This window comes from Gouania willdenowi, chromosome 17 (genome assembly GCF_900634775.1).
Source record: "Gouania willdenowi chromosome 17, fGouWil2.1, whole genome shotgun sequence".
Taxonomy (NCBI): Eukaryota; Metazoa; Chordata; class Actinopteri; order Blenniiformes; family Gobiesocidae; genus Gouania; species Gouania willdenowi.
The window spans coordinates 32,910,658-32,982,746 of NC_041060.1; the positions used below are offsets into that span (position 1 = coordinate 32,910,658).

The window sequence follows — 72,089 nt, forward strand, 5'->3', positions numbered from 1 at the left end:
GCCAGACTTTGTCGAAGGTCCTCAAAAGTGTCTGGAGACAAAAAAGGTTCAATACGTTGTAGATTTCTTGAACAACCAGAATATTGTGTGTGCATTTGTAGATGGTTGGAAACAATAGAATTCAATATAAATGAGGGGGAAACAGACATTATAATTATTTATTTATTTTCATCATTCAGTTGCACTCACACTACCACACTGCCATTGCACGTTCTGGTCGCTAGGCGGCGCATTACGCTTGTGTTGGATAGGAGTTGCATGTATGCAAGCCTCCCTGGGTAACCAGTTAGGGAGGCAACACATTAATAAGAGAATTTATAGAGTAAAAAAAAAAGTTTTTTTTCCTGCTGGCGCTAAATGTTTGTTCATGTGGATCTTGTTGGGTTCTTTCTTTTTGGCTATGAACTCTATTTTTTGTTATGCCTTTTGTTTTGTTAAGACTTTGTTGTAATTTGCGCTATATAAATAAAGTTGAATTGAATTGAAATTGAAAGTAACAAGTAATTTAGAGTAACTGAGTTACTTTTGGAAGAAGTAACTAACTGTAACTAAGCTACTAACTTAAAGTAACTTGCCCAACACTGATGGTGACATACTCAGAGTAGAACATATCCTGCTTTCTGGAATACCCTTCAGAGCAACATCATCTTTTATTTTGAAAATACTATCATTCCAAAAGACCTTTAAATGAATTCCCTCCTGATACGGACTCTAATGCTGGAAAAATACCATATGCATTAAACAAAATGGGCACAGAAAAAATCAAACGGACATCATTTTGAAAACAAGTTTCATCATTTTTTCAATACTATAAAATATGTTAAAAACAAAAAATCTGTGAAACTGTACCATTCATTCTGTAAACACTTGATTCCTGAAGACCAATGTTTTCCTGCTTTTTTTTCTTTCTTTCTTTCTTTCTTTCTTTCTTTCTTTCTTTCTTTCTTTCTTTCTTTCTTTCTTTCTTTCTTTCTTTGTTTACTTAGTTGTGTCATTTTATCTTTCCTTTTATTGTGTGTTATCTTATTTCTCTAAACTGTTATCTGGACTATATGGATGTGCATTTTTGTATCAATAATTTCATATGACATATGGTCCACTTTATTGTAATTGCTCAATTGTGTTCAATGAAGAAATACATTGATAGATAAATAAAAAAAGACAAACAAATAAATAAGTAAATAAATAAATAAACAAATAAATATTAAAGAAAGAAAATAAAAAAAGAGACGCACACGAACGACCGTAAAATAAGCTTGACCGGATGTAGACGCATTTCGCGCATGCGTTGAAAGGATCAGGCGGAGTGAGCGCGAGATCACTTCCTCTTTTAAACAAAATGGGTTTTATTATCGCTAATGTTGACATGGCTTCTAAGACGGACCAGCTTCTGGTCGTTGTGTCCATCCTACAGGGTGAGCATTTCATATAAAACTCTTTCTAAGCAAATATTTTAGGTCTTGTTAGCAGCCGCGTGACTTGTAATCGGATTTTCCCGTTTCGAGAAAAAACCCCTAAAAGTGTGTAAATGTTTAGATGTATTGGATTTTTGTACGTGTTTGGGTCCAAACCTGGTTTTTATTACGGCGTTAGTAACGTTGGTGGAAGCAGTACACATCTTAAAATACACAGTCGAGTTGTTCTTTGACAATTATCAGAAATGATCTGAGTGAAATGAAAAACAGCTGAAAAAAAGATAAAATCGTGTAAATTTACGCATGGGTTCATATTTATTGATGGTGGAGGAATCCTTAAATTCATACAGTAAGTAAAATAATAATCATAGCGTCTCCATGAATCGGTTGCCATAACAACTGCACAGTTATTACCAAAATGGCTTCTACTTATATTTTAACTTTTCCAGAAACTTTAAACATGTTGTTTTTAATGCTAAATACGGACTAATTTAGTTACTTTTTACCAGTTATTTTATCATCAGGAATATCCAACAATGCAGCGTTCTTCCCAGTGCAATAACATAAAGAACACTATACAAGCCAAAAGCTATGCTGTAGCTGCTAATCAAGTTATATCAAAGTATTCATTATATATATTGAACTATCATAACATTCATTTCATCATATTATCATTAATGTGTTACAGTAGTTTAAAAACTGTTGCTAGGTATCACTTAATTTGTGTTAGAGATTCACTCACAGTGGAGCATAAAAAGTATCACATGATCAGCAGAAGTATTAAAATGCACTAGTGCTGCCAACCACTACTTATAGTTGCTAGAAAGTAAACAATTACAGTTTGCATTAAGTCTAACCTTTATAATTACTCATTGAGACAGGTGTATTTAAATGTGGTGGATTAAGTACAAATTAGGGATGCGCGACAGATATTGCGATTCAATTTACAATTTTTAAAAATAGTTTATATATTTAAATGCATATGCATTTTTTTCTTCTAAATTCCATGTTTTCCAAATTAATTTTTTTAAATTCTGTTTTTTTTTTAGAAATATTAATTAAAAAAATTCAGAAAATATTAGCTTTTAACTCATGTGAGGAAACAAAATAAATACTAATAAATTAAAAGTAATAATTAAACAAAAATGTATGTCAAAAATAAAAATGTATTTTTCAATAATGAGTAAGGTAGGTAGGTATATACTGTATAAGTTGTACTGACATGGATTATTCTGACTGCTCCTTTTTAATTATTCATGTCATTTAAAGATGTACGAGAGCAGCATTAATGTCACCCACTTTCCCCTCAGGATCAATGGTTTACTGAATCTGATCAGGTTTAGTGATTAAGTTTTGATTAACTTATTGTAAATTAACCTAATTTAAATGATTCTGGTGACATCATTTCAGACCGTAATGATTAAACGAAAACAAATGGATGCATCAGTTATTTCACCACTAAGGGTCAGAATATTTGACAGTATCAGAAGTTATCACTAATCTACGATGTTTGAGACTTCAGAATGACTGCAGACATCAGATATATAGTCAAAAGTGCAACTTTATTGCTGTGATTGTCCTCAAGAGTTAAAATGCATAAACAATCCCAAAATAAAAAGCAAATGAGGCTCTGACATTCAACTATTTCAAGCTTTAATCCAGGTTTAAGCAAAAGTGCCACAGCAACTTCACAGTAGCTTCAATTTTCTGATTAAGAAATCAGATAACTACTTATAACATTACAATTAAAAAATAATAAACTCTTCCCTTACACCTTACTTGGTGTACTGTGTAGGCTGTCTGTGTCTGACAAGCTTCCGTCCCTCCACAGGTCGTCACTTCCCAAAGAGCCCCTCCCTCCAGCTGGTGGTTCAGGCCAGCTTCAACGGTGAGCTGCTCGACACAGACCCTGCAGAACACCGAGAGCAGCCGCTGTTCAACAATGAACTGGCCTGGGAGCTGGACCGCAAGACGCTGCACCAACACAGGTCAGTAGTTCCACAATCACCTTCAAGTCAGAGTTTAACCCCTTAAAGCTGCAATATGTAATTTTTTATGATGTCATTTGGTCAAAAATCCATAATCATCTTTGAGCATATTGTAATCCAAAGAGTTCTAAGTGTACAGTGAATCTCTTCTCCTTCTCCTGGCTGTGAATGAGCTTTAGAAATACAGGAACATCACGCTCCTGTATTTCAAGGGCCTCGCTTCCACCCCTGGTGCACAAAAACACAGACTATCTGGGTCTCCAGTGGGCAGAATTCGGACTCTACCCGGGAATGATGCACGCATCGGAGAACTTTTGTAAAACCAATGGAAGAAGCCATATCAAAGCGACAGACCTCCTTTGTTTCCACACTCCTTCTTTCAAGCTTTTAACTTCTGATTATGTATTTTTTTCTGTATTAACCTTTATTATTGTTAGATCCTTTTTTGATGTGTGTAGTTGTTTTAACAACTGTAAATATTGATGGGACAAGCGAGATTTCCGAGTGTGAATAGGACTATTTTCACCATTCACTAACCAGGTCCATGATTAATTTTATTAAGCTATTATTTTAGTTCAATTTATAAATTTGAAGGAAGTGCACAAGATGGACAGGTCGATAAGTGAAACAGTTTGATAAATCAGAAAAAACAAAATTTTCAGCTCGTGTGCAGCATTAGCTTTAGCAGCTTATTGTATTGAATGATCAATTATGCGATTACAATTATAATTGACCCCAAACCTGGTGTTCCTAATTCTCCATGAGCATAAATAGCTTATTTGTTTTTAGCAAATCCTCCGAGCTAAATGTTGTATCAGCAGAAATATGGAAGCATGCATGCCTGGCTCAGGTACAGCTTCCATCAGCTGTGATGTTTCTGGACTTCTGTGTTTCCTCAGACTCCAGAGGACTCCCATCAAGCTTCACTGCTTTGCTGTTGACTCTGTCAGCAAAAAGAGAGAGAGTGTAGGCTACACCGTCCTGGACCTGCGATCAGTTCAGGAAGCGAAGCAGGTATCGTTCTAATTAAGATGAGTCACTAATACGCTTTTATTTTTTTGTCAGCAACTTTTTAGTTTTTTGTCAACAACTTGTTATTTTCTGGAGCAGAGCGCTGTTCACAGAAGCTCCGCCGCAGAATGTATGCGGTGTTCGCCACCTCTGCCGCCTCCCCCCCCCCCCCCCCCCGCCAAACACACACACATACACAGAGGGTGGTGCTCATCACGGCTACCTGAAGCTGCCATGCAGCGATACATCATGGACCACTACTTGGTTAAAACCAGACAACCATCCAACAAAGTGAACCAGTCCAAGTTCCTCCGTCAGATCCACCCAAAGCTCCACAAACACGGGGACAGAGATGAACCTGTAGCAACAATTATGAACTGGAAACTCAACTAATGCTAACTATGCTAAGCTAACACACCAACACACAGACTGAGCTAAGAGCTAACGACTTCATAAAAGGAATAGACCAAGTAAAAAGGACACAGCCTACTGTCATCAAACCACAAAGTGTCACCAATTTGTTTATGGTCAGATTTAATACTTGTTTGGAAGAATAAAAGCTAACATGTCACATACGTAAAATAAATGTTAGCATAAATACTAATGTCACTTTTCAGCATCCCAATTGTTGAAACGCAACATTTTTTTATTATATTTCACGTGTTCACAGACAAAACTGGTCCCATTAGACTAATGTAACTATTGAGATTATTACACCTAAATATACTGAATGATTAAATCATCAGCTTGATCTGGTTTGATTAAAGGAAATCAGAGTTATTTATTAATCATAACTTTATGTAACTCATAAGATAAATGAAACAAGATTCATCGGCAGTAAACACACTAATGGAGTTATTTTTGCTTTTCATGTGCTGTTTTTTAAGAAAATAATTTCATTTTAAGTGAGGAAATAAATGAATTACATACAATAACACTAATAGAGTGACCCACATGCACTAATATATTCTGTAAAATATCAGCCCATGAACTCTTTCAGTGAGCAGCTACTGTAGCTTTTTTTAATGTTTCAAATTCATTTGTGTTTGTAAGGAACCTGTTTACACTTTAAATTGGAAATTGTTTTATTTATTTATTGTTACCGTGAAAAATACCAGAAATTATCAGGATAATTTTTGTTGGTCTATATCGCCCATCCCTAGTCTTCTTCTGAAGGTGTCCATGTGTTTCAGGAGCCTCGCTGGTATCCACTGCTGAACAGTAAATATAACAAACAGAAACCAGCCCTTCTGCTCAGCCTGGTGCTGGAAAATGACACCAAGCCCCGTAAACCCTCACCTGATCCATTCAAAGCAACGAAAGCCCCGCCTAGACAAGGTCAGCTACTCCTCCCATTTCACCGCCTCTTTTTTTTCCTCTATAGAAGAAAAACACTGTTTAACATTGAAACTTAATGAGGAAGTGCTTGTGTCTTCCATTCGTTTAATAAAATAAAATTTCACTTTTCTTATCTTCTGTGTGACACAGGGTTGGGGTCATTTACAATTTTTAATTACAATTAAGTCTTCAAATATCCATGTTCAATTACAAGAAAATTATGATTGCCTTAACCAGCATTTTTTTCACATTACAATTAAAATGACAATTATTATATTTCCCCTGAAATTCAATTAAAATTACGTTTTCAGTTACTAAAGTTGAATTCACAATCAAGGAGTTTGTAATTAATAACCCATAAAACTTAACTTTGCTCTTGTGACCATTGACTTTGCATGTAATCTGTTTGCGTTTGGTGTGAATGCAGCATAAGGCTTTCTGTTAGCATTTCTCATGATAACGGTTCAGTTTTTACCCATGTCTCTTATAAAATATACTAATGAATATTATCTATAATGCAATCTGTTTTTCATCTCCTGTTTACCTTGTTAGGCTTTCTAATCAATGGAAATATTGGTATTAATATTTTTGATGTGGGCGTCTGAGCCTTTATGTCTGTTAGTAAACCCCTAGATTTAAAGAGTAACTAAAACCCCTCTGCTGAATACATATGTATTTGGTATTAAGTAGGGAAAAAAAATCGATTTAATAAATTTGTAGATAAAAACGATTTTTATTTTGCAAATTCGAGTTTCAAAAATATATATATATATATATATTATTTATTTATTTTATTTTTTTCCCTCCACAGTTTTTCAGACTTTTTCACGTTCCGTCCTTGTGAGTTACCTTAGCGCGATGTGAGCCCGCCCCCTCTATATGTGTGCCACAGGCATGTTTCATTTTTTTTTCGCACTATGCTGAGATGCTAGGGGAAGAGTTTATTATTTTTTCAGATTCTAATGTTCTATGTTATAAAATATGTAGTTATCTGATTTCTTATTTAGAAAATTTAAGCTACTGTGAAGTTTCACTTTGGACAATATATCTGATGTCTGCAGTGCTGTTGATCCTAGTCCCACTTTTTACATTTTAGTAAAAGTATTTTCATTTTGCATATTTAGTTGTAACATGTCAGAGTCACTGTCCTCTAAGGGTTGAATGCTGGCTATTACAATTGAGTTTTGCTATTGGCTGAGACCCCAACCCCCTCAAAAAGCTGCAATCACACCCCTCAGTGAGCACTGATGGTGGTTCTAATGCTCCGTGCAAAGCAGCTGTGCTGCATTGTGGAATGTTTTTGACTCTGTGCTTCTATTAAGAGCAGATTCTGGTCTAGTCAGAGGGTTCATTAAGCTATGTGTGTATGTAAAGACACATCATGTGCACATTCCCGTCTGTCTGCGTGTGCGCGGACGTGCACGTACTTCTCATTGCTGTGATGATTGTGTCTTCCTGCCTGAGTGGGCCTGTCTTATTGCTACAGCAGTAACGCCCATAATCAAGGCATTTTTTTTAATTTCCTCCCTAGTGGCAGGTCAGCAGAAGGCAGGGATTTAGTTCCTCTTAAAGTTATTTTTTAAATGGTAAAATGATTATCATGAGAATTGACAGTTAAACTGGATATGAAAGATTTTTTAATAATTGCTAACTACATACAGTATGTGTAAGCCAGAGAACTGTAACATGGTTCCCCAACCCCAGGTTTGCATTTGACTACATTTTAATTGACAGCTTTTCATAGAATTTCCATGCCAATTACAAAGTCAATCATCTGAAATCAATTACAATTCTATTATGATTACAACAGCAAAAGGTTTTTGCAATTAAAATGATAAATGCATCGTAATTGTTAGGGCTGGGTATCGATTCAAATTTCCCCAATCGATTCGATTCGATTAACAAGGGCCCAATTTGATTCGATTCATGATTCTCGATTTGATTCACAATTCACTTTTGATTCAATTAAGGATATTATACTCATTTGCTGCTTGAGCGCAGGGAACAACTATGATTTCCCATGTCCGTGAAGGTATCATGTTTGCGTGCAGCTTTCTCTGCCAATGTGTGTCTTGTTCACATGTGTTCTGAGTGTTGATTGGCTGGAAGGCTGAGGAATGGGCAGGCATAAGCGGGGAAAGAGTCACGACCTCCATTAAAGCCTATAAAACTGTGATAATAGCTCAAATCACATCCTTACAATACCTAAGCAGGTCTGGTCCTGGTTAGTAAGTGGATGGAGACCACTGAGAATTCCAGGTGCCACAGTGGGGTGGCAGTCACCCCAGTGGTATCTGTCATTGTGTCTCTGGGCAAGACACTTCACCCACATTGCCTAGTGTGAATGTCGTGCGTGCGCGTGAATGAGTGTTGGTGGTGGTCGGAGGGGCCAATGGCGCACTTTGGCAGCCTCGCCTCTGTCAGTCTGCCCCAGGGCAGCTGTGGCTACATTAATAGTTTACCACCACTAAGTGTGGAGTGAAAGAATAATCCCTTAATTCTGTAAAGCATCTTTGAGTGTCCAAAAAAAGTGCTATATAAAATTATTATTACCTTTTGGGTAGAGCTGCGGTGCGTGCCGTCCCCCAGCAGCGCGAGTTGCCGCGCTACTAATCTACAGGCAGTAAGACATATTAAAAGGTTTGATTCAAGGGTTTTATGAATGGATGTCGGGCTATACAAAGGAGAATCGATTAAAATCGATTGATTGATTTTTTTAAACCCAGCCTTAGTATTTGTAATTAATTATCAGTTACACAATTATAACTATAATTGACCCCAACCCTGGTGTGACACAGACCCCCAACTGTTTGACTCTGTAATAAAAAGTACGAGGTCAGTCCAAAGAAGAGTTTTACTGATGAGTAATTGGTCCAGCACTATGTGTAGAGGTCAAGGCTTCAGATTTGCTTTGCCTGGCTTTGTGATTTTTCCTCTCTGTGCTTTCTCTGGTGCAGGTTCTTCCTCAGTGACCGACTTGGAAGCCGTTCTGATCCCACAGAAGGGATTTTACCGAGTGGGACCTGCAGATCGCTGCACTGACATGTTCATTCTTTCTGTCACTCTGGCATTTCCTAGCAAACTGGAACAGGTGAATAGTGTGCTCTGGTTTTTTGGCATACTGACCCTCTGTTCCTTTTCCTTTTTATACAATTCATATATAAGTAAGTCAAATTGATTTGTTTAGCACTTGTCACAGACAATAGTCACAAAGTGCTTCATAGTAGTAAAATTAATAAAATAGATAATAGCATCAAGTAAATAGTATAAAGCACAACACTAGGTTAGGTTGGACTGAAATAATTGCTGAAACAAGTAGGTTTTTTGGTGCTTTTTGAAGGCATCCACTGAGTCTTCTTGCAGTGAAGCTGAGAGGGCTAACATGAGGTGTGCCAGGGAGTTTCCCATGCGACCCGCACGTGCTCCAGCATCATAAGCCCTTGTGAGAAGGTCATCAGTTAGTTGACGCTGGGGTTGAGGGCACCTAGCATCTCTATGCAGAGCTTCGTTTGGGGACACAATGAGAGAAGCGATGGCAGGCTTGATTGCCGGAGTGCGATCCAGGCCAGCCACCTCTGCATTATGCATGGCTGCCAGGGTCCGCCCCTCTGCAGAGCAAGCCTTACAGTTCCTCCAATAGGACTGTAACTCCTTCAGATAATCATCTGAATGGGGAATAACGAAGGCTGTGGGGGCTAGACTGCGCTTGAAGAAGGTGCTTGCAGGTGCTGCTTCTGCCTGCTGTGGTACAGCTGTGGACAGCAGACGTAGGGCCAGGCACATGATAGTACCATGGAGTTGTTCTCCACCTCAGCCCCTGAACTTTGATCTGAGGAGTGGGAGCCCTGTTCAGACATCTGGAGTCCCACATCTCTTAAATCCTCCCTATAATCACAGAAATGGCTAGCCGAAGTGGCCAATGAGAGTGTATCTCCTTGGGCAGCAGCACTGGCATTGGTGGAGAGAGTGCCACATGAGCCGCTAGTAAATATAAATATGTCAAGCATTGTATTGAACTTGCTACAGTGCTGAGTGTCATTTTTATTTACGTTACACTAACATTTTTTTTCTTCTTCTTGTTCCTTGCAGCTGATCCCGACCTCAATGAAACTGTCCTCTGTGGGCTCGGAGTTCTTTTTCTACTACTCTTTACTCGGAAGCGACGTCACCAGTGAACCTTTCCACTCCCTTTTAAGTCCTGACTTTGAGCCAGACCGGGCTTATGTGCGCATTCATAGTAACAAACACATTCTTCGCTTATTCTTGTCCCAGCAGCCCTGTTTACAGGTGAGGTCTGTGTGTGTGTGTGTGTGTGTGTGTGCGTGTGTGTGTTTAACTAATGCCCTGTTGATCTCCTCAGGTTCATCTGTGCTGTGGGATTCACTGTCTAGGCAGCGCTGATGTTCCCTTCTTAGCACTATCGGCTGCTTCTGTGGATCTGGAAAAAGAAGCTGCGATACTGGAGGGAGCGTTTCCACTGCACAGCCCGAAAGTGAAAGCGCAGCCACAGAACCCTCTGCCTGTGGAGCTGCAGACGACAGTGGGAGTGGCTGTGACTTTACGGAGAGAACAGGTTACAACTTTGATTTAAATCCTATTCAGTAATATATTGTTTTAAGATAAAACACTGTTTTAGAACAAATGCAAGGGTAGTCGACGAAATGGTGAAGTTTGGCTTTTTGAAAGTAAAAATCTTAAACATTTTTTTCTACTTTCTGTTATTATCGCCACATGATAAACTTGCTTGGCTAATGCCAATGCTAGGTTAATGCTAATGTTAGCTCAATGCTAATGCTAGGTTAATGTTTATGCTAATGCCAGGTTATTGCTAATGCTAGGGTAATGCTAATGTTAGCCCAATGCTAATGTTAGGTTAATGTTAATGCTTCTGCTAGGTTAATTCTAATGCTAGGTTAATGCTAATCCCCAAGCATTTGAAATGCAATATCTCAGCTGTTTTTCCACCAATTTCCACCAAATTTGCTCATTCCAAACCTAAGGCTGGGCGATATATCGAGTTTTTAATAAATATTGATATATTTATTTGGGAGATATAGCATAGGACTATATCGTAATATCGATGTTATTCACATAACATTAAAAGCCTACCGCAATGCTAAGGACATGGTCTCCATGATGAGAAAGTCTATGACAGGCATTATGCTCAGTAAAAATGTGTGTGTGTGTGCGTGTGCATGCGTGTGTGCTGTAGAGATCCAGAGGTCGATACAGGACTCAAAACAACGGTTACCATCACACATACACTTATCGTATGCAGGGGAAGATCAAACACTGCTTATATGTTGTTTCAGACGGGACGGTAACAGAAAAGTAACATTACACTCTGTCAATGCTCTCCGTACGGATCAGGAAGAATGCAGGTCTGACTCAACTCTGACCTCAGAACCATTGATATAAATAAATATATAAAGCTCCTGTGCTCTTGATTCCCTATGCTAGCTCGTACAATAGGGTTGACCATTCCCTGGTCTCGCTACTGTCGTCGGCCGAGCGGCTTCTGCTCCTGCTGCCGCGGTGTGAGCCCAGCCCCGCTTCGCACCCCAGCATGCTCGACCCAGCCCTTAGAGCCAATCCTTATACCGAAGTTACAGGTCAACTACTGTCTGCATACACAATCAAAAGACAAGGGACGCTGGTCCGACTGACTTACTGACTGTTGATTTTTGCGACAGTGCTGCGGCGCTTGTGGCCACTAGGGGCGCTTGATGTGAAAGTTACAGGTCTAGCGCCCCCAGTGGCCAAAAGTTACAGTGTGCCTTTAATTATATATTGTTCCTCAACAGGATAGGAAAAATTCAGAGACAAATTTCACTGTAGGGCTAAATTTGACATTACATTGTTGGTTACCAACTTTTTTGGGTCGTGACCATGTTTTATTATCACACTTTTTTTGCATCTGCAGAGACTTTTTTTTTTTTTTTTTTTTTTTTTTTCCTACAATTAGCTTTTGATAATTTTTTGTTGTTGCCAGGATGATGTTGCCACAAGATGTGCCAGCTCAGATAATTTTATACAGCATTTTGTTTGAACTAGATTTATATTTGAGAAAGTAAAAGTATAGAATAGTTGTTTAAAATGGTTTTGTGTGTGGTGTTATCATTTGAAAAAGTGTAATACTTACATTTTTTATCAGTATTTTTTATTATTAGAAATTATTATAAATGTCAGAGGACCCCATTTAAATTCCAGGCGACCCCACATGGGGTCACAGCTCTGAGGTTGAAAAACGCTGCATTACAAAAGTGTGCAGCGGCAGGGGGTACATGGCTTCAGGTTAAATGTCTGAAGGTGTATTGACCGTGAAAAGTTTGGGAACCACTGTTCTTGACCAGTGTTTCTCAAATGGGGGTATGTGTACCCCTAGGAGTACACAATGGCACTACAGGAGGGACTTAAGAGAGAGAGAGAGGAAAATTAACAAATAAAAGCAGAAGTATGAAGTTTTATAATGTTTATTTTAGTAAATATGAAGATAAAGATAATGCTAAATATAAATACACAAAATTAGAAAAATATTGTAAAAATACAGAATAATAAAAAGAACAGACAACAACAAACATAAAGATAACAGACAAAAAAACATAAACAACCAAACGACACCAAAAACACACACACACACACACACACACACAATAATTTAAATAATACCAACAACACGCAAAAACAACAAAAACACAAAATAAGAGAAGAAATATACTGAATATTAAAAAGAACAAACAACAACAACAAAGTACACAAAATGACTCCAAAAACACAAAATGATAATAAAAAGGGATCTTGATTAGAACCTGACCTGAAAATACAAGGATCAGTCTTGGTCCCACATCAGGAGGGAGATGAGACTAAATATGATTTCATTCACTTATTTACAAAATGAGATTCTTTAAAATGTAAGTTATCACTTATTCATTCCATCATTATGCTCTTTAGTTATTTTTTTACAGAGTTCTGAGTAAAATGTTCTTGTCAGACATAAAGGGGGTACTTGAATTCTAAATTTAAAGAAAGGGGGTACTTGAACCAAAAAAGTTTGAGAACCACTCTTCGAGAGCATTTGGAAATGTTTTGGCAGGAAGTACATAAGAGATGTAAAACTTCTCAGTATACTCAAACATATGCATCCATATGGCAGAACCCCAAAATAAAGAGAGACAGACAGCCTGTTTACTGGGCTCAGTGGCTGAGAAAAGACATCAGGATAGTAGATGATTTATTTGAAAATTGCATTTTTCTTGCACATATCAGACTTAAAGATAAATTGAAATTGTAGGGCAAAGGCCATTTTTGGAAATACTTACAAATCAGAATCTGTATTAAAGAGGTGAGTGTTGAGTGTTGCCTACATCTACCCAAAATGCATCATAAGGCTTGGAGATGGTATGAGATGTGTCCTTGGACAAATAATTCTGGATGTTGTAATCACAAGATGATGTGTCTTGTACACTGGATCGAAAAAAACTTGGGAGGGGATTTTTTCCAACACTGAAAAATAGAAAGAGAAGCCAGAGTCAAATGTATTCAATATAAGATCATTTATAGATATTATTTTAATCCATCAAGACTTAACACAATGGGCTAAACACTGATTTATACTGGAAGTGTGAGGAAAAACGTGGCACGTTTATCCACACATTATGGGAATGTTTTAGATTGCATGAACAAATGGTTGAATTGTGAACTTCCCAGGTCACCAAGACTCTGTCTCCTTGGACACAGAACTATGGTACCACAGTTAAACAAACACATTTCTGGAATATTCTGAGGTGTTGGAAGTAGCTTCAGTATGTAGAAAGCATGTGGATCCATGTGAGAAGATGTTGGGGAGATGAAACTGTGAAAATAATATAATGGCAGAAAAATGGGCTTGTTTTAGTCAAAAGATGTGTTGATTTGGAGACCTTGCCTGTTTACACACCTACCTGTCTTTTATTTATCTAGTTAGTTTTTTAATTTATTTTATTTTATTTTTATTTTATACCTCCATTATGTATGTTCTGTCAATACATGTTTGTTTGTTTCTTCTGTTTGCAGTATTTTAAATTCAATAAAACTTGGAATTATATATATATATAAAGCTCTCTTCCTCTCAGGGTTCCCACCTCGCACTACAATAACCACCTTCCCTTTGTGTTTTTTTTCCCTTGATTTTTCATTGAACTGGAGAGTAGTCTGATTGCTTTTTTCTGCAGTACCATTTAATTTGGTCAGAATGAAATATGTTTGAACTTAAACATCTACTGTACGTTGTGTTTTGAACTCGTTCTAGTCTGCAACAAAAGAGGACGAAAGAGGACCTTTACAATCTCCATCTGCCCCTCAATCTGATCAAAGACCACAGAGCTCTTCTCCAGACTTAAAGCACCCCAACTCTTCTACGCATCCCACTGGTCCCCCTTTTTGTCCTCCATCGTCACACACAGAGAGTGAAGCTGAGAGTTTGCTTGAAGAGCTTCATCATGACAAGAAACAGACACAACTGGAAGGTGGGTATTTACCTCATTGTCACAGAGGACGTTTGGGTTTCCATTACAGATTTTCGCAAAATAAAAGCAATATTTTGAAATGTCGACAAAGTATAATTGCACTTTGAACGTGTTTCCATTGAAAGTTGTTTTGGGCAGGAGCCTCACAACTCCTGTGAAATTTCATCCTGTGAGACTTCGCTGCAGAAAGACGGACTCTCCAAACCTCCTCATAACACTGTTTTCTTTTGTTCAAATCTAATGTGGCACTAATCATTTTAAAGTATAATGCAAAGAAATGTCTGGGTCTCCTCTTCTGTTACACATGCCGCGTCATGTTTTCTCGGAGAGTAGTGATCATGTGACCATGTACGTCACGCTCTCTGACGTATTTTTGCGGAAAAGGTGTCCCCATGGTGCTTTTGCGACACATTTCAATATCAAAATGTCTTAAGTAAGTATTGTATTTATAAAGCACTTTTTGCAGATAAAATTACAAAGTGCTGTACAGAGCTGTGGATAAATTAATACAACAAGTGGAACATCATGATAGAATAATAGAATATGGGTGCATATTAGAGATGTAACGATTAATTGTAAGGCAGTTAAAAATCGATTCATAGGTATGACAGTTCACATCAATACTGTGAAAATTGAATCGCAGTATTTTTTTTAAACATCAGAAGTGTAGGCGGCGGGTGGAATCTGCTACTACTTTCTTTCTGGCCGCCTTCTACTCTTAAACATGCTCATAAATGATTCCTTACCCCTTTAGCACCGAAAGAATATCTAATATTACGTGAATATCTGTAAAAGTCAGGTTTTTCTATTAGTTCTGTCTGCTAGCATAGCATTTCTTCTTCACTGCACAGAATAGCTGCATGCCAACCAACCACTGGGTTACCAGCGCCCTCTGCTGGTCCAAACAAATATCTGACAAATACAGTGCAATGACTGTTTTTTTTTTTAAAGTCCAATTGTTAAGGCACAAAATTAATTTTTAGTTGCACTTTTAAAAAGAAAAAGAACTATTAAGCAGTTTTGCATTGTTTACTATAGAACCAGAATTTAAATTAATAGGCTTCTTCTTCATTTGTATTATTTCTTTATTTATTTTATTCAAGATTTATTTCTAATTAAATTGCATTGTTTTGAATAGTTTATCAAAGGATTCTTTTCATAATGAAAATAAAAGGAAAATAGTACAGTATTTTCTAGTTTTTTTTTCTCCCAAAAAAATAAAGGAATATTTTTCAGTCAGCATTTGTCTACAGTCCCATTTTGTAAAATAAATTGCGAGAGAATCGCATTGTGAATCGAATCGTATCGGGAGTTGAGTGAATCGTTTCATCCCTAGTGCATATACATCATAGGAGCAGCATCAGAAAAGGATAATACAAATTTAAAATCCAGTTAAGTAAAAGCTTTACTGTAAAGTGTAGTCTTCAGCAGTTTTTTAAAAGTGACTACACAGTTGAGCTCCCTGAGAGACTGATGCAGGTTATTCCAGAGTCTGGGAGCTACAGCCTGGAACGCCAGGTCTCCTCTGGTTTTAAATTTAGTTTTTGGGGTCTTTTGGAGACCCTGACCTGAAGATCAAAGGTTTTGCCCTGAAGTGCAGGGGCACAACAAGTCTGAGATATATTTAGGAGCCTGACCATGTAATGCTCGGAACGTGAGAACTAACATTTTGTACTCTATTCGAAACTTAACTGGAAGCCAGTGCAGAGTAGCAAGAATGGGGTGATGTGGGATGTTCTAGAAGCACCAGTTAAAAGTCTGGCAGCAGCGTTCTGAACGATCTGGAGTCTGTTTAGGGTCGACTTATTAAAACATGAAAAAACAGAATTACAGTAGTCAATATGAGATGATATAAATGCGTGTATGACCAGTTTCAGATCTGATTTTGATAATAAATGCCTCACTTTAGAAATATTTCTCAGGTGGTAAAAACAGTTTTTAGTCAATTGACGACAATGTCCCTCCAAAGACATGGACTGATCAAAAACAACCCCAAGGTTTCTGAGACTGGTTTTAACAGATGAGCCCAGATCACCAAGAGTTTTTAATCAGAGGGATCACTCACGATCACTCACGACCAAATCTGCCAAGGTGTCATAGCTTAAAGCATATTTGTGCGAAAAAGAGATCACTGTGCAAATCTCTTTTTTGCACAAATATTGAAACATCTGAAATTTGTCCTCTTAGTGATATTTGAGTGTTTTTTTTCCCTTCGAAATTCAGATGTTTCCATCAACAGTTTTTATTGCACTATTTAGATTTTGCACATTTCCAAGGATAATGGAAACCCAGCTAGTGTTGGAGCCTAACGTGCGTGTGCGTGTGTGTGTGCGCGGCTACAGATTTGGAGGTTTCTGCTCAGCGTCATAGCCAGCCTGATGCTGCAACATCCATCAGTGTGTCTGCTCCTAAAGTGGCTGTTCCCTCCTCTTCCCATCACTTCTGCTTCTCCCTGGACCTTTGCAGCCTGAGAAACCTCAGCTTGTCTCACCCTATTGCTGCTTCGCTCAGGTAAAGGCTCCTGTTTGCTGTGAGCTTTTGTAATTGAGCTAAAATGAAGAAAAACAAACACATTCAGCATTCCTCATGGTTTTATGTTGTGTTTGCTGTTTTTAAGGTATTCGTACCCGTTCTTTGGCAGTGCAGCTCCGATCATGACCAGCCCTCCTGTGGAGCTGCAGCGAAACATGGAGGTGTCTTTTTCTAAGTCTTACTGTGCCTTCGAATTTGCTACGCTACCACATCAGTTACAAGACACTTTCAACAGGTAATAAAAAACTACAACTGTTAATCATGGACTCAAAATGTACACATTACCATATTTTGCGGTGTATAAAATGCTATTTTGTCCTTTAAAGTTGAGGGTGCGGCCGATGCGGAGGTGGATTTTTCAGTCAGTCACACACGTGTCCAGTGAAAGCTGGTGTCGGGAGGCAGAATATTACTGACAGTCACCTTTACAGCAGAATGAATGAACTGTAACAACCACTGAACATCACTAGCTCTGGATAAGGCCAATTATTTCATTTTGGTTGGTTTACAAAATCTTGAGATGAAAATCCCATGTCGGTGGTTGAAGTAAAAATAAAAATAAAATTAGTGTTTGTGATTTTTATTGTTTTTGCTGCTTGTGCAAGTTTGGCGAGTATATAAATATTAAAAACAAGTGTTACACAAGAACTTACAACTAAGTTCCCTTTTCATTTAACAAACAACAAACACTTACATATATTTAACTTGAATTTATTCAAACAAGAGAGTGTATTTACTCGTAAAGTATAATGCAAAGAAATGTCTGGGTCTCCTCTTCTGTTTCACATGCCGCGTCGTGTTTTCTCGGAGAGTAGTGATCATGTGACCATGTACGTCACGTTCTCTGACGTATATTTGCGGAAAAGGTGTTCCCATGGCGCTTTTGCGACACATTTCAATATCAAAATGTCTTAAGTATGTAATGTATTTATAAAGTGCTTTTTGCAGATAAAATCACAAAGTGCTGTACAGAGCTGTGGAGAAATTAATACAAGTGCAACATCATAATAGAATAATAAAATATGGGTGCATATTAGGGACGTAACGATTAATTGTAAGGCAGTTAAAAATCGATTCATAGGTATCAAGGTTCACATCAATACTGTGAAAATTGAATCGCAATAAACAGATGTCTCCCCCTTCCCCAAATTCTCAAAATCACTAAACAATACTACGTTCTATAAGACACCATTGTACAGGAAACAATCCCTACCCTTCAAAAAAGACAAAGTTGGAATTGTTGCCACGGAAACAGAACAAATCTACATGATATGACAAGTGATGCAAGATGTCCAACAGAGGATGAGATGGATAAACAAGGAGAATAGATATGGCTGACCAAGATGCTACATAAACAGATTGAGATTTCTGATGAGAATCTGTAATTTGGAACATTTTATTTTGAATTCTTCTCAATCATTAGATACAGATCTAGATATAAGCTTCACAAATTGAAGAAAAAACATAAATTGAGATTTGGGAAATGTCCAAGCTATCTGAAGGCAAGACATATTATATTGAAAAACTAAAAGTGTTATTTAAATAAATAACATAAAAGAAACTAGTTTAATACATTAAATTAAATTAGTAAATTCAAATCATTATTCATCATTTAAAATATTAAAAGCATCCAGCCTATGAATATAAGGCTATATTTAATAATTAATAAATCAATAAAATTCGATGTTATTTCACACAATCCAATAAGTCAATTTTATTTGAAAAATGACACTGTTTTTAATTTGACCTTTCTTGAGGAAGACGAGAATAGGTATCGACAATCTTAACAAAAACGTATTCACGCCCAAACCCAGCGACCACGTGGATCGTTGTTGAAGAATCATATCCGCATTTTGATGGTGACACCGATATGGTCGAAATGACGATATATTTTTCCTCGCTTTCCAAAAGAACTGAGATCACATCTCCTAATGTATTTGTTAAACTGCACTGATGGGAAACACCTTTTTTCAAACTACTTCCCTCAATCATGAATAGGCGTGTGACGATCTCTCGATACGATCGATTATCGATTTGCTCGCGCTAAGTATAGATTTTTTTTAATTTATTGTTTTTAAACTGTTTCTGCTTTTTCACTAAAATGTGCAGGTACGTCTTTACAGACATTTTGTCACTGTTTGTTGAAGGAACCAATATATTGTTTACTGGAATATTGCACTATAATGATGTCACTGGTAAGAAAGACCCTATTTGTTGTTTACATAAAGCACTATTGGAGATACTTATTCGTTTATATTAGTATGTTGACACTTATTTACAGAAATTTTACACTAAAATAGTGTCACTGTTCATAGGACACTTTTTCAATTTACTGTCTTTCAGAGATATAAAATAACAATTGTATTTTTTCACTTTTTTTTCCTATGTCATAGATGATCGTAGATTGATTTTTGACCAATGTATCGATAATCGCAGTATGATCATATCGTGAGATAACCGTTATCGTGAGCTTTGTATCGTGTATCGTATCATGAGGTACCCAGAGGTCCCACCCCTAATCATGAAGCAGAGATACTCCACCATTTTCCCCAACCTCTACGCAGCCTTCTAGCGTGCACACCACAGATAGGAAAGGGAGACAACTCTACTTCCACTTTTGGAAATTCAATACTCGTGACACTCATGTCCTAGAATTTTGTTTTATATTACGTGTAAAACATTAAATATGTTGAAAATTAATATCACACAATCTTTTAACAGGTAAAACAGTTTTTAAAAGTCATTTTATTTTTATTTCAATTTTGACAAAATCAACATTGGCGGGTTTGTAAATCAACTAAAATAAAATAAATGGCCTAATGTGCTTTATTAAATCAGGACGGAGGCGTCCGATTGTGAGGGGAAATTACGTGGGAGCGAATGACAGCAGAAGTCAAACATTTGTTTTTATTTATATTTAATAGATCTGATGTTGGTGTGACATGTTGTTAGGATGTTGAATGATGTTCTTCTGTTTTAGTTGATGTTTAATAGGTGAAAGATTTCACTTACAGTATTTATTTTTGATTTTTATGAAGGACATTGTTTTAAGTTTCTTGTGAATTTTGTTGGGACCCCAGGAAAAACAGTTTTCACTAGAGTCATTCAAGTGAAGACTATTGGGGATCCTATTTCATTAAACAATAAACACATGGATATAGTGCGAGAGCGCTGAAACACTCAGGATAAAGTAAAAATCAGCCAGTTTATGATAGAAAAACAATAAACTGCATAAATCACCACGTTACGTTACTTCATGTGGAGATGGAAACTCATCCGTTGAAACTGATCAGAATACACGGAAAAATCTGGAAATTTCCGTTAAAGGGAGTACAGCAGCCGTCCTACCTGCCCGTTCTGATTGGCCGAGTCGTTTGAAGGGCACCCTCATTAGCCAATAGGGTGTGGCCTATGTCACGGAGCGGCCTTTACGTGATTGTTCTTGGAAAATTGCTAAATTATGGGAATGCGGCCAATACAGCGGTACGTTTTTTTTGCTTCAACTATGATTATTTAAGTAAGTACAGGATGTACAAAACTTTTCACACCAACAGTTTTCACTCTCGTTGATTAACCTGTAATTATGATATTTGTGTGTTTTCATCCTTTAAAATGGTTATTTGAAACTCTGAGCTTTTACATCTACTGTGATACTGCTCTCTGGTTCTGTTTACCTTTGACAGTAGGAGTCAGGGTTGGGGTCAGTTATAATTGTAATTGGTAATTAATTACAATTATATTACGTAATTATATTTCTAATTTAAAAATCTGTTGTAATCACATTTGAATTGTAATTGAGTTCACATAATTGACTTTGTAATTATAATTGTCATGGAAATTGTATAAAAACTGTCAATTACAATTTATTTAAATGCAGAACTGGGGAACCGTGTTACAGTTCTCTGGCTTACACACATGAAGTTATTGTTGATATTTATTAAAATATGTTTCAAGGCGTGGAAAATGTATTTGTGTAGCGCATTTCAGACACAAGGCAACTCAATGTGCTTTACATGATCAAAAAGTGCAACAGAAAACATTAAACAGCTTAAAATCTATAAGAACATCAATTAAAATAATCAACAAACACGTGACATCATCAACATGACCAAAAATCTCTCTCTCAATCATACGCAGTAGAGAAAAAAAGTCTTTAACTTTGATTTAAAAATGTTCACATGTGATGCTGATTTCAGCTCTGCTGCAGTTTGTTCCACTTCTTTGCAGCATAACAACTAAACACAGCATCACCATGTTTACTGTGAGCTCTGGGCTCCACTATCTGACCTGTGTTCATAGATCTGAGAGACCTGCTGGGTTCATACCTGACTAACATCTCACTGATGTATTCTGGACCAAACCCATTCACAGATTTATAACCAGCAGCAGAACTTTAAAGTCTATTCTGAGGCTGACTGGGAGCCAGTGTAAAGACTTTAAAACTGGACTAATGTGTTCTGACCTCTTTGTTCTGTTAAGACCCGAGCTACAGCGTTCTGAACCAGCTGTAGATGATGAAGACCATTACAATAGTCCAGTCTGCTGGAGATAAAAGCATGGACCAGTTTCTCCTGATCTTTCTGAGTCATTAAACCTTTCACTCTGGAGATGTTCTTTAGGTGGTAGAAGATGTTTTTGTGATAGATTTGATCTGATGCTGAATGTAAGATCTGCGTCAATCAGAACACCAAGGTTTTTGACTTGATTTTTAAAGATCCAGACTCAAGATACTTGCTGACAAGTTTTCCCACTCCCTGTCTGTTCTCTTGAGAATCATTTTACCATTTTATTTTATTTATTTATTTATTTTAAGGGAAATCGAGGGCTATACTGACAGAACTAATTAGGTACTTATGTCATTCAAACCCAGGCAAGCACTAGGAGGACATGCAAACTCCGCACAGAAAGTATCCACCCCAGGGTTTCAGTAAGACTTTATAGCTGTGAGGCAAACGTGCTAGCCACTAAGTCACCATGTGCCCCATTTTTAAACATTAAGAAATGATTTGTAATTCTATTATTATGTGTGTTCCCAAGAAATGCCAACATAGCTCCAAAAGGTGTCATAATGTAGATAATGACAGCCTTCATAAGACCTTATTAATGCTAATAACAGCGTAATGTCAGCCTTATGTATATCCCTTTGAATGACGTGTTACCGGGGAATGTTTCATAATACCGCTGACGATCAGGTTAATTTAATCGTCGATGCCAAAACCGTGATCACAAATCAAATTTGTGCAGCTTTACTTTAATTAGTATTTGTTGTAGCTCATGCTAATAAATTGTAACATTTTTACATAATATTTGGATCGTTTTACTGTTGATTGTATAAGGTGGTAATTGTACATGTTATTCCTTCTGTTTAGTTTCACTGTTCTATGCCTAATGTTCTCAGCCTGGGACTCTCTGTTCAGGGGTTTTTTTGTCAGGGTTGGGGTCAATTACATTTTTTAGTTTTAATTACATGCTCAGTTTCCCATGTTCAATTACAATTGGTGTGGGCATCTGATCCTTTTTTTTTTTTTATACTAACTGTTAACGACACATGAGTAAAACTGTACATGAACTGTAACCAGTTTTGTGTTGAATTATAATTGACAATTTTTTATAGAATGTTCATGGCAATTACAATTACAAAGTCAATTATCTAAACCTAATTACAACAGCAACAGATTTTTTAAATTACAGTTATAATTACGGCATATTTGTAATTAATTATCAGTTACATGATTACAAGTGTAATTGACCCAGCCCTGGCTGTTAGTTTTTGCTTATAGCCTGGGATAGCAGAGGATTTGACCCCAACACTCAAAAAGCTAAACTTCTAAAATACTGATGAAAGTGAATTTCCTGTCTGTGTGTGACAGGGTTCCTCTGGTTGTAGAGGTTTGGCACAGAGATTCCATGAGCAGAGACCAGCTGATTGGTCGAGCCTCCATCCAGATGTCTCTCCTGCTGAGCTCTGAAAGGTGCAGTTTCCTCAGGTCGACTGGTCAGCAATGCTGGAGGCAAACCGTGCAGGACCAGATCGCCGTGGTCGGGACACAGTGGTAGGGAGACTTGTTCTGACCGAAGGATCCCACTGTGGGTACCTTTGTTTCCACGCTTTGTTTTCATCCAACAGCCCCAATGAGAAGGTGGCAGAGCTGAGATACATGGCATCCCTGGAGGACCTTGGACTGGTAAACATCAGAGAGGTCACTGTCTCCGACTCCTCACAGGTTGGTTTGAATATTTCCCGATTTACATATTGGGCTCTAACATGCCATCAACCAGGGCTGGCCCCAGGCATCTTAGGGCCCTAAGCGGGATACCTTTTGGGGCTCCACACTGCCAATAATGGACATTTAAGGAACACAAAAGCACTCTAATCTATTATTCTATTATAAACCAAATGAATTACATTTTCCCCTCTATGAACATGATGGTCATAGTTTACTAACTGAACCTCTACTGTCTGAATCATCCTCAGTGTCAAACATTTTAAATGATATTAACTCTGATGAACCACTTTAACTTTGAGGGTAAAATAACATGTATGTAAAGCCACTCTAATGGAAGAGAAATAAATTAACGCCTGATTTTAAATTTACTCATAAATAATAATTTTCAATAATCCAATAACACATTATCTGCATAAGGAAATCCTTCAAATACAACTCTGAACTACTTTACTGAGAAACACAATGAACAAGGTAATTATTGCAAAAGGACATTTTTCTATTAAAAAAACAAGTAAAGTTAAACATTAATACAAATATAAATAGAAAAAATAAAAATGCATATTTTCAACAAAATAAGTATGAATAGTATTTGTAAAGTGGAAAATGTAATTGTTTTTTAAAAGGAGCCTCAAAAGAAATGTTGAAAGTCTAAACATTCAAATGAAAAATGTAATTATAATTATTTTTAGCACTTAAAATAAGAACATTATAGATTATTATCTCCAACCACTTTTTTATTTTCTTTCTTTTTGCTAATGAATATGTTTGTTTTTCTTGTTTTTAAGAAGCAAAGTCATTTATATTGTCATCATAGGAAATCTGCCTCCAAACACATGGTTGATACCGATAGTGACATTAACAGTGTTTTTTGAAGGATGGGGGCGTTAACAAATATGTAACAGTTCACTATAAATAACAGGTTGAATAAGTGTGACGAACAGCCGTCATGTGGGGGGGCCCTGGTGACCGCGGGGCCCTAAGCAGCTGCTTAGATCTGGCTCTGACATCATCTGTGTGTGTTGTTGAGTTCATCATAATGTGGTAGGGACCCTGTGATGCAGTTACTTCAAGAATAGATGGAACATTTTTAGTTCAGTGTGGGTCCAGTTTTACAGTTTTAAAAGATGCAAATACTTTCATATTTTATGCCTTTGAACTGAAACCTGTTCCAAGTATTTACCAAAGATTCTGTTCCCAATTCTTGTTTCTAGATCAACCCTCCAGTCCACACACAGCCACCTGCCCCTCCTGCTGCTTCTAAGTGTGTGTCTGTAGAACCACCAAAGACCCCACTGGTCCCTCAGTCTTCCAGAGACACCGTGGAGTACCAGACCGCCCTGGAACTGGGACTATGGAAAAAGGAGCAGGAGGAGTTGTTCGATGATCAGGTAGACACGCAAGCAAACGTTTTGAATTCAACACGACTAAACAATATCCAAAGGCTCCGCCTGTTGTCCTTAAGGTCGGAGGTTTTATTGTTGTTTTCTTACATATTTTTTTATTTAGCAAACTTTTAAACAAATACTTTAGGTAATATAGTGTATGCTGCAGAGTTGGGGTCAATTATAATTGTACTTGTGTAATTGATAATAACAATTATTAAAATATGTTCCATATCAACTTTTCCCACTACTTAGGATCATTTTACAATTTAGAAAGAATTCAAATCTCGGGCTATACTGATGGAAAAAAGCTCAGACGCCTACACCAAAAATATAAATACTAATATTTTCATTGATTAGGAAGCCTAATAAGGTAACTAAGAAATGAAAAACAAATTAGAGATGATAGACAATATTTTTTAGTTCATTTTAGAGCTTGATGCTAACAGAAAGCTATCACAAGAGGAAGGTTACGTTTTTTGTTTGTTTTGTTTTTTGTAATTTAAGTTTTTATTGGGTACAGATAGTACAAATATAGTATGACATTACAATTTGCAGTCCTACGTTTTTAAATATGTAGATTTTACAGTATAAAAAAACAACAACATATATGCATACATAGTTGTATAATAACAAAGTAAACAAACGAGCAGAAAATAAACAACATTGTTCCAATTCTTCAGTAGTTTAGGGATACATCGGTGTAGTCGCATCTTCAAACTAGTTATTAGCTGATATAAACTAGAGCGGTTACCGTTAATGGGTGATTCATTTCCTGCTCAGTAATTGGGATGAATTGTATTTAAACTTCAGTAATTGAGAATGTAATTGCAATTGCCTTTCAGGGGAAGAATTATATTTGTAAATTTAATAATAGTTTACAAAAATCGTAATTGAGTTGTAATTGAAAATGGATAATCAAAGACGTAATTGAAAAATGTACTTGACCCCAACCCTGGTATGTTGTGTCAAGTGAAGAAAAATCTGTTGTTTTGGTTCAGTTGAGAAAGAAGGAGCATCGCCACATGCAGGCACTGGCTGAGGAGTGGAGGAGGAGGGACAAGGAGAGAGAGGCTGTGGTCCAAAAGAAGGTGAGAAGCCTGCAGTAGCGATGGGTGATATAGACAGAAAAATAAATAAATAAAACAATTCCCAACTTAAAGTGTAAACAGGTTCTTTGCAAACTCAAATGAGTCTGAATACAACAACACTAGACACATTAATAAGGCTATAATAGCAGCTGACTAATGGTACGTTCACATTAAACACGTTTCTGACGTCAAAATCGTGCCTCACGCGCGTAGTTGAACGCTTGTGTTCATTGAATACAGACGCTTGTCACCAGTGTCAAAGATGCGCATCGAGGGGAGGGGCTTCTCTGTTGCCAGTGGTGTTCATAGAATGGATGATATTGTGGTGATCATTTATGTTCATAATTCACCCAGGACTATAAAACCAGTAGCTCAGCAGCAGTGGTGTTAAGTAACAAAGCGCATAACTGTACAAATGTTCGGTACTTTTACTTTAACATCACAATTCTTCATATATATATATATATATATATATTTTGTTGTTGTTGTTTTTCACAAACCACAACTTGAGTGGCGTGAATACATGTATATTTTGCTTGAAGAAAATAGTGTATTTTGTCTTAGTGTACTCTTCAGTGTTGAAGATTGCTTAGTTTATGTGTTAAAATCAAAAAAATTCTCTGGTAGAGGATCCCTTACGATGGATTTTTTTTGTCACCTTTTTCAAGCCTTTGGTGTTTGCATGTCTGTATACAGGTCGGGAATGTTACGTACAAAAACGCGACAAAATCAGAAAATACACAGCTGGAAAAAGTCAGCAATGATGACAAATTGTCTTACCTTTGTTGTTTCTTAAAAGTTGTTCCAATGTGCATAAAACTCCATATTTTAATAGATACAAATCGTGTCAAATAAGACTAATAATGATTGGAATCAATTTGGCTGACTTTTTACAGTTACGCTTGGCCAAATACCGAATATCGAATGCGGTTGTTAAGTTTTTCACTGTTTTTTGAATCGTGCATAAATAGGCTAGAATACATTTTTAGACATGTTTCTTAAAGAAAGTAAATGTTTATTGAATATTTTGACATTTTTTAAATATTCCAGTAGCCTTTGCTTTTCAAAAAAAGCACAACAAAGTTTTTAATTTATATTAGCCCTTCAAATAAAACAAAACATGCATTCCAAAAAAAAAACTAAAGTGAATTAAAGGGGAGGTATGATGATAAAAAAAAACACTTAATAATGGTTTTGCTACAGTGATATACATCATTTAGCCTCATTCAGAGGGACAAAGATGAAAAAGTACTGTTTCCTTCCTCCCTTGTTATTCCACATATTGTAAAAACAAAGTCAGCTTTAAACGGGTCAGTTGGATTTTGCCCACGTTGGCAAGTGACGTCACCTAACACGCCTCCTAGAATGTGAACTCCTCCCTCTCCAACTATCTAACAGCTACAACAACATTGCTGTTTAATATAGAATATATATTATACTTTATTACCTTATATGTAAATGCAAACTGCACTACTGGATGCCCAGTGTGTGGAAAAGAGGAGCTGCTGCTGCTGCACCTGCAGCAACTCGTACACATTTTTCCAACTCAAAATTACTGTGCGTTGTTTGCATCATTGCGTCACACGCTACTATTGGGCCTTGCTTTTAACTCACTAAATCGAAGGCTGAATGTGGCTTTTTTTGCAACATTTGGTGGCTGAACATATTCTGAATATTCGGTGCATCCCTATTATGCACATGTTCCCAAACTTGTGGAAAATGTTAGCACAGTGGGCTTCCGTCTTTACTGTTTTGTACAATAACGTGTTTATTTTGCCTAATGTTTATTATTATCACCAAACTTGTTTCAGTTGATGTCCATACATTAGTTCAATTATTTCTGCCTTTGTAGCCTTCCCTATTGAGTATTTGCTTTATATGGGCAAACTACGGATTTATGTATTTAAAATGGGTTTTATTGTCACTCGGTATCATATATTTCCAAAATTGCACATCATCTGTAACCACTAAGGGTCCTACTTCAATCTGAAAAAAAATTGTGACATGTAGGTCATGTAGAAGCTTTGAAAAACGTTATTTGTTATGTGCATGTGATTTTTGAGATGAGGTTAATCAAGTCTTTACTCTCTGTCTGTGTGTTTGTATGTAGGAGGTAGAATATAACCGCCTGGAAGAGCAGCTTCAAAAGACGCTTGCCGATCTCGAGAGACGAGAGAAACAGCTGGTGGAGGCCGAGCTAGAGGTTAGACCAATGTTCACCACCACTGACAATCTACACCAGGGTTCACCAACGCGGTGCCCACGGGCACCAGGTAGCCCACATGGATCATGTGAGGGGCCCTCAAGGAGCTCTAGTCACCAATGAGCTCCATCTAAAATCTGATTACTTTTCAGGATTCAAACTCACAAAGATAAATGCATATGACAGATGTAGTTAGTACTTAGTAGCGTTAAATACTGCTGCACGTGATAAAGTTTTAGTATTAAATTAACCATCATGTTTATTTTCACGGAAATATATTGACAAATGCTTTTAAATGCTACAGATTTTGTGTATGGGTTGTGGTTCGTTATATATAATAATATGATATAAATAAATATATTTTTTTAAAACACAAGGTTAATTTTACAAATTTTACATGTTTTATGATTAGTTAAAAGTTGTCTGTTGTAGCTAGTAAAGTATAAACGTGAGGATTTTCTATGAAATGTAGAAAATTAAACGATTGTATAAATTAGGAGAAATAAAGTGTTGCATGTTGAAACTTAAACATTTCTGACCTTATTATCTTAGCCTCTAATTAAAGGGAAACAGTGAAAATAGTATTAGTATAATATTTAAGAACCTCTTTTCCAACTGGCAGCCCTTTGGACTATTCAGTACCTATGAAGTAGCTCACAGTTTCAGAATGGTTGGTGACCCCTAATCTACACACTGTCTGAACCAGCACCCACCAGTCACTAGGGTTTACAAAGGAGTAATAGAACCCTAGAGAAGAAGCAACTGCTCGTAACTCTGTTTATAAAAGTCTTTTCTTGAAAACTTACAAGATCAAACTCCAAATTTTCTCTTTATCATATTGCCTGGGCAGCTACTGATAGAAAGACTAATAGTTTGACTTTTAACTCCTGTGACTTAGCTGGCCCTTTACCAATCAGCATTTGTACTTTACACATTGGCCATGGTTACATGATGTTTTTTAATTCAGAATTAGTTATTCCAAATTAAATTATTCGGAATTAAAGTGTTTTGCTCCGTGTTTACGTGGAAATAGTATTTCTGAATTGAGGTTTACGTGGAAAACAGGTTTATTCGGCTTTATTCAATTCTGCTTTAGGTCTGAGGGTTGGGAAGGCTCAGATTGGACAGGAGGAGAACATGATTTATCACGTCTATTGAGAAAAAACACACAACAAACCTTTTCTTTTCAGCTACAAAATAGAAGACCACCTGAGGACTGTTTTCATTTTTATCTTGATTGGAGTTTTGAAGCAGCAGCTGGACAATAACATGAGGTCATAGGTTATAGAAGGAGATACAGCAACGGAGAACGAGATAGAAGACCATACTTTGGTCAGTCAAAGCCAGCGGTTAGTGCAGCAGCTGTTCTACCTCCACTATACAGGACATTGAGGGGAAACGACCGGAATTAACTTGAAGTGGAATAAAGTGTTTACAAGATAGTGGAATTAAATAATTCATAATAAACCAGCCCCCTAATTCAGATTTAAGTTTAATTCGGAATTACATTTGCATTAGGAATTAAGTGTTTACAAGGTCAGTTTAAAGAGGATTTAACCTTTATTCTGAATTAAAGAGGAATTAAAGCTCCCATACAAATGTGACCATTGATGAACACATTCTTCAGGTTACTGGTGAGGAAGTATTGATGTGTTTTTGTGTCTCTAGACCAGAAGGCTTCAGAGAGAGATTCGTGCTGAACATGGTCTGGCCCAGAGGGAGCTGCAGGAAAGAAGCAGGAGGCAACTGCAGGAGTGTGACCACCGGGTGGCCTTGGAGAAGGACAAAGTCCACCTGATGGAGGAGGAGCGTGCTCGTCTGCTTCAGCAGGTGGACATTACATCATCCCTGTGTACTAATGATGTGGAGAATAATTGATACGAATTAGTATCTCGATACAAACGTGCGTGATGCGAGTGTATCGATTTATTCAGTGTGATACAGTATGTGATTGCAGAATCTCTCCTGGTCAGTTCTGGTCACACTGCCCTAAGCAGGCCAGATACCATCATACTGATAGCGTTTACCAAGTTCTCTTCTCGGAGGTTTTGTCATTGTTATGACTACCACTATCAGCTACATACAACACTCTGAGACCATAGAACATCTACAGATTCATTGGACACACACACATTGAAACTTCTGAATCCCAGACTGGTCTGCTTCCAAAACCCATTGACCAAATAAACCCTGTGTCCCACTGACCAGCAACCCTAAAACTTGATTCCGTCTCATTTCATCCAAAACCACTACAACACAGTGTGCATCGATACAATTGACGGTGAACTTGTGATGCTTTGCTCATCCAACCACCCATCCATTTTCTGACCTGCTTGTTCCTGTTTTCAGGGTCGTGGGGTGATTTTTTAAATGTTGTATTTCATTTTATTCTGTGTTTCCGAGGCACAGTGAATGCACCATCACTGCTTCCACAACAAAGTTACAACAACACGGAGGTCTGCGAGAGCAGCAGCAGCTATAGATGACATTTACAACACACCAAAAAACTAAAAATCAGGCGTAGAAAGATGGTAAACTCATCCAAACACAGGTGGTTTGTAAAGAATGCCATGCTGCTAAACCTTACACAAACTGAGGGGCTCACTAGTATCCATACGGCAGCTGCTCCCCCTAACTCACATTCCTGAGAGCTCCAAGCAAAACTCGTGAGAAAAGTGTCTCAGATTACTTTGGCCAAAGCGGTAGTCTGGCAGCTCCCTCTACCCATGACAAAAGACATAACTGACCCCAGATCTGTTTTCAAAATTTATTTTATTTTATTCTTTTGTTTGTCATATGGATGTTTGAACATAAGTCAGTGAGGGTCTGTTTACAGCAGCTGTGACTAGTGACAAATAATAGTTTGCATCTTTTTTTGCACAAGCAGTGTGAAAGACCTAATTTTTAAAGATTATTATTATTATTAGAAATGGTAATTCAATAGGGGCTTCCGGGTAGATGGCGTAATGGAGTAGATGTGGTTGCTCACGTTCCCTGGACTTTATGACTTCTACTTGGTCTTCCACTCATTAACGCCGCTTTTGTGTGGTCACTTATGATTCTGAACTATATTGGGTTCATTTCGTCCAGAAATAACCATGTCTAAGTCAACTAAAAAGAGTCACACGTGAGAAGAGGCGGCTAACATTAGCGCATTCACCGCGGTGCTAACTGATAAGCTAGCGGAGATGAAAGCAGAGTTGTTGGCGGAGATTAAGGACACATTTACGAGATACGAGGCCAATTTGAACGCTGTCCAGGCCACTGTTGATGACCTTACTACACGCATTGCTGGCCTAGAGTGGTCTTCAGACACTAACACCACTGATGCAACGGAGATTCAGGCCACGCTCTCGGCCCTGGTCGCAGACAATGCTAAGCTAAAGCCCAAGGTAATGGATCTTGAAGGCAGGAGTCGTCGTAACAATATCAGAATCGTCGAGCTGCCGGAAGATATTGAAGACTCCAAGCCAACAGTCTTCTTTTCCCAACTGCTTTTTGAGATGCTTGGTGCTGATACCTTGTCGTCGCCAACGAGGTTGGATAGGGCGTATTGCACACTAGCCGCTAAGCCGGGGCCCCTGGGTAGGCCACGGCCTGTCGTGGTATGCTTTCACCACTTTGAAATGTCGGAGCTGGTTGTGTGGGCGTCACGAAAACTACAGGGCAAGCTAAAATACAAGGACACTGTCATCCACATCTTTGAGGATTACAGTCCGGAAGTTTTGGAGCAACGCACCCAATTCAAAGATGTCATGAAGAAGCGTTACGAGTTGGGATTCAAGCCTGCTCTGAGGTACCCTGCTAAGCTATTTGTTGTGCTTGAGGACGGCAAGAGGAAACATCTCTCTTCCGTGAAAGAAGCAACTGACTTTGTCTCTCGTCGTCGACAGGATGCACGATCAGAGGCTGAATAGGTCATTTAACACGTACATGTTTGGCTGTACGGCTACGTTTTCCAGGTTGGCCCTCTTTGTGGCGTGGTTTTTGGTGCTACACACACTAATTGCATGCCGAGCTTTTCATAATCGTGACTTTACATGTGTATCATAATAAATTATTCTATGATGTGAACACTTGACACACATTTTGCGTTAGTCCTTTTACACGTAATACATATGTTTAACGAAGCAATTGTTTGGATTTGTTATCTATGTGCAATGTGTCAGTTTATTTTGTTGATATGGTTACACAAGAAAATTTTAATTTATAATTTGATGTTTTTTACTAAAAGCTTTTTACATTTAAACATTTATGCTTATTTTATTTTAAATTTTAATTAAAGAGAGCTATTATATATATGTATATTTTATATATATATATATATATATATATATATATATATATATATATTTGCTCGAGACAACTTTTACAACTACTTAATTCATTTAAATTTTTTATTTAACTGTGTAGTGCCAGATTGTTACTCTGGGCCAATTGCTAGTTGACCTGATGCATATTCAGGTGGTCCTGGTTGAATTTATTTTTGTTCTATATTTTTGGCTCTTATTGTATGTATATGTGTATATATATGTATATATATTTTTTTTATTTTTTCACCAAAAAGTGTCTTTTTATTCATTGACCATTACTGTGTGCCTTCGCTTTTGGGGAATTGGTGCATTTTGGAGAAACGGAAGTTCTTTTTTTGTTTAGTTATTATAGGAGTGTTAGGTCTGGTTCTTTGTTCTTATGTGTGTTTGTTGCTCAGGTCCAGGGCATATGTTTTCTACTATGGTGTAATCTGTACGAAATGTTAATTTACTGTGTAAATGACTAGTACCACTCAGTTAAGAATTTTGTCCCTTAATGTAAGCGGATTGAATAGCCCGATAAAGAGGTCTGCCATTTTAAGTTATCTCCGGAGTCAAAAGATCCAAATCGTGTTGCTACAAGAAACTCATTTAGTGAAACGTGATATAAACCGCTTTGCCAATAAGTTTTTTAAGGTTGTTGCTTTCTCCTCTGCACCCAATAAACCCAAGGGTGTTGCAATTCTTACCCGCTGTAATTTGCAGTTTAAGCAATAAAACTGGTCCGATGATAAAGGCAGGATTGTGGTTTTTAAATTGAACATAGAGAGGACAAATTTGGCTTTGATATCTTTGTATGCCCCTAATATTTTAGAGAAAAAGTTTTATGTTCAAATTACAAAAACAATACTTACTCTCCAGTTTTAAACTAATTATGGGTGCGGATTTTAATGCCGTGATGAATTCTGCGCTTGACAGATCTAATTCCTCTCAAAATTATAATCAAACATGTGCTACAGAGGCACTCAACCGCTGGGCTAATGAGACCGGAGTAACTGATTTATGGCATACGCACAGATTGGCCAGACATAAGTCATTTTCTAGAATTGATTATTTGTTTGTTTCCGGGGGTTGCTTTCAGGACATTTCTAAAGTTTTTCATTATATTGTTGCCCTTTCTGACCACAAAGCGGTGATTGTGGATGCCTCATTGACATTTTTCCCTACACGTGCTCCCCGCTGGCACTTCAATACCACTTTACTAGACAATGACAATTTTAAATCTCAATTCATTTCAGTGCTGAATGAATTTATTAATAAGGGCTCTGTCGATGATGCCAGAATTTTGTGGGGGGCAACTAAATGTTTTATTCGCAGCAATACTATTCGATATGCTTCACATGTTAAAAAATCCAGGACGTCTAGACTGCATGTACTGCAAAGCAAACTGTTTGATAATTTACTGCAACTATGTTTTGATCAAAAATTTTCAATACAGTATGATTTGGTGAAGAAGGAACTCAATGATATTCTTAAACATCTTGCAGAATTTTTAATACATAAAACAAGACAATGCTATAATTTTAATGGGGCAAGACCAAGCCATTTACTTGCTCTTAAGCTTAAGGCTGATGAGCAATTCTCTATCTCCCCTGTTAAAGATACCAATGGACAAGTTTTGGTTGAACCAACAAGTGTTAATTCTCTTTTTTCTTATTTTTATTCCAAATTATATAGTTCAGAGTTGGCACACACCGAACATGATTGCCAAAACTTTTTAGATGCTGCTCATTTACCCAAACTTTCAGAAGATGATTTGATTAAACTTAATTGTCCGATTACGCGGATTGAACTCAAAGAAGCGATTCAGGAAATGCGTAGAGGTAAAGCTCCTGGCGCTGACGGGATCCCACCTGAATTTTATGCTGCTTTTTGGGATCATCTTGGCTCTTTGTTGTTTGACATGATTCAGGCATCCCTAGAGACTGGATCCTTTTTAAGAGACGTTAATGTTGCAATAATTTCATTATTACTCAAAAAAGATAAAGACCGACAGGAATGTTCCAGTTATAGGCCCCTCTCTCTGTTGAACGCTGATCTGAAAGTCTTTGCTAAATTATTAGTTCGCAGACTCCAGCCTTTTATGACAAAATTAGTAAATTGCGACCAAACAGGTTTTATAAAGTCAAGGACTGCTGCTGACAATATGAGGAGGTTACTGCTTATAATTGACGGCACCTCAACAACTAAATTACCGGCAGGGGTTTTTTCACTCGATGCCATGAAGGCTTTTGATAGGTTGGAGTGGAAGTACCTGTGGTCTTTATTAAAATATTTTGGCATGGGTACAAATTTCATAAAAATGGTCCAGGTCTTTTATAATAATCCATTAGCAATGGTACTCACCGGCAGGAAATGTTCCTCACCCTTTGCTATCGCCAGAGGCTCTAGACAGGGATGTCCTCTTAGCCCTCTTTTGTTTGCGTTCTCTCTGAAGCCCTTGGCCCAAGTTATTTGTCTGTCTGATAAAGTCACTCAATTTGAAATGAACAGCACAAAACATTACATTTCCTTATACGCAGATGATGTTCTTTTGTATGTGGGGGATGTTCAGTCAATCCCTAATTTGTTATCAATATTTAAAAACTTTAGTGACATATCTGGTTACAAGATTAATTGGGATAAGTCTGCTTTTTTACCACTGAATGAGACTATGAGGAACTCTACTCTTCCCGCTGGAATTCCGATTGTGAAACAGTTTAAGTATCTGGGAATTGAAATCTCCTCATCTTTGCAATCTATCGTTAAAACTAATTATGACGGTGCTTTCTCTAAAATTATGGCTGACCTTGAGAGGTGGTCTTCGCTACTAAATTCTCTTCGTTCTCGTGTTTCAATTGTTAAGATGAACTTGCTACCCCGCATACATTTTCTCAGTTTTATGATTCCACTTCCACCTCCAGCACGCTATTGGGACAGGCTTCACAGTGCCATCACTAAATTTATCTGGAAGGGCAAACGCCCACGCCTTAAACTGTCCACAGTGCAACGTAACAGAGCTGCAGGCGGACTGTCACTTCCAAATTTTAAATTATATGACTGGGCTTTTGTACTGCGTCCTCTGTTTGCCGGATCCGACCTGCACTTTGTGCCATGATGGTGTTGTGGGGACCTACTTCCACATGGTTTGGGAGTGGCCAGGGCTTGCTTGGTTTTGAGAGATGGTGGCTGGTAATCTGTCTCTTCTCTTATCGTGCCTGGTTCCCTGCTCTCCCCTGGTCCTTCTTCTGAATGACATTTCTCAGCTTGGACTGAACAGGGCAAAACAAAGAGTCCTTTTGGCGGGACTTACCGCTGCCAAAAAGATGGTCGCCACAAGGTGGAAGCCCCCTCACTTGCTGTCTTGTCGACAGTGGTTCATGACATTTATTGACATTGCTTTCCTGGAGCTGTCCACGGCGCGGATGCATGGTGCTAGGGGGGGCACCACCAATATGTGGGACAGTGCAATTAAAGAACTTAAGTCATCCCTTCTTTAAGTTTAGTTTTTGTTTGAGTGCAGATTGTGTGTTTCATCATGTAGTGTTCTTGGTGCCCTGGACTTGTGTATGTGTATTTTTGTTGTTTGAAAATTAATTGAAAAAAATTGATAAAAAAAAGAAATGGTAATTCAACTTTATTTATATAGCGCAAATAACAACAAAGTCATGTCAAAGCCAAAGAACCCAACAAGATCCACATGAAAAAGCATTTACCGACAGTGGGAAGAAAAAACTCCCTCTTTTTTAGATGAATAAATCTCCAGCAGAACCAGGTTCAGAGGTGGAGAACATCTGCTTTGACTGGTTGGGGTATGTGAACAGAAGGGTAAACAGGATGGGATAGAAGGATAGTCCATCTGAGTGTCCCAGACTAATGCTATCTGCTCCTCACTACTGTATTAGCCTAATACCTGCTGAAGAGTTTATATTAGTAACTGTGTGGCAGACATGAATATGGACATTGTACTACTGAAAGTGTCACTCTAAGTCACTCATTGAGAGTGAAGTCACTGTTTAAGTTGTGACAGTGTGATAAACGGGTTCCAAATGTGAGGAAACCGATTCCTATTGCTTATGTTGAATCTGGTTCCAAATCCCAACCCTACTTGTGAAAAGGCCTGTTTTTTGTTGTGATGCATATTTCTAGTAGAGATTATAATTTTGCTAAATTTGCTGCTTATAAGGTATACAATAAATTAATGGTGTGCAATCTGAAAAATATTAGGTCATTAAGGATTAAAACATGATAACGATCTGCCAAATCACAAAGATCGTAGAACTGTCTGTAGTGCCCCTTTTATCCCTTGCGGTGCATTGCCTGTGTGACAAAGGTTTTTTTATCTGTCAAATTACACCATTTGCTAGTCAGGCTCATGTTAGCAGTACAAACAAGAATTAATCAGAGCTCAAAATACGCTCCGTTCCCCCTCCCTCCAGTGCACGGACATGCAGTCTGAGGAGCTGCTTCCTCTGTGCTAGAGACTGCCTGTCGGAGGCTTAGTGCAGATTTCCGTCTGTCCTCTGTTAAACTTCATCAGTTCTGAGTGTTGGAAGCACTGAGAGACATTTGATTAAACAAAAGTGCATGTATTTCTCTTTTGTAACTAACTTGCTGTTGCTGCACAGCACGGGGCTGTTTACACACTTTCTTAAAGGGACAACGTCCTGAATGTGGTTAGACAGACTGTAGTCACGTTTCAGCCTTAAAGCTGATATCTGAAGTTTCTGAGAAACGTCTCGATGTCCCGCCCTAAACAGCTGCACATTTCTCAGCAACGCGTGTGTGAGAGAACCAACAGAGGAGATTAGAGTCTCAGGTAGAGAGTCTCACACACACGTCGATCAGGTGCGCTTCACTATCAATCACCGTCTACGTGACATGCGTGTACACGTGTGTCAATCTGTGAGTGTATAACGGACCACTATTTAGTCCGGTTACAGTCTGTGTCACGACACCCGTTCATAGCATGGTAGTGACTGTAGTGTTACGCTCTGAATCAGATCTAAGTGTTTACATGTTACGTAGGCGGTGCTACATAGTGAAGGTCACCTGATTACTGCAGCTTCACTAACGCCACACCTGCCACTACATCTAACTACTGAAAATAGATGAGTTTAGTGAAAGTTAGGCAGGTACACGTGGATGGACTGGTGCGCATAAATTTAGAATGGATTCACCCCCCCCCAAACACACACACCAACCGACAACAAAAATATGAAAATGACTCAAAATACACAAAACAAAATATTTATACAAAAAATACACAAGACAACAGAAATGCAAAAAACTGCACCAACCAGGGAAATTGCACACGCTATTTTACTTTGCACCTGCATATATACCCCTTTATTATGCTACAGAGTATGTTTTGCCCATAATTGACAACTCTACTTAAGTTCCCACTATATGAATACATACTTCCGACAGGCACTGTACTAGTCAGCTTTAATGAAGAAAAAAGTGAAAGGTGGTTAAAAAAATAAATTAAAAAAATGTTAGTGCTAGTGATTAATAAAAGGGTCTTTGTGGCATTTTTCTCCGTTTTTGTTTTTTCTTGTAAAACTTTATTGAAAATAAAAGGCGTTTATATTTGTGGAGGCCACACTATGTAGCTCCACTTAAGTTAAGTTATTTTCTCAGTTACTTCACATCAATATTTCTTTCAGTTGAAACTCAACATGTTTTGTTTTGTATTGTTTGCAGCTCTCCCCTGAACAATAAGAGTGGCATCATCCAAGATGGCTGCTAAAGGAGGGCGGAGTTAAAGCAGAAGCTACCATCTTGGGGAAGCCACTGGGGGGGGAGGAAGCTGTCTGTTTAATTTGTTTAGTGATTTAATAGTGAATTAGAAATGTTAGTTTAGAGTTATATTGGATTGGTTTATTATGTTTATAGTTTAGTTCGATACATTGCTTCTATTAGTTTAATTATAGGTTTTCACCACTGTATGTTTGAAAATTCCCACCCCCTAATTATCTTTGTTGGCCAGTCACCTGTGTTTATAAACAGCACCATATTTGTCATTGGGAGATCAGTGGGGAAAGGTAAAGTTCCTGTGTTCACCTCAGTTCATTAGTTTTGTTTGAATTTACTTGATAGGTGAATTTTTGTTAAACTTAAATATTTTGTTAATAAATTCAATCATTTTTTTTGAAAGCTACACTTGTGTTCCTGCTTTTGCTGTTTGGTCCATGACAATATTGCCTCTGGCCATTTTGTGGAATAAGGGGTTTAAAAGACTGCTTAAAGTAAGATTTTATTAACACGAGTGTATTACCTCAACTAATATGCTGCTTTGTTATGTAGCAAGTTTTGCTAATGCTACACCGCTTTTGTTAAGCAGAACATGTCAGCCTTTTTGTTTGATGTTAATTGTACTTGGAACCAGTTTTAGAAATTGCTTGCTTCCTTTTTTCCATTTAGGGCCATAATTTTAAGAAGGTGAATTGGTTTGTTTTACTGGTAAAATAGTCTAAATCATCTGAATGAAAAAAAAATTGTGATAAAGTCGTGATCGTGACTTTACAAAGAAAAAATCGTGATATGATTTTTTTCCATTTTGCCCACCCCTACAATAAGTCTTCTCGTACCATACTGAAATAGTTGCTGGTTAACTCTTCTCTTTTGTTTGTCGTGTGCAGATTACTGAAGGCGATTCTCGCTACAAACAGCTGGAGAAAGAGTTTTCACTCTACAGAGAACAGCAGAACACCAGACCAGAGTTCAGACTGCAGACAGAGATCAACCTGCTCACATTAGAGAAGGTAAAGCTGAAGAGTGAGACAACCTGGGGCATGTCTGCATGTGTGATTTATCTGAACTCCCATTACAAGCTGATCTGTTGGCATAGCAGATGTTTCATAAGCACTGCTAGGGTGTGGGAATGTTACGCTGTTTCTAACGACGTTCAGTCTGTGTCACGTCATGGTGTAACATGCTTCAGCATGGCAGAGGGAGTCACAGACGTTGCAGCCTCACAACACACACCATTGGATTTCACAGACTCACACAATGTGAGATACATTTAAAGTTGGTTCAAATCTTTAGGATTTATTAGTGAGAATGCAGGAGGCATCCTTTCTATTTTTATTCCATCAGCGATAACTTCTCCTACACCGATTTCGACAAATAAGCTATCAAAAAAATCAGAAAGTTCCAGAGATTTTGGCTTTTATAAACTTTTTGACTTATTACATTGTTTTTTTTACATTCATTTCTATTGGAAATTTCAGCTTTTTCAACTTTTAACCCTTTCATCCCAGCCATTCTTCAACCTTTTCAACCCATTTCAACCTTATTGCTAATATTCAGCTATTGCTAGGTTAATGCTATTGCTAGATTAATGTTAATGCTATTGCTAGATTAATGTTAATGCTAGGTTAATGCTATTGCTAGATTAATGTTAATGCTAGGTTAATGCTATTGCTAGATTAATGTTAATGCTAGGTTAATGCTATTGCTAGATTAATGTTAATGCTAGGTTAATGCTATTCCTAGATTAATGTTAATGCTAGATTAATGCTATTGCTAGATTAATGTTAATGCTAGGTTAATGCTATTGCTAGATTAATGTTAATGCTATTGCTAGATTAATGTTAATGCTAGGTTAATGCTATTGCTAGATTAATGTTATTGCTAGGTTAATGCTATTGCTAGATTAATGTTAATGCTAGGTTAATGCTATTGCTAGATTAATGTTAATGCTAGGTTAATGCTATTGCTAGATTAATGTTAATGCTAGGTTAATGCTATTGCTAGATTAATGTTAATGCTAGGTTAATGCTATTGCTAGATTAATGTTAATGCTTGGTTAATGCTATTGCTAGATTAATGTTAATGCTATTGCTAGATTAATGTTAATGCTATTGCTAGATTAATGTTAATGCTATTGCTAGAGTAATGTTAATGCTATTGCTAGAGTAATGTTAATGCTATTGCTAGATTAATGTTAATGCTATTGCTAGATTAATGTTAATGCTATTGCTAGATTAATGTTAATGCTGGGTTAATGCTATTGCTAGATTAATGTTTATGCTATTGCTAGATTAATGTTTATGCTGGGTTAATGCTATTGCTAGATTAATGTTAATGCTATTGCTAGATTAATGTTAATGCTCGGTTTAATGCTATTGCTAGATTAATGTTAATGCTATTGATAGGTGAATGCTAATGCTATTGCTTGGCAAATGTTAACGCTGGCTAATGCTATTTAATGCTAATGCAAATTTATGCTAATGGTAGAAAATTCTAACGTTAATGCTAAGCTAGAGTAGTGCGACGCGAGCCAGCATCTGCATCCTCACTTGCATTTTTTTCAAGAAATACAAATGTACTTTTTTCTGTTTGCTGTCCAATTTTCATTTAATTTTCATACTGTCATGGTACAGATAAAAAAAACTACTACCAACTTTGTTACATTCCATGTCCAGGAAGGAGCAGGGAGAAGAAAAGTTTGTATAATGCCCCTTACTCAATCAAAATATTAAACAATTGATCTGCCAAGTTTACACGAACGGAGATAATGATATTACAGCATTATTAAAAAAAAAAAAAAAGTATAAATACCGGTAATACATTAACAAACTGAAGGACTTGCACGCCTACTCTCAGCACCAAAATAGGAAAACAAATAACACATATTGTCTTAGGAGTAAAATCTATTCAAAAAGCTCTTTTTATTGTTGTGTACAAAATTCCACATTTGCACCCCAACAACAGAAATGCACATCTGCTTAAAGGTTGCTCGTGCAAACTAATGTTTTCTTCTATGGTTCCCATTCTCTGAACTAAAAGAAAACAACTTTTGTAAAAGTTAAATCTGTCACTTTATGGACTGGCTGTCGCTAAGACAAGTTAGATTGAGTCGAATAACTTCACACAGTGTTTAGGCTATGTTTGTAAAAACAGTCAGTTTTAAAACTTAAAAGTTTAATCTTTTAATTGATTGTTGTCACATGATTGGTTGTTAGGACTTGACCTGAGTTTGTCAGTTGCTGGTTCTCTCTCTTCTGTCTCTTTCTAACCATTTTTCTACACATTTCAGGTCAACACCCCTCATCTTTACACCTTTCCTAAATTATGAAGCATTTCTTGTGTTTAATGCTGTAATGATTAGTCGACATAATCGATAATGTGGACTACAAAAACTTGTCGACGCTTTGTTTAATCTTGTAAATAATGATCAAATCCAGCCCGCGGCCGCCACCTGCTTTCTTTCTTTCTGCTTGCTGCAGTACCTCACATTGACAGCTAGGGACAGTGTTGTGCCACCAACTTTGTTTAAGTCGTCGACGAGCAGAAAAAGTAATGGATAGATTAGTCGACCACAAAAATCATCATAAGTTGCAGCTCTACTTGTTCGCTGCTCACTGCGTACTGACCAGGGTTGGGGTCAGTTATATTTTTCAGTTATAATTACGTTTTCAATTACAGTTCCATTACGATTACAGTGACCAGGATTTTTAATAATTACAATTAAATTACGATTATTATTTACCCTCTGAATGTCATTTACCATTACGTTCTCAATTACTAAAGTTCAATTACAATTAGTTACTATAACTGAGCCTGAAATAACTAACCTATCAACAGTTAACTTTCCTCATGTGTTAGCTTTCTGTTAGCATCTTTTATGATTAATAACATGTCCTAAATCAGCTGTTAAATACACTAAAGATAAATATCAATCATCTAATTTATTTCCTATCGGTTACCTTGTTACGCTTCATAATCAATGAAAATATAGGTTTTAATATTTTTTGTGTCAGTATACCCTTGGATTTATATTTTACTGTAAATGGTAAAATGTGGGAAAGCTTGATATGAAACACATTTTAATAATAGTTAACTACATACTGTACATAGAACTGTAACATGGTTCCCCAGTTTTGCGTAGTTATTATTGATGATTTTTCTAGAATTATAATGACAATTACAAAGTCAATTATCTAAAATAAATCGTAATTTAAATTATTACAATTATGACAGCAACATATTTTTGTAATTACATTTATACCATCATTGTAATTAATTATCAATTATAATTTGACCCCAACCCTGGTACTGACATACTGTGTTACCTTTTTACCTTTTGTGCTCCTGAAAGCTGTAATGTCTCATTTCAGTTTTATATATTTGATAAGACTGGTGACTGGGCGCGACTGCATTACTGCACCTATATCTGCCAAGTGTTAATAGTAAGATCTATGAGGTTTGGTGATGGATATAATTGTAAGTTGTATTTATTTGGTTGTACTCTCATTTATAAAATGATTTCATTTTAGACACAAGTTGCTTTTTACTCAGGATTTTCCCATCTGAGCCTTTTTTTTTTAAGACGAGAAAAGCAGTTTGCTATATTTTCAAATTATTTAGTAATTACATTAATGGGTTTGAGACATTTGGAATGTGAAAGAGTACTTTGATACAGTCCCTATGCCATGGGTTAGACAGCTCTTGTTATCAATAAAGATATAAGGTTCCAGAACACACGCTGGGTGTTGTTCCAGCTGTAAGAGAGAGACAAAAATGTCACAGAAAACATTTTTTAAAGCACCTTTTGCTAACCAAATCGTCCAATAATATCACATGAACATAATCAATTAACCTAAATGTTTAAAAAAGAATAAGGAATCAGCCTTAATTAAAGAAGCTCGAACAATCGCTCGTTACGGAGCATCTGTCTCTCACTCTGAGTGACAGCTGTCAAATCTGTCATGTTTCAGAATCAGAAATACTTCAATAATCCCAGGGAGAATTTATTTTCATTATCGCTCCAGATATACAAACATCTATTAAGAACAATAGAAATATAACTATACATATAAAAGGTCAACTGTACACTTTAATTATGTGCAGAAAGTGCAAAAAGAGCAAAATGAGAAAGACTGTCCGTGTTAGAGTCAGGTTACAGAAGGGGAGTGTCTGACTATCTTAGGGAGGCGTTATAGAGTTTAATGACCAAAGGCAGGAATGATTTCCTGTGGCGCTCAGTGGTGCATCTGGGTAGGAGGAGTCTCCCGCTGAAAGTGCTCCTCTGCTGGGCCAGTGTGTCATAGAGAGGGTGAGTGACTCAGCCACGGTCATCAGGGTGTCCAGCTCCTCCCCCGTGACATCACCAGCCCTCCTAATCAGTTTGTTTAATGTGTTGTTGTCTGCGACTCTCAAACCACTGCCCCAGCATGTGACAGCTAAGAAGATTGCACTGGCCACAACAGACTCGTAGAACATCCTCAGCATTGTCTGGCAGTTGTTAGACCTCAGTCTCCTTAGGAAAAACAGTCGGCTTTTTATAGACAGCTTCAGTGTTTTTAGTCTAGTCCAACTTATTGTTAAAGTACACCCCCAGGTACTAGTAGTCCTCTACAGTGTCCACATGGACCCCTGGATGGAAACAGGGGTCACTGTGTTTTCGCCCTCCTCAGATCCACTATGAGCTCCTTTGTCTTTGTCACGTTGACCTGCAGATGATTCAGTTCACACCAAGTGACAAAGTTGCTCGCCACAGTCCTGTATTCATTCTCATCAACCTTTTCAATGCAGCCAACTATTGCTGAGTCATCAGAAAATATCTGAATGTGGCAGAAGGGAGAGAGGACAGTCCCCTGTGGGGCCCCAGTGTTGCTGACCACCCTGTTCAGCACCAAGGACAGCACAAAATCACCCACGAATACAAAATATTTACAAACTTTTACACCCATAACGTAAAGCTACAACTCCTCTACATGAATCAACATCACAGCAGAAAATGAAATATGTTTACCTTTTAAAACAGGCAAACAAACAGCCATGGAGCCCTTTGTATCCTCATTTTTCACAGCCGAGGCCTGCCTTGACTTTCATAAACCTAGAGTAGCAGCTCATTTTAGCTTTGAACTGTCCAAACTTTCCTGGTCTTACTTTCCATAGCAGAACGTTCACCATCGTCTCCTTCTCTTCTGTCGGTCCCTGAGTCCTCCTCATGTCCCCTGGATAGTTCTCCTCCTGTGTCCTGTCTGTTGGAGGCATTAGCATCACTGCTACTCGCTACGCTAACTGCTGCTGTGCTGCTGCTCTTTTCCGGGATTTCCACAGAAACAACCTTTACCTCAGACTTAGCTTCATTTATTATCAATTATCTTTTTAGCTATTTCCTACCATCTTCCAAGCTGACTGAGAAACTATTTTTGCACAAAATCACACTTCAGATATAGCGTGGGCGTGGCCTGACTTTCCCCTCTCTTCCTCCTTTGTGCTCAGTTTTTACATTCAATTTTGTGTGTACAATGACATTTCCAGTGATTTAAACTCAATACTTAAACATTTAATCAAAACACCTAAAAGCAAATGAGGCGCTGAAAAAAAAAGATGAAGAAAATGAGGTGCTGGATCAAATAAGTGCCGGTCAAAATCTGGAAGATGAAAAATGTATAAATTAAGCTCCGGATGTGATGACAATGTGATCCCTAAGGAAAGTTGAGAGGTTATAGTATTTTTTGTTGATTTCATAGGTGGAGCTCGAGCGGAAGCTGGAGTCGACCACAAAGTCCAAGCTCCACTACAAGCAGCAGTGGGGGCGGGCCTTAAAAGAGCTGGCCCATTTTAAACAGGTACTGATTGAAGTTTGCTGCTTATCATTCCTTTACTTCATAAGACTGAAGGAACTTGATTTTGATTGATTTTTTGTAAATTAGAAGAAACATTTTGCCTTTGACTACATGTTATTATGGTATTTTCAGATCTCAGAATTTACTCTTCAATAATTATAAATGTTAATCCAAGCAAGTACACGTACACTATATTTTATAAGCCATATGTAAGACATGATTTAAAAAAAATGATTTACTCACTACATTTTCTGTTCTTGTCTTTCCAAGTACTGCTGCACATCTTCTTCTCTCTCTTCTCTCCTTCTCTCTCCTTCTCTCTCTCTCTTTTCTCTCCTTCTCTCTCCTTCTCTCTCTCTCTTTTCTCTCCTTCTCTCTCCTTCTCTCTTTTTTCTCTCTCTTTTTCTCTCTTTTTCTCTCTTTTTCTTTCCCTCTCTCTCTTTCTCTCTCTCTCTTTCTCTCTCTCTTCTCTGTTAAGACCAGGATTAGGGTCAATTACATTTTTTAATTACAATTACATCTTCAATTATCCATGTTCAATTACAACTCAATTATGATTACTATGACCGGCATTTTTTCCAATTAAAATTGTAATTTTTCCCCTGAAAGACAATTACATTCTCAATTACTAAAGTTCAAATTCAACTAAGCACAATTACTCCGCCTTTAAAACCTAACCCCCCTTTTGTGTTCGTTTTCTGTTTTCATCTCTTATGACAATGGGTCAGTTTTCACTGATGTCTTAAATCAGCAGTTTTTTGTCAGTATACGCCTCCATTTCAATGTTTTTATTTTTAAAATGGTAAAAAAATAAAACTCAAGAGAACTGACAGGTAGTGGGTAAAACTTGATATGAAACACATTACATAGAACTGTAACATGGTTCCCCAGTTTCACAGTTAAATTACAATTACTAAGTCAATTATCTGGCCTCAATTACAACTAAATTATGATTGCAACAGATTTTTAAAATTACAAATATAGTTACGTCATAGTTGTAATTAATTATCAATCACAATTTGAATTGACCCCAACCCTAGTTCTTTGAGTTTCCTGGCTGCCTAACTTGCTGGCTCATGTCTCTAGATACCCTCTCGTACTTCTTCGTTCTATTACCACATCTCTTTGTTGGGCGGCTCTTGTCCAGAATAAACCTCACACCACTTCCTGTTTTCTTTACCATTGGGGCTGTACTTCCCACTGCTCACAGAGTCTGGATATGTTCTGCAGCCTTTGCAGAATTCGATGTGCTTTTCCTCCATACATATGGGCTCTTGGTCTTTGTTCATCTTCCTTCACCAATTCTTTGTCAAGGCATAGGTCTTAAAGGACCTGATTTGACCTCTGATGGTCTTAGCTCTGCCTCTGATTTGTATATTTAAACCTTTTATTTGTGTTTTTCCTTGTCCAAGTGTTCTGCAGTTTCTCTCAAATCCAGCAACAATGCTACAAACTTGTTTACCATTCATACATTCTACATAAAGGCTCTGGACCAGAGAACCTGAAAACTTTCAAATATAATCCTACTCTTTATACAGTGGGGAAAATAATTATTTGATACACTGCCAATTTTGCAAGTTTTCCCATTTCCAAAGACTGGAGAGGTCTGTCATTTTCATCATAGGTACACTTCACATATGGGAGACAGAATATAAAAAATAAATCGCAAAAACAAGTTGTATGATTTTAAAAAAAAAAATTGCATTTTATTGTGTAAAATAAGTATTTGATCACTTACTAACCATCAACAATTCAGGCTCTCACAGACCTGTTTGTTTTTCTTCAAGAAGTCCTACTATTCTCCATTCATTACCAGTATTAACTGCACCTGTTTGAACTTTTTACATGTATAAAAGACACTTGTCCACACACTGGATTAATCAGACTTCAACCACAACAGCATGGGCAAGATCAGAACAGTTACAGAACACCAGAGACAAAGTTGTAGACCTGCTCAAGATTGGGATGGGCTACAGGACAATCGGCAAGCAGCTTGGTTAGAAGGCAACGACTGTTGGAGCTGTTATTAGAAAACTGTCAGTCTACCTCAGTCTGGGGCTCCATGCAAGATCTCACCCCATGGGGTACAAATGATTATGAGAAAGGTGAGGATCAGGCCAGAACTACGTGGAGGGAACTGGTCAATGACCTACATTGTCATGGATTAAAATCCTGCAGCGCATGCAACATCCCCCTGCTTAAGCCAGCACATGTCCAGGCCTATTTAAAGTGGCCAGTGACCATCTAGATGAACCAGAGGAGACATGGCAGAAAGTCATGTGGTGAGAAATATGGAACTTTTTGGTTTGAACTCCACTCGTCATGTTTGGAGGAAGAAGAACAATGAGTATAACCACAAGAACACCATCCCAACCATGAAGCATGGGGGTGGAAACATCATACTTTGGGGGTGTTTTTCTGCAAAGAGTACAGGCCGACTGTACCGTATTGAGGGGAGGATGGATGGGGCCATGTATAGCAAGATTTTGGCCAATGACCTCCTTCCTTCAATGAGAGCATTGGAGATGAAACGTGGCTGGATCTTTCAGCATGACATTGACCCAAAACACACAGCAATTAAGGGGTTACTCAGTAAGAAGCATTTCAAGGTCCTGGAGTGGCCTAGCCAGTCTCCACACCTCAACCCAATTGAACATTTTTGGAGGGAGCTGAAACTCTGCGTTGCCCAGATCGGTCTGGAGGAGTGGGCCAAAGTCCCTGCTGGAGTGTGTGCCAACCTGGTCGAGAAGTGCAGGAAACTGAAATCTGTAATTGTTAACAAAGGATTTTGCACTAAATATTAAGTTCCATTTTTCTATTGTATCAAATACTTATTTTATGCAATAAAATTAAAATTTATTATTTAAAAATCACACAATGTGTTTTTGTGGATTTTCTAAAATATTTTGTCTCTCACAATTGAAGTGTAACTACGATAAAAATTCCAGACCTCTCCAATCTTTGGTAGTGTATCAAATACTGTAGGCAGCCCTTCAGCAATAGTATGGAGCAGGCTATCAATGACCTCTCCACATCCCAGCATTATGCAAAAAGCCACTTTGATGATTTAAAACTATAAGTAACATTTTCTAGTGGTTTAAGGATCTTTTTTTTTATCAGATAATTTTCAACAAAAGCTTTTCCATAAATGTGTTTGATCCAAAGAAGCTATTTCAGCCAATGCATGTCGAACGTTCTGCAAGTCATCCAACAGAAGGCTCCACCCTGAAGCACTTCTAAAAACCTGTTTTATGTGTGAAAAGTATTTCTGACAGTTTACCGAAATGCAGAAGGATGATTAGTGACATTGAAATGGAGACGCAGGGGTGTGATTACACTTTACATCTCGAAGTTTTGCTGTAGCTTTTTTTTTTTTTTCTCACGTTTATTCAACCACACAACGTCATGATCATAATTTAAGAGCAATTCTAAAGAACTTTAGAAAGATACAATGAATAGTAGATGGGAAACCCTGTAAACAGAAACCCTGTCTAATAATATGTTAATATCTGTTACTAATTGGAATCAGCTAAAAAACAAATACCGGTAGATATTTCTCCTCCCATTCTTTCTCTCTGACTGTCTTGCTTTTCTCATGCCCTGGTGGCAGAGATAGGATTATGTTGGCCTTTCTGAGAGGAATGTGAGCTCTGTGAGGGACTGGTGTCCGGTGTAAGGTGTGCTGTCACCTACAACAGTGTTTTTCAATTGTTTTTCAGCCAAGGTACATCTTTTTATTAAATAAAATCACAAGCACTACACCAACCGAAAATTGAAAAAAAAAAAAAAGAATCTTTGTTTTTCATTCAGAGTCCGAGGTAGTATGTCATGCTGTCCTTCCTGAACCAACAGAATTTAACATTTATGTTGTAAGTTTTTTGATCTTTCATATATTTTTTTCAAATAAAAAGTGCAAGGAACAATATGCAGTAATTCTTACCAAAGCATCTTGAATCTTTATCATCTTTCATATTTTGCATACTTGATAGACGTCATGGGAGGGATAAAAGTAAGTTTAAAAACATTAAATATGATTAGAACTACAATTGAACTCCATTCTGTTAAATATTGTTGCGTTTCATATCATGTATTTTTATATTTTATGATTTTTTATTATCTATATGTCATGTATAATATATAAATATATTATGTCTGTGCGCTTTGAGAGGGGCTCACAGCAGCCTAATGCCATATTTACAGACAATAATGACTTTGTTTTCAAAAATGTTATTTTTTAGCACAATTGGGTGAAATCGAGTAATTTCCCACAATCTCTCACAGCACACAAATGCAGAAATCGACAGAAAAATATACAAAATTACAACAAGGACGCAAAAAATAACAAAAACACAAAATGACAAGCAACCAAAAAAGACAAAATCATTTTTTCCCCCTGTATGAATGATCTGATTAGTCATTATTTTAAATGCTGACTAGAGTGTTGATCATGTGGTCCTCAGCTCAGATACAATGACATGTTTGTGGTCCACGCTGTGATAGTTGCCCATCCCTGCTTTAGAACCTTGATTAATATCTCAGTTTTAAAGCTAGGGTTGGTGATTTTCTTCAGATACACTTTTTAAGTTTTTGGTAGAAATTTTCTTCATACTCTGTATACTTAGTATATTTATTTTGTTAGTATAACATTTACAACCCCATCTGAGTTTGTACAGGAAAGATTTGGCTCTAAGCTCAACATAGTCAAAGATTTAGTACCTTTTTGACACATTTTCTGCTCAGGAATATAACATTTGTAAATGTGTGTACCTAATCATTGTGTGTATGCAGCGTGAGCAGGAAAATGCAATGATTCTCCTGAAGAAGCAGCAAGCAGAGCTGGCGGCCATGAGGCTGCGTTACATTGCAACGGAGGAGAAGGAGGCCGTCCAACAGGACAGAAAGGAGCTGGACAGCATTAGGAATGATCTTAACGGGTAATATGATCAGCATTATATATATATATATATATATATATATAAGTATGATTTATCAAATCCAAAGAGGTCATTTTTTTAAGTTAAGTTCATATTGAATTGTTATTGTTCCCCAAATTTTGAAGCATTAAAGTACAACCAACAGGTTTTTCCTGATCTGCCACTATTCTGATCCTGACCACGCCCCCCACAGCGCTGCTCAGTTCCGCATGCAACTGCCAATCAATGCTCACTGAGGGCTGTAGAACCTAGTCCCTCCTCGCTTCTTTTATAGGAGGGGCGGGGCCAACAGTCAGTTTGTGATGTCACTGATCTAATCTCAGCCAATAGCAAAAGCAGATTGTAATGGCAGTGTTCAACCCAGTTCAGTAATCTTTTGGAGAAGACTGCTGTATTCTGTTGTGGAAAGAGCCATTCTTCTGCTAGTTAGCTTGCTACTTGTAGCTAGCTCGCTTGCTACTTAGCTTTCCAGTTGAGCCAGCAAATAAAAAAGCAGTAGATGATTACCTCAGAGCCAGAGTCAGATGGTAAATGATAGTATGTTGTTGAAGTATCGTATCCTTTCTCAGCAGAAAAAGTTAATGTTTAGTTAACTAGTACAGTGCCCGTCGGAAGCATGTATTCATGTGGGAGCATAAGGGGTATATTTGCGGGTGCAAAATGTGGGTGCAATTTTCCTGGTTTAATTCAATGGGACATGTGCATGACTTCATGACTTTTATATTTTTTTGTATGGTGTACTTTTCTGTAACGTATGTTTTTTGGAGTCGTGTATTTTTGTATAATTATTGTTTTTGTTGCTATTGTAGTGTGATTCAGGAGTAATTTTGCGTATTTTTTGTATAAATATTTAGTTTTGTGTATTTTAAGCCATTTTCATATTTTTGTTGTATTTTTCTGTTAATGTATGTTTTTTTGAAGTCGAGTACAGTGCCCGTCGGAAGTATGTATTCATATAGTGGGAGTTGAGAGAAGAAGTTGTCAATTATGGGCATAATAATAACATACTCTGTAGCATTATAAAGGGGTATATTTGTAGGTGCAAAGTAAAATAGCGTGTGCAATTTCCCTGGTTTAATTCTATGAGACATGCGCATGATAAATGTTTTTTTTTAACTCATTTTTATATTTTTTTCGTTTGGTGTTTTTTTCTGTAATGTACAGTGCCCGTCAGAAGTATGCATTCATGTGGGATTATAAGTTTTTAGTTTAGTTTATTTTGAGTCATTTTCATGTTTTTGTTGTCGTTTGGTGTATTTTTCTGTCTTTTGTGTAATTTTTGTATAAATATTTAGTTTTGTGTATTTTGAGTCATTTTCATATTTTTTTGTTGTTGTTTAGTGTGTGTGTGTGTCTGTCTAACTTTCACTGAACGTATCTATTTTCAGTAGTTAGGTGTAGTAACAGGTGTATAGTGAGTGAAGCTGCAGTAATCATCAGGCGGGCTTTACTATGTAGCACCGTTTACTGATCTGACTCAACACTACCACCCAATGGACGGGTGTCGTGACACAGACTGTAACCGGACTAAATGGTGGTACATACATAGACACGTAGACGGTGATCGATAGTGAAGCGTACGTGCGTGTGTGTGAGACTCTCTACCTTGAACACAAATCTCCGCCGTTGGTTCTCACACACGCGCTGCTGAGAAATGTGCAGCTTTCAACACAGCAACCATTGCCGTCAATAACTTCCGGGTGAGGTCTGTCCGGTCTAAATAGCGAACGGTCAAACTAACATGAAAATAAACGTTTCGAATTGTCATCACCAAATAAAGAACAGTAAAAAAGTATTTTTCCTCAAAAGAGAAAAGAGAAGTCCACAGGAGCTCATGCACGCACCGGAAGTGAGCTGTGCAGTGAAATTGATATAGATGGTGCGCTAGCGCCCCCTCACACCCTGAGGTCAAAAGTTGAATAGGTTTCATTTCGGGGCCGTCCAGAAGTGAAATAAAATTAAAATAAACATTTTGAAATGACCAAATTACTCCAAAATAACAGATACACACACTCGGAGTATTTGGAACCCGTTGACCAAGTTTCAGGTCGAACTCGCACCGCGTCGGGGAGATATTTGCTCCGCACGCACACACACAGACCTCCCTTGTTTTTATAGGTAGATAAATTCCTCTGTGAGCTCCGCTCTTTTGCTGCTGTCAGCTCAGCTGCCAGAAGTTGTTTTTAAGAAAAGAAGAAGCTTTGTGAACTAACTGCGATCTACAACATATGAAGTATAAACATTGTAATAAATAAACCTAATTTAGTCTCTTAAAATATTCAGAATGTTTAAAGAGAGGCACGTTATAGACCTTTACATTACATTTTAACATTCTGATATGTGTTTGTCTTATTTACCTGTGGGTGGATGTGCCGTAGCAGCTTTAGCATAGCTAGCTTGCTGTAAGAGGACAAGCTGCCGTTTCTGAGCCGTCTCAAAGGCAGACTCCCTCTTCGGTGGTGCGATAAGATTATTCCAGGGAAAGAGAGATGGAACAGCTACACTTTTAAGGTGTCTGATGGTGACTGGATCCGTTGACAAAATCCTCTTGAGTGAAGTTCCGGTGTAGTGTAGAATACAGATTCTGGACCCTCATCCCTCCTAACTGCTTAGATCCACTGGTCTGGGTCTGTTGGAAAAGTGTGGTAAGACAGGTATGGCTGTTTTCTTGCCCCACAAGAGCAACCAGGAACATAACAAGAGCAACCACGCTGAGACTGAGCATTTTTGTCACTCACCACTTCCGGTTTAAAATGCGTAAGTGTGAAAAAGGTCTGTTCAGCAGAAAAAAAGTGGTTTTAGGTTGGACTTACATGTTTAGCTTTTTTGCCTTTTCTCTAAACTCTGGCTCACTCATTGTGTGCTTAATGACGTTTGATATATTCTGTATGTTTATGTATTGACAGATTAAAAGAGCAAAACCGTATGGACCCCACCCACTCAGTTTCTGAGCCGGTCCCTGGTCTGAGTCAGAATGCGAGTGCTGACGAACACTTGAGTCGCCTGCTGGAGGAGAGAGACACCCTGCTGAGGACTGGGGTGTACACCCACCAAGACCGGATCATTGCAGAGCTCAACCGACAGATCCAGGACGCCATCAAAGACCAACCAGAGACAGTCCGTGTCATGTGATTGGATCTTCATAGCTTTAGATATATGTTTTCTGTTTATTTATTTATTTTATTTTTTTCCTTAATTTTCCTTCCCATATTTGCATTTAGCTTTTTGCTTGCGCTTTGTGTTTTTGTGAGATAAAATAAAGTTTTTTTTAATTTATTTTTTTTGAGGTGGCAGGGGGTATCGACCAGGGTTGGTGTCAATTACATTTCAGTTACAATTACGTTTCCAAATACAATTATTTTTTATCCTCAGTCAATTACAATTATTTTCTCAAGTTCAATTATAATTTATCACAATTACTGAGCCTGAAATAAATAACCTAATAAAAGTTAACTTTGTGTTAGCTTTCTTTTAGCATTTCTTATGATAACAGGTCCTAAATCAGCTGTAAAATATACTAAAAACAAATGTAAATCATCTAGTTTCTTTCCTATCGATTGATTACCTTGTTAGGCTTCCTAATCAATGAAAATATAGGTTTTAATATATTTGGTGCGGGCGTTTGAGGCTTTTTTGTGTCAGTATACTCCTCAATTTATATAATTTTTAAATGGTAAAATATGGGTAAGGTTGATATGAAAAAATAATTAACTATATATGTGTAGAACTGTACATAGAAATGTAACTTAGTTTTCCAGATTTGTGTTAAATTATAATTGACAATATTAATATAAAATTTTCATGACAATTACAAAGTAAATTATCTTAACTCAATTACAATTTAATTATGATTATGGAAGCAATTGTTTTTTTTAAATTACAATAACAATCATAATTTTGCCATAATTGTAATTAAATCACTCAGTGCCAATGATGAGATAACTCGTCAATTGCCTTTTTGTCACGGGGATTACTAGAAAACACCCTGAGGGAAATCATGGATAATGTGGTGATGAGATAAAACGATAAAAAAAAATGGGGAACGCAGTGACACTGCATGTCTGGGAGGAAGAGGAAGTTGCGTGTGTGCAGACTGACGGGAGAGAAACTTGGAGGACCACCAAAATACAGTAAGAAAACAATTCAACTCTGACCCAGATAGATAAATAATAATAATTTTGCCATCAAAAGCCCGGTCTCAGTGTTTTTTATTTTATTTTTTTATATATAAGGAAGCAATGTTCAGATGTTAGAGTTGTCACTAAAGCAAAAAAAAAATGCTTAAAAGTCACTGACAGGGTTTTTTAGAAAAGAAGGCTGTTTTTCTCAGCTTTTTGCTCTGAAGCTGGAGATTTGTGTAAAACTTGCTCTATTCAATGGCTGATTACAAAAGAACATAACGAGCCAGAAATAATAGAAAATATTCTGTAAGTCTTTAAAAATCAGTCAAAATGCTCAAAAACGGCTGGCACTGGGGGGTAGAAAATCTGAAAATGGCTGGCACTAAGTGAGTTAATTATCAACTATGCAATTACAATTATAATTGACCCTGGTACAGACACATCCAGAAAAGTAAACACTGATAGCATTCCATTGGCACAAGACATAGAGCAGGCAGGTAAATATATCAGATAAAGTTCAGAAATATAAAATTTGTAAAAAAGAAAAAAAAAAGCCCAAAACAAATCCACATGAACAGCATCAGTGACAGTGGGAAGAAACTACTTCCTTTTAACTGGAAGAAATCTTTAGCAGAACCAGGTTCAGAGGTGGCAGCCATCTGCGTGGACTGGTTGGGGTTAGTGGACAGAAGGACCAACAGAACAGGATGGAGAGATAGAACATCAGAGCGTCCCAGACTAGTTGAGCCGTGGACCACAGATCAGGAACTGACATCATCAGCTTCACGACACCTGAAACAGAGCAGAGAGAAAAATCAATCACAGTGACAAGTAACAAAATGTTACTGTACTTAAATATTTTTTTTCTGGTATCTGTACTTTAGTTGAGTATTCAGTTTTTTGGTGACTTTTTACCTTTACTCCTTAATTTTTTCAACAAATATCTGTACTTTCTACTCCTTACATTTTAAAATAATGAGCTCGTTACTTTTAAGTCCTTTGATGATGACGTCATGGCATAAAAAGATGCAAAATTTTGGTAGTTTGAGCTTTTTTCTCTCGACAGGTCCCTTAGTTTTATAGTTAAAATTTTCAAGTTTTTAAAAATGTTAAACTCAAAGCTGCTCTGGGTTTAATTCAGCATTTGCATTTATTTATTTTTACATTTTATTTACAAATTGCATTTATTATGAGTGCTGAATTTTCCAGAGAGGTATTCCATAAAGTAAGTTATGTTCAAACTCTGAGTATGTTCAGGCTCAAATGAGGGAAACTCTGAGTATCTCATTCCAAAAAGCGAGGTATGTTCTTCTCTGAGTATGTTACCATGGCAACATTGTCGATGAACTAAACCTGGTCGCTGGCAGGTTTTATCAAAGAAACCCTGGGTTTCCACCTGGCTCCGCCCACCTGAACACCGTTTCTTAACACTTTAATAAACTTTAACACTTTTCTCTGAAATACATTAGTAACATCACACACCACAGACGTGTTCACATCATTACTAATGTTGTGTTGCTTTACGTTTTTTTTTTTTTTTTTTTTTGTGATAATGGTAATTTTCTTTATAACATTGTAGATGTAGATCATTTAGTGAAAGTCACTGAGAGGTTGATCTGCATTAAAACATTTACTGACGTCTGTAGTAAAAACCTGTGGATAATATAAAGGAGGAGATGATCATTTAAATAAATCAACTTTTAAGGTTCGATTGTTGTTTTATATTGTTATACAGTTAAGTCTGTAGATCATACATCTTTGAAGGTATGATGGCAATGGTTGGCGTCCCGCTTCAGTGTTTTTTATGACATTTTTTAGGACGTTGAGATGACTCTGGCGACAATATTACATTAAGAATCATTATAAATGATGTGATATGAAGCAGCATTTACTGTCTTTATATCCAGTGTAACAGGAGGACTCTCTATGCAGCCATCCTATGCTGCTGACACGTCTCCTCAGACACATTTTATTCATATTATTCACCGCTCGTCACGTCACTGAAGCAATAAAGTGATGAAACGACCAAAAAGTGTGACTAATTACTGGTGATTTATGCCACTATAATCACTGAAGACTGAACGCACCTTTAGAACAGGCTCATATTCCTCAAACACCGGCTTATTTCACCCATCAGGTTGAATAAATCACTATCTTCCGTTTGGTTGTCATGGCAGTTTGAGTATTCTTTGATCCATTGATGATGGCACGTGCACGTCAGTAACCCAAGGTTTACATACTCAGGGTTTATTAACCCACTTCATACCAGCTGTAATGGAATCAGATACCCAGAGTTTCCCATCGCGGGGTATGTTGACCCAGAGTTTATGGATAGACTCAGAGTTTGTTAACCCGCCTTTATGGAACACCCCTCTGGTGATCAAATGTAACATATTTAATTTATTTCCATGTACCAGTTTTCTACAAGTTCTTAAAAATATAAAATGCATAGAATTTGCTGATTTTTAAACTCTATTACAGTTTTTACCCATTGCTTGAACACTATAGACACAAGCTTAAACCAAAGTAACATAAGTTGAAGCTGTTGTTATATTTTAAAGTGTAACCATACCTTAAACAAAACCTCTGCTTTGCACTTTAGTTGCATTTCTGCTACACACTTTTTCCTGCACACTACACACTATTTCATACATAAGACACAAAATTCAAAAAGGAAATCTCATGTTACCATTGGGAAAACACATCTATTCAAAACACAATACACAATGAGTAAGTGAAAATACTTAGACCCACACCAACAGCGTCTAGGGGCGTTGCTAGGGGCGCATGCGCACGCAGCGACCGGCAGTGAGAGTTTGGCGTTGTGTTTTAAGTTTATAAACTTGTTCTTAAATGTTCTACGTTGTTTCACGTGTCTCCCATGAGTGTTCACATTGCTCTAAGTACTCACCTGCTACTGACAGAGATGGATCTCTTTTATCAGGCGCTGCTGTGTAACGTCAGCCGGGCAGTCAACCCAGCCGGATCACAGTACGTGTACCCCAGAGATCGACTGTAAGAGTTTATCTTGTGTGACACACGTCACATCACAGCTGCCTAAGTTCATTCTGAAGGACTTTAACCATGGTTCCCATGGTAACTCAGAAGTCAAAATGAGAAAGAATAGGAAGAGAGGGAAAAGACGCGGTGTCAGGCTGCGCCTAAGGAAGCAACAGCTCACCAAGTTCCCTCTGCCCTCAGTAATTCTGGGAAATGCCCAGTCCATGAGGAATAAAATGGACAAACTTCAGGGGAATGTCCGCTTTCAGAAGGACTTCATAAACTGCTGCATCATGGCCTTCTCGGAGACGTCGCTCACGGAGTTGGACCAGGATCTTCTCATCGATGGCTTTGGGGTTCTCTTTCGTCTCGATCACCAGGCTGACGTTACGTGGAAGACCCAAGGAGGCGGGGTTTGTCTATATAATAATAATAATAATAATATATATAATAGATTTTATTTGTATTGCACTTCACATTAAATAAATCTCAAAGTGCTACAAAAAAGCCTAAGACCTATAATGAACATAACTAGAAAACAGTTTAAAACCAATAACAATGAGTTATAAAAAGGCTACGGAAAGGCCTTTGTAAAAAGGTGTGTCTTTAGGCTGCGTTTAAAAGAATCCACAGTCTGCGGAGCTCTCAGATGGTCTGGGAGAGCTTTCCACAGTCTGGGAGCAGTCGAGCAGAAGGCTCGGTCACCCATGATGTGCAGCTTGGTTCTGGGGATCTTCAGGAGGAGGGCTTTGCCAGAACGGAGGAGGAGGTCTGGGGGATAAGAAGTTCCTTTAGGTAGGTTGGGGCATTTCTGTGTACACACTGGTTTGTGAGGAGGGAGATTTTATATTCAACTCTTTGTTCCAGAGGGAGCCAGTGCAATGATTTCAGGATGGGGTGATAGGATCATATTTGTGCACCCCCATCAGGATCCTCGCAGCACTGTTCTGGATGTATTGAAGCTTGCGAATGCTCTTGCTAGGGATCCCGATGAGGAGAGCATTACAATAGTCTAGCCTGGAGGAGACAAAGGCATGTACCAGTTTTTCAGCGTCGGGCAAAGAGAGTGTGGGGCGGAGTTTCGCGAGGTTCCTCAGGTGGTAGGAGTTTTTGCACAGCTGCTTGATGTGTGTGTCAAACATCATGTGAGAATCCATTCTCACACCCAAGTTGGTGACTGCTGCAAAGAGTGGAATTTCCTGACCAGCAAAGGGGATAGAAGTTATGCGGATGTTTGAACCTGATGTGTAGTGCCGACCAGCATGGCTTCGGTTATGGAACTATTGAGTTGTGGGAAGTTGAGATTCATCCACGCCTTATCAATCAATTTTTTTATTTATTTATTTATTCAGTTCATTTCCGACATGGTTATTTTCACAGAAATTCATTTGACATTCAGAGCAAAATCACATCATTGTTTTTTTTGTTTTTTTGTCCTTTTTTTGTCCTTTTGCATGCCGGAAAGGGCGACGGAAAAAAGCATTATGCTTATCCAGATCCGTCCCCTAATTTGAACACAGATAATTTTACATCCAACCTCGTTTCTTCCCTTTTTTTTTTTTTTTTTTTGTCCTTTTTTTTTGTGATGTGTTCTCGTCTGCAGTCATTGTTCCTGTTGTTACTCCTCTTCACTGTCTTTTTCCTCCGTATTTCCTCGGGCTTTCTTTTCCAGTCGTTGTTTACGTTCCTCCAACTCTCCAAACGAAAAGTTCTTCTTCTTTCGGAGTACCTTCATATCCTCTGAAAGTCACCTCAGCTTACGATCCATCAGAAAGGCACATGCACATACACATACCCCCATCATTAGCAGGCCAAAGATCATGACCCCTAGCAGATAGATGTCCTCCACATCTTCCACTGACAGCAGAGAGAGACAGAGCATCTGGCTTCTCCCTCGTGCATCCATGACATATCCACCTGGGTATGTGTCCTTTGGACACGGTATTTCGTGCTGAAGCAATTGCCTCGTTGAGAAAATTTTGTCAATGGCGCTCAATGACCAGTTAATGAGTTCCATGTTGTCGCTGTAGCGTTCAATGAAGAGTTGACTTGAGAATCAATCAATCAATCTTTATTTGTATAGCGCCAAATCATAACCAATGGTATCCCAAGGCACTTTACAGTAGAGCAGTCTTAAGGACGGACTCTTCATTTTATGGATACACACATATGCATATATACGTATATACACATACATATGTATCCCACACCCAACATGAATTCATCATGGCGGCAAGGAAAACCTTCTGTTAAGCAGCAGGAACCTTGTGTGGATCCCATTCCTATGATGAACAGCCATCCACGTTATGCTGTGTTGGGTGTGTGCAGAGGAAAGGGTGGAGACAGAGTTGTTGAGACTCTGTAGCTCCACACTGAGGATCCCACGGACCTGCAAGACAAAAGCCAGAAGGAGTACAGGAGCAAACACACAAGGGAAGAAGCAGACATAGAGGGAGTGTTTGAGAGAGGAATGGGACCCTCTCCGGTCCCTCTCTAACCTAAATGACCTCTCTCTTAACGCCCTCTCCAACCTCTCTCCAACCGAGCATGCCCCCCCCCCCTGGCAGTCTATGCCTATTGCATCTTAATTATGAGGTATGAGCTGGTTCCTAACTAAAAGCTTTACCAAAGAGGAATGTTTTGAGTCTTAGTCTCCTCCAGAAAGGTTGTCAGTGTGGCAAGTGATGAAGATGATGAAAGGGCTGTAGGGGGTGACGGCTCCACCCTGATGTAGAGCTGCGTGTCATCGGCATAGCAATGGAATGACACGCCATGCCTGCTGATTATATGGCCAAGGGGGAGCATGTATAAAGTGAATAAAAGTGGGCCACTTATATGTCAACAAGCACTACTGCAGCTCTGTGACTGTCATGCTGCGTTCACACCGAATGCTTCTTCTACGGCACCGGAGGCATCTGCTGTACACAACATACAGCACGGTCCGCAGGATCAAAAAATGTTCCCAATACGCATCATACGCACGTCTGAAGCGAAGCGACACATCCAACTCGGTGAGTTTCACTGCCTGCTGAAGTGAGGAGCTGTGCTCCTTTTTCTCCTCTCACAAACTTAAACCACCAGTGAAAAAAGCCCGTGTGATTAGCGGCTAATGCTATCCTAGCTCAGTACCGACTTTCAAAGATGAAAACTACAGAGAGAACTTTTACTTGCTACTTTCACCTCCTCACTGATTCTCCTCCACGCTAAATCCTTCCTAGTCCTGTCCCGGTTATAAAGGTTGTGTCATACAGCTCCAGGTGGTCACACACAGCTTCTACTCCATGGTTGAATGGGTCAACAGACCAGTGTCCGTGTTGACGGCCTGACGTCATTGTCAACAAAGCCTTTTGTCATGCGAAACAGCTGCAGGAGTCCAATATTTTCAACTCTTGCAAATGTGCGGGTGTGCGGATATACATAAAATCGGGAACGTGGTCGCACGGCCAACGCACTTGATGTGCGAATCTAACCGCACTGTCGCACTGGAAAGCTTTTGCATCTGGGACGCATCTATCCATTGACTTGTATGTAATCTGGTGTATGGACATTTCGTGACGCATCCGGTGTGAACGCAGCATCAGAGAACAGATCTGCACGCCAGATTTTGAACTTCTGTGTCTCTCCATCCCTTCTACATGCCCCGTGAGTTCCCTCAAATGTTTATAACCATTGTTTATATCCACCCGAAGGCAAACGCTGCTTCTAGCGTCATCTCTGATGTCATTCATAGACTGCAGTCTATTTCACCTGACGCTCCTAACTTTATAATGGATGATTTTAACCACGTTTCTCTTAAGAAATCCCTACCAAACTTTTATCAATATGTCTCCTGTCCAACCAGGCGAGATAAAACTTTGAATCTTTGTTATGGGTCAATTAAAGACGCTTTTAATTCCCTCCCTCTCCCCTCTTTGGTCTCTGCGGATCATCACTGTGTGCACCTTCTGCCCATCTACAAGACTGTGTTAAAGAGGGAAAAAATACAGACCAAGGAGGTGAAAGTGTGGTCTGATATATCTGTGCTCTCACTGCAGGAATGTTTTAACCATCCCCACATTTTAAATTATTTTAGACCCATAGCCTTGACCTTGCTCTCAATGAAGGCCCTTGAGAGGCTGGTGCGATCAAAACTTTTAAATAAAACTGAACATGCTCTTGACTCACTACAGTTTGCTTATAGGCCCAACAGAGGAGTGGAGAACACCACATTAACTCCATTTAACCTGCTCCCTAAACACCTGGAGGGAACTGGATGCCATGCCCGACGTTTATTTATTGATTTCTCATCTGCTTTGAACACTATTCAACCCCACATTTGAATCCACCGGCTGTTGGATCATTTTAACTTAAGTAATAATCTTGTGGGCTGGATTTTAGACTTCTTAACAAAGCGAACACAGAGAGTCAGAGTGAACGGGTTTTTATCAAACACAGTGTGCTCTTCCACTGGCTATCCACAGGAGTGTGTGCTGTCACCTCTGCTTTTTATTCTGTACACAAATATGTGAGTACTTTTAAAAATCGGTCTATTTTAAAGTATGCAGATTATAAAGTGGTTGTTAGTCTCCTCCTGGGCAACGAGAGCAGTCATGGTCCTATAAATGATGATTTTATCAAATGGTGCGACGAATCATATTTGGTGGTTAACACTGTAAAAACCAAAGATATGATTACTGATTTTAGAAGACTAACAAGGATCAACCATGACATCACGACCAACAAGGGAGTCAATGTTGAATGTGTTCAATCCTACAACTACCTTGGGACTATTAATGATAACACACTGAACTTTGAGGAGAACTGTGAAGCTGTGTGTAAAAGGGGCCACCGGCATCTTCACTGCTTAACGAAGCTGTCCTTCTTCCACGTGGACAAAACTGTGATGACCATGTTTTACCATGCTTTTATTGAATCTGTTTTATCTTTTTGTCTGGTGTCATGGTTTGGAGGGTTACCTCTGAAGGATAGTAACAGACTGGGCCAGATAGTGAAATGGTCCAGTGGACTCATTGGTGAGCCTCAGTCGAGCGTGGAGTCCCTGTACTCTAGACAGTTACAGCGGATCACCCGCTCCATTACGGCAGATTCCTCCCACCCTCTGTCTGCAGAGTTCCAGCTTCTTCCATCCAGTCGGAGGTTCAGGGTCCCAAGGAGAAGAACAAAGCGCTACAGGAACAGCTTTGTTCCAGCAGCAGCTGTTCTTTTAAATAAGTTATAGTTTTAGATATTTATTTATAGTAGTTTTATTCTTTTGCTGTCTTTTACTGTGATGCTGTAATGATCCTTTAATTGCTCAGTTGCCCCTCTTTCCTTCGGTCCTGCTCCTGGTCAGCCTGCGAGTACAATGTAGTGTTGAAAATTGTCTGTTTTTGTCAGTGCTTTGTGGTCTGTTGTTTTAAATGTCAATGTAGATGCCATCCTCTGTTTTTCACTGCGAAACAAATCTACCTACAGGTACTAATAAAGTCACCTGAACCTGAAAATACTTAGTGACAAAATTGAACACCAATCAGCAGCTACAAAAAGGCCTCAGTTTAGCCATTTTGAAAACTTTGTAAGCATGGAGGTAGGGAGAGGTAGACAGAGAGAGAGAGAGAGCGGATGTGGCCAATCATATCCTTTACAAGATAAAACATTACTGCTTTGGTTACATTAGGCCTGGATGATATTGACCAATACTCATACAGTATGTCTATATTTATCCTCAAAATGGCAATAGGTGATATAAACCATTTATTTTTTCATGAATAGTTTTACAAGAAAAACAATAATGGATCAAAGTCAGTGGAGACACAAAGACCCTTTTATTAATCACTAGCAGCACAATATCAACATTTTGTGTCACTTTTGACTTTTTTCTTCATTAAGGCTGAAATGTGATTAAATTATGTAGTGTTGCTTTTTCAGGGAAGCTCTGAGCTGCTGAAAGTCGTTTTTAAAGTAAATCACATTCAGGACACTGTCTCTTTAAGAATGTGGAAACAGCCCCGTGAGCTGCAGTAGCACCAGATCTTTGCTGAGGAGCGACAGAGAGTTAGTTAGATTAGAGAAACACATGCAATGTTTCCTCGAACGTCTCTCAGTGTTTAACACTCGGAACTGATAGTTTTACAGACAGACAGACATCTGCACTGAGCCACTGACAGACAGTTACTAACACAGCTGACTGTGTGTGTCTGTGCACTGGGGGGAGGGGGAGCGGAGCGTACTTCTGCCCTGTTTAACCGCTTAATAATTCTTTGGTGTCTGTAATACTGATATGCTGACTAGCAAATGGTGTGATTTGGCAGAAATAAAAAATTTGAATATTCTGTGTATGGACCACAGACATATGACGTAGACACGGCACTGCAAGGGTTAAAATGTGAACTACAGATGGTTCTCATGTTTTAATCCTTAACAATCTAATATCGTCAGATCGCACACCGTTATACATACTGTACGTGAGTGAGAGCAAGAGACACACACAAAATGTTAGTTTTTTAGATGAGTAAACTCACACACAGACACACACACACACAATATAAACAGTGAACAAAATTGGGTCATACATACCATTTCAGACGGCGTCTGTCCTGTAGACACGCTTTCTTTCTGAAAGCATGCTGTCGAGTTACCTCAATAACAAATAGAATTCACTAGACAGATATGCTGCCTTATTATGTAGCAAGCGATGCTAATGCTACACTACTTTAACAAAGTAAAAGACTGTGTGACTATAAGAACATGTCAGCCCTTTTGTATGATATTAATTGTACTTGGAACCATTTTGATCAATTGCTTACGTACAAAATTACCTTGTCTTAAATAATTTTTTATTCCTTTTTTTCCATTTAGGGCGATGATTTTAAGTAAGTGAATTGGTTTGGTTTATTGGTAAATACCTTTAAAATAGTCTAAATGATTTGAATGAAGAGCCCCCTGTCTCTGTCATCAAGGCATCAAAATCTGTGACAAACACCTACAACACGAGACATGTCCCCAGCTAAGTGTGGGGTGGCGGTGGCTGGCTGGGGGTGCTTGGGTTTGCCTGCTTATCGGTCCGTGGCTGGCGGGGTGGCCCTGCTTGGTTGATGGCGTTCTCTCACGTTGGGGGGGGGGTGTCTCCGGTTGTGCTGTTTGCCGCATCCGTGGTGCCGCGTGCCCGTCTGTGCCATCTATCCTCTCCGGTGGCAAACCAGACAGGCCTCCTACATGGACACTTCACTCCCAGCTGGTCTGGCTCAATCACACCTATACCCATACCTAGGGGGGCTGGATGGTAGGGCTGGGGGTGGAGCGGGCCACCGCCTGTGCTACTAAGTAGTGGCGCGGGGGCGGCACTCCCACCTCAAATTGCTCTACCAATCCCTCAAATTTTAATCACGCCACGCCCCCAGAGGGTGCGACCACCGCTTCCACCCTCCGGAGCTATTGCACCACATACACATACATACACAAAGGTTCCATCCCATTTCTTTTAATTGCACCTCATACATTCCCTAAACACACACATTCACACAGGGGATAAGGAAGTGCCTCATGGAGAGGGACCATAACAAGGTGGTGGGTAGGCTCACACAATTGGCCTGTCGGGTGGGGGCCCCGCCCTTCTGTTAATGGCTAGGCCACCATGTAAACTACAAATACATCAGGATGGTGCGGTCGGGCATTGCGGGGCGGTGGGTCACGGGGGCGTAGGGGGTGTTGCTGGAGGCTCTCTTCGTAGGGTCTCTCCGGGCAGTGTCAGCCTGGCGGGGCGTGGGGTGGTTCTTCCATTCGGGTGTGGCTTGGTGCTTGTCTCGTCTCCTGGTTGCCGCCCGGGGTGACCTGCTGCGCCTTTGTGGGTGGTGGACGCGCTGGGGGAGTGCTAGCGTCTATACTGGGGTTGGGGCAGGGTTGCTTGGCGCTTCGAGATGAAGCTGTTTGCTGGGGAGCGGCACTAGCTGTTCCGGATCTTTTGGGAGTCTGCTCGGTCGTGGTGAGGGGTGGCCTGGGGCTCCCTGGCCCTCGCTCTTTCTACTGGCCTGACTGCATCTCCAGGTTCCGGGCAGCGCTTAGGTTTGCAGTAGTGGTTCTTGCACATACATTGGTCTACGATGCACTGGCATGCCTTGGGCTGTGGGATAAAACTCGTCCTGGGCTTAACTTGTTATGGCAATTATTATATTCATCATCATATCATCAAATGTGTGTTCATGTGTACAATTTGTCATGTTTTAATACATGATGACTGCACTACTCTTTGCACTTTTGAACAGCTGAGTCATGTTAACACACAGATAAGAACCCCAGCCTGAACCTTCAAGGCCAAACTCAAACTCACATGCGGATATACACGCACACACGCTATCAAGGACAGATACCAGTGGCGCAGGCCTTCCTCATAATATACACGTCTTCATCATCCTCCAACATTTCCACTGTTGGGAGCATCTGACTCCCTTCTTTTCTTTTTCTCAATCTTCTTTTTTCCCTATCTGTATAAAAGCTTAAACTGTGAAACTGTTGGTCAGTCCAAATATCCTGAGCCGGGGTCAAGACCTTTTGGACCATCCTGCTTAGTACCTGGCCGCCTTTCCTTCCCACAGGGTGGGACTCTCCTTTTTTTGTATTCCTTTTCATTTAGTTTTATAATAAATCCTTTTTTATAAAATCATCAAGCTTTGACTGGACATCATCATTCAACACAGAGCTTAATTCATGTCACCAAATGAGGTCAACCGCAAATTTGCCGTGACAAACCTTAGACACGTTGAGTGGTAATACCTGCTTTAGGTATTACCACTCACTCCTTCCCTCTGTCCACAACCACCACCATTATACCTAAGCTTCACACTTATCACCAGACTGACTTGATTACACAACACAATAAGCACAACTACAACTTCACATCTCACTTTAAAATAATCAACTCTTCCCCACCCTTTCCATTTCCTACCTTGAGTCTCCCCTCCCTGGTCCCCTTCTCTGGTTACGAAGTACAATATCATTATCAATGAAGAACTTCTGCAGTTTAATTTACTCCAATTATCACTGTTCATTGTTCCCTTATTCCTCTATTTTTGGTTTATTATCCAATATCTACCTGTAATAATCTTCTTTGCTTGTTCTTAAACTCAATTACTCAGTTTACAAATAGTGTTGTGTTCAAGACCACACTATTCAAGACCAAGACTTGCCCGAGACCAGAATGCACCGAGACCAAGACAAGACCAAGACTTTCGGGAGTCAAGACCGAGACCGAGACCGAGACCAAGACCAAGACCATAAACATTTTTTTTTTCAATTTAAATTTTTTTTTTATAAATAAATAGAATTATGGCAAGGTTCAACAGTAAAATAACATTCTCTCTTTAATTTTAGTTTATTTTAAAAACATTTTACAGACAAAAAAGGTACCTGCAAAAAATTCACTAAAATATTAAAACTACTACTGCTACTGATAAATTCACAATTATTCTACATATTTGAAAACAAGATTTTTATGTCAGCTGAATGTACAGCAAGTGTTTAAAAGCATTTCTGCCAAGAAATAATGATTCTTGATTCTGATTCTTTGAGTTTTGCAGGTCAACAGGTCACAGATACTTTTTTAGTTTGAAAAGCCTTTACACAGGCCATTTTTATGAATTCACTTAGTTGATACAGTTTAATTTGGTTGCTGTAATATAACTAGGATATTCAATTAACAAAGGTTTCCAGCCGTAACTGTAAAACTAAAACTTTCTGAAATAAAACTACAAACAAGTTGTCATCAGTCTAAAAAACATAGAGCTACAGGTAGATGTGAAACTAAATAAAACAAACTCAAACCCTGGAACAGTCATGTGACAAATCAATCAATAGTTTTTTGTTGAGAATTATTATTATTCTGGATACAGTGGAAACAGAAACTATAAAAAATAATTATATTGTGAACCTGTTTATATTGTAGGGAACAACATAAATGTAATTGGAGTCTAAAGCCACAAAAAACACCACTTTAAAAGAAATAGACTAATATAAAACCTCTTTACAGTTATTTAAGTCATTCTGGGCTAGTGCAACTCTGCGGCGATGACGCACTGGTGACGACATAATCAAAGATGGCGGCGGCCCGGACTACAGCCGACATTATTGTAATAAAGCCTTAAAAGACATGGATATAATGAAAAGAGTGGATGGACAGAGGCATAAACATGCAGACTTTCACACAGACACATTAAACACACACAGACCTCAGTAAACACGGTAAACGGAACAGGCTTCATCGGGCGGCTGGCACTAGGACCCGGAGGCGGAGTAAGTGCGTCCCCTATCCAGCCTTCACACGCTGTAATATCATCAGTTTATCATTTTACCAGTTGTTAGAGCTACTGTCTTTACCAGGGAGATAATATTTATTACTGGTGATTGTTTTCTGGAGTTTTACTGGGATTTTTACCGGTGATTAGTTCACATCTCCCTTGCGCTCCGCGGTCCAAACTGACACCGTAGCCACACACGTATGAGTGTCACACACGTCACTCAGTCACATTAAGGAAGGTTGTGGTCATTATTTGGGGCGGATTAAAAAATGAACAAAGGATTGTTTGATCCCCATTCTTCTCCGTGTTATCACATTATAAAAAAGTTTAAAAATAGCAGGAATTAGTGCTGGTCTCGACGGAAAATCCCGAGTCAGAATGCTTCAGAGTCCGAGACCTTTAAAATTTGGTCTCAAGACCAAGACCGGTCTCGACTACCACAACATTACAGAGTAACCTTCAAACCTGCCACCGACCCACTTCCTGTTCTTAGATCCATCCTGTAGAACCTCTTCCCCATGTTCTTCTCATGGGAACTGAGTGTGTTTGATGGAGGATTATGTGCTATGCAGCTTTTTGAACCCAATGAAAAGCTCTGTCATGTTTCTCTGTTCAAATAAACAGACAATAACATGTCTTTATTCAAAGAAATAAAGCTTCACTGGACATTTGATATCATTACATTTAACAAACTTCATGTCTGAAGGAATCAAAGGAAATTTAAGAATAACTATAAGATGTATCATGGCTTCATTGGTAATTCTAAAGAAAGACTGGACAGGTTAAAGAACAAATAAAGAACATTTCAGAGTTACAAATATGACTTAGAAGAAATCTATGAGCTGTAATCACAGAGTTCATAGAAATGTAAATATGACGGAGGAAATTGGTCATAAAATGGGAGAGTTTGGACACTTTGGGCTCCCCTTACCCCGATATTCATTCAGCACACTGCATGAAACATTCACAGGCTTTAGGCAGAGTTTCAATGTCAGGAACCATTTGATCAGATTCACTTCAACTGCAAAAGATACTTCACACATGAAACAAATCAGATCTAAAAAAAAAATATAATGGTTTGCTTAGGTAAACATTTCAAACACACTAAAAATAGAAATCCCTTTAAAAACATAGAGAAAAGAAACAGGTTCAAAGGTACATGGATGAAGATGGGCTGCATTAACACTGCATGTATATTTATCTAGAAGATAGGATCTGATTGGTAGATCTATTGGAATGTTAGTATTTTATATAGACTGTAGAGAAGGTGACTAATGATTATTATGTACAGCATACAAACACATGATGGACATCAGTAGATTGTCATTTACGTATACAGTATAGGAATCTGTCATCAGTGTATAATAAGGTAATATATTCATTTACATCATGTATAAATACAGAAGCTATAGAATGTATATCCTGTATTGAAACTGATCAAAGAGAAACTTCTTCCTGCTCCTTTCCAACTGATCTTTTCTTCCAGACCAGACCTTTGAAGATGAACAACTTCCTGAACTGTTGGTGTCTATTTTCCAGCTGACAGCAGGTTTATGTTGTAATCCTGTGCAGCCTGAACTCCAGGTTAGATCTTGAGATCTTTGGAGACCCTTATCAACCTCCTGCATTCTGCCAAAACCAGAACCAGCAAACAGAACGTGCAACAAGGGACGCAATAGTTAGACACTATTCATGATTTGGATTAAAAAAAAACAGTAGTGCCATTGCTTTTATTATCCTGTTTTATCATTGTATGTATTACTAAAACATAATCTAAAAACGCCTTTTTTTTGTGATGAATATACATCAATTGGAGACTAAATTATATTATTTGTGGTCAATATTGACAGCTGTTTGGAGGATAAATTTATGAGGCTAAAATCTGTTATCTGTAATCACTGTAGACTGATAGATGAAAAAATCTAATCAAAACGTTATGAATATATTTGATATGTTGCAGGCTATACTATGGTATCAAATGTAATATTAACTGATACACTTTTTAAAGTTTCATCACATTTTGTGCCTGAAATTCACCCTTATGATGAGATCAGTTTATTCCAGATTTTTTGATCAAAATGATCCCAATCCTACTAAAAAGTTCTGAAAAGCCCAAACTAATGGTTAGATCCAGATCAAAATGAAGATTAGATTACATGATCTAACCCGATTACGTAATCCATTTTTTCTTTTGAAAAACCCATTTTCAAGATTTGATCCAATCCGCTATCCAGAATCAGAGCTGATTACTTTTGGTGTCGTCACCATCCATATGTCGCTGGGATCTGAAAATGTTCCTGCTCCATGTCTCCATCCACACAGAGATGTGAGTGGAGAACAGATGAAGTGCTGAAGGTCTTCCTACAGGTATACGTCCTCTCAGCACGTCTACGAAGCCTGGGGTTCCCTGGTGAGGAGAGGCTGTCCTCACAGTGCTGACAGGGCTGAGTGGAGGCTCCATTTGTGCTGCTCTGCTGTCCAACAGAGACAAACACTGAGAATCATTCATTCACAAACACACAGAGACATTTTCTGCTGCAAACTACATTTGAATGGAAACAAACCTGACAGTGGCCACACTTGGAGGAACTTTTCCTGCTGTGGGTACATTTGTGGACTTTCAGCTTCTCACAACTGATCACATCCTCTCCACACTGGTCACATCTGAAAGTATTCTTCTTATGGATTTGTTGGTGGTGATTACGGTCAGATTCCCTCTTGTAAGATTTTCCACATGTGTCACATTTGTGAGGCCTTTCTGACGAGTGGGTGATTTGGTGTTGTTTTAACTGTTGATATGTTGTAAAAACTTTGTCACACTGGTCACAAGGACACACTTCATGTCCAGTGTGAGATCTCAGGTGATGATTAGGGTTTTTTACATTTATATGTTTTCCCACAGTGGTCACAGCGATACAACTCTGTTCTCGAGTGAGTCTTCATGTGGCTCATCAACGTTGATCTTTGTGTAAAAGCCTTTCCACACTGTTCACATCTGTACCCTTTGATTTCACTGTGAATGAGTACATGTTGTCTGAGGTGTGCAACAACGACTAAAAGTCTTCCCACAATCTCTCACATCTGTACGGTTCAATTCTCTGTGGATACGTTGATGCTGTGATAAGGTAACAATATGAGTAAGGCCTTCCCACATTCATCACACGTGTGCGTTTTCTCTCCACTGTGAACAAGCTGATGGCGTTTCAAGTTCTGCTTAAGAGCAAAAGCCTTTCCACACTCGTCACATTTAAACTTTTTAATTCCAGTATGAACGACTTTGTGTGTTTTTAAGGTAGAATCGCGGTTAAAAGACTGTCCACACTCGTCACAGCTGAACGGTGTAGATCCAGTATGGATTCTTTGATGAACAATGAGGAGTGATTTAAAGGTAAAAACCTTTCCACACTGGTCACATGTATGTGGTTTAACTCTTTTCTCTGTTGCTGAAGTTTTTCTCTTAGATTTGTTTCTCTGTATTGGCTGAGCTTCGTCCTCCTGAAGGCTTTGGGGTCTCACTTTGTTCTGGCTTCCAGAGTCCTGTAGAACAGTTAGAGATTAAACACAGAGAAGGAACCAAACACAGTATTTTGAAACATGTGTTTCTAAATGTGTTCCCTACAAAGAACAGTGGCTGTTAAAGATGGATCAGACATAGCATAAGGCTTCAGTAAGAGCTCAACTTCAATAGAACATCCACATGGACGCCAGGAACCAAAGTTTACCAGCAGAACATTGACCAAAGCTTCACACTGCCTCCACAGCTCAATGGCAGGGATGGACATTAGAAGAAACGAAGGTCCGCACCACTGCGTAGTTAGCTCCCAATTTCAGTTTTTAATAGACACCAAAAAACATGACGTTCCGGTGTTTATTAAACCGCCCTTCATCAGACATTGTTTGTCACGTTTTTTGGTGTTTATTAAAAACTGAAAATGGGGAGCGAACTACGCAGTGTGCTGACCTACGTTTCTTCTTAGCATTTTTTTGACCTTTTTGATCCAGCACACTGCCTCAAGTAAAAGGGGAAGTGCGTGTTTTTTTTTAAATTGTGCTACAGGGATGGACATTAGCACATGCCTCTGATCAAATGAAGGAGATTTGGTTCGAAATGAAGTGGCTTTGAAACTTATTTACATATTATGAAATTATTTGGATCACAATAGAAAGGTTACTTCGATTATCCCCCCCGAAATGTGTGGAAATATTTGTGACGTGTCTGTGTGTTCCTTCAGAACGGAGGAACGCTGAGTGTGTTCATGTGTGTGTGCTTGTTGCAGTGACGACAGTATGGGTGTCGCTGGCAGTCAATGACATTTTGCATCGTCATGTCCTATATTTGGTCTCTTTTCTTATGTTTTCCAAAGGAAATCCTAAAACAAACCTAGCTGAAACATCATTAAATAATATTTCAAAATAACCCATAATCACACGATCCCACAACCTGCGTTAATGCACTACATAAACACAGCTGATGCTGCTCCGTCTCACACCTGTCAGCGCTCAGTGGCGTCATGTCACTGGTAACTTACAGGTAAGGATGTATGTGTGAAGATGTGAACGTATGCACAGGTAAAACATAGAGCAGTCAGGTGTGCATCCATCGCTGACCATGTGAACAGTATGAGGAAGAGAGATACGTGAATGAAATGTATGATGTAGGAGTAAATACGGAAAGAGTGAGGAAATGTTTGTGACGCTTTCGTTTGTGTGCTGACGAGGCTGGTCTGAAAATGGATAGATGGATGGATATGTGTGTGTGCTGCCTGCTGGGTTGTGAGTGTCTGTGCGTGCCTGTTGCTGTGGCGACCGTCTGTGTGATTGGTGTATACCACCACTGAGCTCTCACTGATGGAGTTGCTCCGTTACAATTGCGCTTCAACGTAAAGTCCTATATTTTGTCCCATTTGCTTTCTCACATGGTTAAAAACTGCCCCATGCTTCGCTTGAGGCAAACAAAGAACCACATTTTATAGAGGACCAGTGTTCGCTTATTTGCTCCACACCAGTTCGAGTGCCATTTTACACATCACAAAAAGACCAGATTATCTGAGGAAGCGAAGCATGGTGCGGAGCAAAGAGGTATGTGTGAAAGCATCTTTTGAGAAACATCAAGGCTAGACTGGAGTTTGAATGTTGACAAAGTCCAGAACTTCTCGAATAATGTTATTTTGACAGATTAATCCAAAATTAAATTAT

General features: G+C 38.5%; 1 protein-coding gene across 1 annotated transcript; it reads left to right on the forward strand.

Annotated features, from left to right (window-relative positions):
* The first annotated feature begins 1,286 nt into the window (after positions 1–1,286).
* Positions 1,287–52,636, forward strand: LOC114478816 (centrosomal protein of 120 kDa-like). The gene is made up of 20 exons (XM_028472098.1): positions 1,287–1,415; positions 3,247–3,403; positions 4,303–4,417; positions 5,608–5,752; positions 8,710–8,843; positions 9,842–10,039; positions 10,113–10,325; positions 14,040–14,256; positions 16,599–16,767; positions 16,874–17,023; positions 22,659–22,841; positions 22,916–23,012; positions 24,227–24,403; positions 25,399–25,488; positions 27,599–27,691; positions 29,360–29,521; positions 38,628–38,750; positions 44,475–44,573; positions 49,359–49,504; positions 52,411–52,636. Exons 1-20 carry the CDS (start codon positions 1,340–1,342, stop codon positions 52,634–52,636), a joined length of 2,970 nt encoding a protein of 989 aa, XP_028327899.1. The 5' UTR covers positions 1,287–1,339.
* Positions 52,637–72,089: the final 19,453 nt, after the last annotated feature.

Bases quoted from the DNA above. Each gene is read 5' to 3' on its own strand.
- LOC114478816 (XM_028472098.1), top strand. From the start codon at position 1,340: ATGGGTTTTATTATCGCTAATGTTGACATGGCTTCTAAGACGGACCAG. The intron at 17,024-22,658 runs GTAATAAAAAAC...TGTGTGTGACAG, and splicing joins TTACAAGACACTTTCAACAG to GGTTCCTCTGGTTGTAGAGG. The intron at 25,489-27,598 runs GTGAGAAGCCTG...GTTTGTATGTAG, and splicing joins AGGCTGTGGTCCAAAAGAAG to GAGGTAGAATATAACCGCCT.